The 72089-nt window shown below is 36.6% G+C and overlaps 1 protein-coding gene and 2 long non-coding RNA genes across 7 annotated transcripts; 1 reads left to right on the forward strand and 2 right to left on the reverse strand.

Moving 5' to 3' along the window:
* The first annotated feature begins 8354 nt into the window (after positions 1-8354).
* LOC113742070 (uncharacterized) lies at positions 8355-10661 on the forward strand. The gene is made up of 2 exons (XR_003460791.2): positions 8355-8570; positions 10365-10661. It is a non-coding gene; the product is annotated as an uncharacterized lncRNA (long non-coding RNA).
* A 21442-nt stretch (positions 10662-32103) lies between these two features.
* LOC140006079 (uncharacterized) lies at positions 32104-33264 on the reverse strand. The gene is made up of 2 exons (XR_011813676.1): positions 32756-33264; positions 32104-32425 (listed from the first exon to the last, which is right to left on the reverse strand). It is a non-coding gene; the product is annotated as an uncharacterized lncRNA (long non-coding RNA).
* A 1259-nt stretch (positions 33265-34523) lies between these two features.
* On the reverse strand, positions 34524-45923 carry LOC113742172 (uncharacterized). Of its 5 annotated transcripts, none has more exons than XM_027269924.2 (8): positions 45736-45922; positions 45375-45576; positions 43418-43647; positions 41193-41859; positions 40479-40848; positions 38457-38551; positions 36294-36488; positions 34524-35312 (listed from the first exon to the last, which is right to left on the reverse strand). In XM_027269924.2, the coding sequence occupies exons 2-8, from the start codon at positions 45561-45563 to the stop codon at positions 34689-34691; spliced, it is 2370 nt and encodes a 789-aa protein (XP_027125725.2). In that variant the 5' UTR covers positions 45564-45576; positions 45736-45922; the 3' UTR covers positions 34524-34688. The 5 variants fall into 5 exon arrangements, with proteins under 5 accessions (XP_027125725.2, XP_027125724.2, XP_071903843.1 ...); XM_027269923.2 differs by having other exon boundaries at positions 45375-45584; XM_072047742.1 differs by having other exon boundaries at positions 45344-45922.
* Between the last annotated feature and the right edge of the window lie 26166 nt (positions 45924-72089).

Consider the following 72089-nt stretch of genomic DNA (forward strand, 5'->3'; position numbering starts at 1 on the left):
TGAAAAATTCAAATTCAAGTAATGCAAGTCTTCTATGTATAATGCCCCCACCAACGGTTTTGTTGAGACATTCAACAAAATTTTGTGTAACTTTGTTGAAGAAAGTGATAGCTAAATCAAAAAAGGACTGGCATGAAAAGATAGGTGAAACTCTTTGGTCTTATCTTACCACATATCGAATTCCAATGCAAGCCATGCCTTATGCCTCCGTTTATGGTGTAGAAGCTGTCTTGCCTCTTCAGTAGCAAATTCCTTCCCTGAGGATTGCCATCCAAGAAGGGTTCATGGAGGAAGAAATATGTGCTTGCAACTTGAAGAATTTAAAACTTTAGATGAAAAGAGGTTGAAAGTTCAACAAAATCTTGAATAATATCAGACTCACCTTTCTAGAACTTTCAATAAGAAAGTCGTCGTTGTTCCTTTCAAGTTGGTGACATGGTGCATGTTGTTCAAAGGGTAATAGTTATGACTCATCGTATCAAAGACAAATTTATCTCCAAATGGGATGGGCCATATATTGTGCGAAATGTTTATACAAATGGCGCGTATAAGATAATTGACTAAGATGACGTAAATATTGGTCCCATAAATGAAAAATTCTTGAAGTTGTTCATGTCATTAAAAAAAATGAAGGGCTTCATGACGCATGAGCCTAAATTCCATGGTACTCCTGGCCTGCATAAGTTAAAATTGTGAGTGGCAACTACCAATAATGTAGTATGTAGTTAAATTGCTGAAACATTGTACCAAATCTAAGGTGGTAAACAATAGATATTCCTAACCCGCAAGAGGTTAAACTATGTATGGTAGAAATTATGTGTGACTTAATTTCCTTTTGGGATATGTAGGTAGTTTAGAGGGCAGTTTCTAAATTTAGTTACTACCCCATAAAATCAAACTCCTTCCCTAATGATTCAATCTTTGTACAGATGTCATGTAATAAAGGATAAAAAAAATTTCTCTTTAGAGCAATTCAAATTATTTTGCAACATACATCTAAAAGTATGTTGTTCAAATTATCAGATTATTTGGACAATTATCATTTTAAGTGTGATCAAAATTATGCAAAAATTGAATTGTTTGTTTTGCAGTTGATATTCTAAAATGGTGGCTATTGAAAGCAACAAAAAAAAATAAGGACTATTTACAAGAGTGTCATGAAATAAAAAAAATCAAGTTGCATTATAAAATAAAAAAATAGTTATGCCTGTAGCTACACGCTTTAGGTAATTAACAATAAATGAAATTTGAAACAAAGTAAAAGATTGCAATTAATCATAAAGTTCAAATGATGACAATTCTTTGCGGTTGCTTTCAAGTAGTGCTTGCATCTTGTTCAATGTTTGGCTCTCCTCAGCAAGCAAAGGTGGGAAATCCTCCATTTTTTGAATTTCATTTCATAAGTCGACCATCCTCCCTTGTACTTGGACAAGTTTGTTTTGCTTCTTTCATAGCAGTGAAAGTATTTCCTTCCTGTGAGTATCCAAAAATTCAACCCATTTTTTTAGCTTTACTTCCTCACAGTCAACCTCCTTAAGTTTCAGTATGTGCATTGAGATCTTTTCTATTTGTTATTTCTCCTTGCTCTGAGCATCCCTAAGATGTTGGGTGGTTGTAAAAAGCAACTCATTATATGATTCAATTGAAATTTTATTTGAGAAGAAAGACTTCACTGCTACGTAACGAGTTGCATTTGTTAAAAAAAAACCTTTAAAATGTCTTGCAAGTTTGAGATATCTATGGCATTGAAACTTTGCATTTCCTCTATGTTTTCATTTGCTTTTGTCTCAAGAGTAGGCATGCGTTCCAGTGCTATTTGGGATATCATCAGCTTCAAATTATTTTAGAGCATTTGAATGTAGTCTCGACGACACGTTGAAATCACTGTTTGGGGGCAAAACTCAAACATTTGAGGTTTCTTTAGCCATGCTGGTGGATAAAAAATTTCAAACTTTTTTTTCTCTGGTGGAGTCAGATGTAATTTTGTCTGTAGCACGATTTGTTGAACTGGATTTTCATCTTCTAGAACCTTTTTGAAATTCTCAATGGTATACTTTTGTTTGATAGAATTGACTACTTGTTCTGTCAAAAGTTCAAATATAGTAGGTCCCTCAACGGATTCTTGGCTTGATTCCCCATCATCAATAAATCAAGTTTTGATCATTCAACTACAAGAAAAAAAAATATGAAACAAATCATGAACATGAATTTAGTAAGTAAACTTCAAATGCCAAACTAAAGAAGGTAAGAAGAGTTCTTATAATACTGGCATGACTTATATCAAAAGCAGATATGTCCAGAATGTTTTTAAAGAATTCTTTAAGGTCTAAAGTAATATCATCCAAAGGAAGAATCATTACCTTGAATTTCTTGCGCTTCCAGTGCTGGTCCGTGCTAGTAGATTGGCCGTCTTCCTCATCAAAAGTGTTGCTCCTCTTCTTCTCATTGAAATTGCGACAGTCATGATCGGTGGCTTTTACAATTATTGAAGGAAGGTGAAATGAAGTACCTTTCGGAGATTCTTCATTGGAAGTTAGGCTTTCAAGAGTAGCAGCCGTATTGCTTGAAATTTTCAAAATTTTCCCCTCCCTTCTCACAATCTTGGTGATTTTCTGCTTTGTCTCAGGATTATTGCCAACCTTGGAAGGATTATTCAGATTTGTAAGTTTCTTTTCTTTTGATTACTTCTACTTCAAACTTGATTGGACACTCTTAATCAAAATATCATGTTCTTTGGGGGGGCCCACCATATTTGAAAATCTAGAGATGTATGCTTGTTAGCATTCAAGGAATAATTAGAAAAAAGTACTTTTGACTTTGTTTTATTACGAATGACAGTGCGCTAAAGTATTCGACTCAAGTCATAATTTGTGGAACGAATATCTGCTCTAAGTTCCTGTGGGGTGTCTTGATAAAATTCGAATTGCCATGCAAACCTATATGAACAGTATGACTCAACAAGAAAATTTCCTTCAACATGCAAGACTAAGTAATTTGAGTAGGCGCTGACAAAATAACTCAGTTCTAGGTTCACTAACTTGTCATCATCAACAAAAAATTTATTTTGATTCTTCACAAGAGAAGTGGTCTCCCAAGTTACTTTGTCTCCCTGATGAATGAGGTCGCGAGCATTACTTTCATCAAAATATCGCGTGCCACCCTCTCTAGAATAATTGGTCATTATTGGTCCAGACATGGTATTCAAAGTTGAGTAATGGGTAGAGAAATAACTCACCAACCAAGCATACATGTAGTGCACTGGAAAAGATGCACACGCACACCTTGGGGTAGACAATTTGAAATTTTGTTAAATCCGTGATAGATACTCAGCAAGACTGGAATAATAAGGCAAGTCTTACATCCGACGGTCATCATACTAGCCATCTTGAAAGTAGACGTTCTAATATAATGAAGAACCTCATCTGGTAAAGCAAAGACGTAGAGTCAATAAAATATAAATGCTGCAAGATACGTTTCTTCTCACAAGTAAGGTTTCACTCCGATGGTATCAAATATGCCATTATCTTGACTTGAAAAATTGCGGGGTTGTCCAATCTCCCCATCGGGGTTTAGGTCGCTTCAGCATGAAATGCCTCTTTATCCTTCTCTGCTTTAGTTTTGAATACCTCATTTTACCTTTAAACCAGAAGTTAATCCATTGGCTAGCAAAAACTCCATATTTCTTGGTCTCTCTATGTTGAAGGCGATATAGGGCCGTGAACAAATACTCACAATTTTGCGGAAAATGCCTTGATTTCTTTTCATTAACTCCAATTAACTCATCTACACATGGAATCACCTCTTCATAGATGCCTCCAATTATTGAGAGTCCTCTTAACTTGCACAGATCTCAAAGTGAGAGAAACAATTCTCCAACGGTTGTATGCACGGTATTTGTGTCTGAGCACCATGCCTCACAACATGCCCTAAATACATGAGGATTCTTGTCGTATGTAAAAAGTGAAGCATATAAGGCATTGAACAAGTAATTTTCACAAAGCACTTGTTTGCTTCTTCCAAGGATATCGTCCAACTACTCTCAATAATTCTCGATATACCCAAATTCACCTCTAAGTTTGATTCGCCTACCAAGGGTTTGAAAAGAAGTTGTCCTTGCCTCCTTATTGCGCATAAGGGACTTCAACGAATGAACTTTCGTGTCATCATCTTCAAAAAGTTCTAATGACTAATCCTTTAATTCGGGATACTTATGAGAAAGCTATTCACCGGAATAAGTTCCTTGTATATGGGGATGCACCAATAATTTCGTTCCTTTGTCAGCAGAGTTATCGTGACTATTGGTGATAAGGAGGTACCTTTTGTTTGGAGATGTAACTTCCATGAACTTCACCATTTTGTTAGGATCAATCTACAATAAAAGCGAGAAAAAGGAAAATCTAATTACAATGGGGTGATCGAAGACAATGAGAGGGGTATTAAATCGTCAATGAAGTTAAATGAAAGGACTTCTCAATCTTTGGTAAGCTCTCATTGAAGTGGCTATTTGTGCCTCCTTCATTGTACTCCTCAAACCATAATAAAGCTATCATGGGAGTTTGCGGTTGCACCTTCTTCAACTTCTTGATAGCACCTTCTTCATTGTATTCCTCAAACCATGATAAGGCTCTCGTGGGAGTTTGTGCTTGCACTTTCTGCAACTTTTTGATTACACCTTCATTGTACTCCTCAAGCATGATATGGCTCTCATAGGAGTTGGTGGTTTCACTTTCTTCATTGTACTCCTCAAGCTATGGTATGGCTCTCGTGAGAGTTGGTGGTTGTACCTTCTTGAAATTGAGTATCCACCATATATGTTGTAACGAGGGATCTTCCTTTCATGTCATGCAAAAAAAAAGGAAGAGATTGGCATTGACAAGTAAAAGCCATGGAGTAGGTGGGTTACCTAAGAACTCCAAATGATAAAATCCTCGATTATAGAATCGCGGGCACGATTGAGTCGAAGATGCAGCTTTGTTTGCAAACTAAAAAATAATTAAAAAATATGATATATCAATTTGCCTCAAATAATAGATGCCAACACAAGGTGCAACTTGGAAAAAAAATTCATCAGTAACAAAATTTTGTCTTGCTTCGTAAGAAGGGGCATTCAAGAGAAAGATGCGGTGTGTAGCATGTGTTGCTCCAAGCAATTAGCATCAGTGTGAGGACCCGAAAATTATTTCATATTTTATTTTATTTCATTGAATACATTTTCTTTACTTTACTTTATTGCCTTAATTTCCTAGATATTTTTATAAGTGAGTCAAGTTTTTAAATCATTTTTCTTCTATAAGTTAGTACATGTTAAGTTCATAGTACATTATGGAAGTGCGACCCACGAGTGAGGTGTGTGCAATAAATTTTGAAGATTAGGAGGAGTTTTGTGCAAAGGAATATTATTTTATAAGGTGTTAAGGGATAATTAGAGGTTGGTTAGATATTTTAGCATTTGGAAGACAATAGGATGAGGATAAACCCTTGGAAGCCATTTGCTACCAAAGCCTTGGAGCTTTGACTTTGACTAAGACCATTCTTAGCCTTTAATAAAAACAAAATTTGATCAAAAACCTATCATCTTTCCTTCTCCTTTGGTCGACTCTTTGAGCAAGAAAAAGAGAGAAAAACTTCATCTTCAACCTTCCATTCTTGCTTGAATCCTTGAATTTTCATCTTAAGCTTGCAAACTACTCCATAAAAGGTGACTTTTAAGAAGGATTAAGGACTTTAGTGGAGAGATTGGGAGAAAGAAGCTCTTGAGTTCCATTTCTTCATAGGGTTTCAAGGTAACCATATCAAGAAACCATCCTTTCTTTTATTACTTGCATATGAGTAGATTTAAGGCTTGATTTTGGTAAATTTCATGGAAAATTTCATGGTTTGTGTGGTGATTGGAAAATTCCAACTTTGAGTAAGAAATTTCAGCTTTGATATGTTGATTTGAGCTTGGGTTTGATCTAGTAGCTTTGCCATGTGAATTTTCTAGCTTTTATATGCAATTTTGGCTTCATTATAGAAAATTTCAGCTTGTAGTAGTAAATTTCAGCTTAGGGTTACATTTTTCCAGCTTTATTATGGTTGCTTTTGAACTAGATTATTGGCTAATTTGGGTGGCTTTGTGGCCTTAAACAAGTGTCCTTTATAGCCTATAACTTGTGATTGCAATTGAAGTTGGATTGCTAGGAAGATAAGCATTGAGTTTGGCAGGAAACTTAGAGGAAAACAAGGGGAAATGCTGTCCAATTGGGAATCATCTTTGTTTCCTTTGATTCTGGAGTGATTGTGTGGTATATTTGCCGAAGATACTTGGTAAACTTTTAAACTTTACTTATGTGTTGAATTCTAGATGAAATGGAGAGTTTTCATTGGTAATTTTCTCTAATTTGCTAGCTGCAATTGTTGCTTGTTGGCCAAATGGATAGTGAAGCCTTTTACCTTGTTTTTCTCCAACCTTTTCATGATGAGTTTTAGCCAAAACTTGTTCCAAACATTGGTTAGGACTTTTGTGTGGTGAACTTGAGCGAAAACCATGAGTTTTGGAAGGTGAAAACCTCACGTTGTGCATGTTTCTTTTCTAAAAAAATTATGGTTGGATGGCAGTTTAGTTGCCCTGCTATTTTAGCCTTAAAGTCCCCTTATTTGGTGGCCTTTTTGGATTCAATCTTGCTCATATCACTTGCTAAAACCTTGAACTACAAAGGTGTGTTGAATTGGAGTGAATCCAATAAATTTAAAAGGGTGAACCGCCTTGATTTCTTCACTGTTTTGCTACTGGAAATTTCCAGCAATGAAATGAAATGTGGAACTCTTTGGTTACTCATGTTTTTTGGGTCTAGATGCTCTCTTTTCACTCCCAAAACCATACTTGAATCTTTGCCCTAGTAGCTACTTGGATTTTCCTTGACTTGCACTTTCAAATTTGTCTTTGAACTTTGTGTTTTGAGAGGCTAACTTGGATAGGCGTATGGCTCCTAGTTGAGTCTAACATGTGAACTTCGTTCACCTAAGTTTTGGATGGTTGATCCATAATATTTTATCTTGGTTGCTCTTAGGGTTTTGACGGTGAATACGCAAATACCCTGGAGATGAACGTTTAACGTTGCTCTGTTTGAACTGGTGAATGTTCCAACTACATGTTCCATGCTCATTGTTGCTAGAAATTGCTAGACACTTGATTTGTCATTTCATAGGCGAGTGTGTAATTTATTGCACTTGACCTAACTTGACTAAAAACTTGATATCTCATTCATGTATGTACAAGCAACTTGATTTACATGTGACTCGTATCTTGACTTGAAATGCTTGAAATGCTTGAAAAAGTGACGTGCTGATCTTACTTGTGACTTGATCATGGCTAGGCATGTCCTCATGTGCACTCGACCTCCATGAACTTGAAATACTTGATTTGTGTGCAAACTTACATGTACAGGTGCATGATTGTAGACCGGCTGCATATTTTCTTGCAGTGGCTGAACTGGGCCCTTGAACTCTTATCCGAGATATTGGGTAAGTGGGAACTTGGGTTACTCATGCGTATGCGTGAATGTAGGTCGGTAACGGCTGAACTGAGCCCTCATTGGATCTCTTGCTTGAGACCAGTTTTAGAGCGATCGGGTAAGTTGGGCAACCTTGGGTAAAGGACGAAGTTCCTAACCTGTTTACTCGTGACTTGAATTCCTGACTTGAACTCGTGACATGCTTGAATACGGAGCGTTAGGTGACAGCTAATGTGAGGACTCGTAAAAACTATTATTTTTTTAGCCTAATTTGTGGCTTAATAAATTATTTAATTGGATATTTGCCTCGAGGAATATTTTCTAGTCTTATTAGACCTAAATACATGGTAATATAACTTCGTTATATTTTTAAAGTAACTCATTTCATGAATTAATTTCCTGGAGCGCGTTTAGTAAAAACAGTGAATAGTGCTTGAAGATTTTATCCGCTTGAGAGTACAATAAGTTTGGAATATTGGAGACATGTACAATGGACCTAAATTCGGTATTTTAATGTTTAAATACTCAAGTGATAGTTATTAGTACTATCGTTATAAGAATTTCCCGGAGGTTTCGCGTTATAGCGTAAAAAATTGACGGTACGCGTTTTCACACGCGCGACTTTATTTGAGGGACTTTAGACCTTTATTTCGGGACAATTAAGAGTGAATATTATCTACATGAATATAAATACATTGGAGGTTTAGTGCACTAGTGAACCAAACGCGCGAGAAAATCGAGCCCTAATCGCGCCAAACGCACCCTAATGTGAGTTGACTAATGGGTGACTTGAGGCCACAAGTTAATGTCTTCTCTTGGAAGCTAAAATCTGATCTCTCTCTCTCTCTTGAGCTTCAAACAGCCGGCCAGCTCCCTCCTCTCTCTAACTCATTTGCAACAAAATTTCTGCTCACTAATCTCACTCAAAACCACTCCAAATCATCTCCAAAATTAACCAAACTTGCACCACACCTAGCTTGACACTTGAGGATCATTTTGAGCTGCAAACAAGGGCTGGAAATCACGGTTTTTCTGGGGTAATAGAGGGCCGAAAATTCTGCTGAACATCAACCCAAAGTAAGTGATGATCCACTCTTGAAAACTTGAAGTTTGGAAGCTATCTTACCTTGTTAAGTTCATGCATGCATTTGGTTAGCTTGTGTATGGTGTAAAAATGTGATAGTGGGCTCTTGGAATTCCCACACTTGGGTTATTGTTGCTGATGTGATGATTGATGGTGATTATATTGTTGGTTTAGTGGTTATAATGATGCATTAGTGGTGGGTAATTAGTAGAAACTTCATTGGGTGTAAGAAGCAAAAACTTCCGATTTTGCCCCTGCCATGTTCGGCCATTTCCAGGCCAATTTTTAATGGTTTAATGGCTTGAATTAGATGTTTATAGGATGTATTAGATGTGTGAAAAATTTCATTGGAAAATATTGAGGTTTGATTGAGCAAATGAATTTTTCTTGAGAAACTAGCAATCTGGAAAACTGTTCGCGTATGATTCTGACCAGTGGTAGTATTTTGGCTATAACTCTGTCCTCGGATGTCGAAATCATGTGCCGTTGGTGGCGTTGGAAACTAGACATTCCTGGCTTTAATTTGGTATATAATGCACGTTCTGATTCTTTGTGAGCAAGCCGAACCAAATGTTTTAAGTTCGCTGTCCTGTTGCTCTGTTCATCTGGAATGAAGTGTTCAGGCAGCAACTTGATGCCCGATTTTGAACCAGATTGGTGCCGAATTTGGAAATGATTTCTTCTGTGATATTTTACCCCTATGAACGTATTTTCCAACGGCGTAAGCCATGCTCGATTTCGAGTTAAATTGACTGAGTTGTGACTGAAACAAGTGGACTGCTCTGTTTTGGAAAAACCCTAATGTTGGACTGGTTTGGAACAAGATATTGGAGTGAACTTGTTAATTGATGTTCTTGATACTAAACACTTACCAAAGGCATTATGGATGTTTCTTAGGCCTTTATTTCACAAATGAACCATGATTGTATAGTTTGCTTGATTAGACGTTTTGAATTGGGTAATGAAAGTCTCAAGGCAGATTGCCTTATAATTTTCCTGAACTTTGGTTGACTAATTAACTATCTTACCGAAAGTATTTTTCCCTGAAATTTGATAGAGTGGTACCTTTCATATGGGAGTAAAATACTGCCAATTTTGGTACCAATCCAAGTTCGTTTCGATACCCAATTAAATTTCTAGTGTTGGAGGTTCAAAACTGGAAATTCTTCTTCAGTCTTGAATCTTCCTCAACTTGGGGCTACTATATCTTGGTGCTCGAAACTCCGTTTCTCAATCCGCTTGTTTTGTTATACTCTTGGATTGCAACACTATTTGATTTCCAAATTTCAAAGGTTAGTTCAAAACAAGTGAATTTTACTGAATTTCCAAAATTGGCCAAAAACCAACCTTGAAACTGTCTTAGTATTCTACAGCAGTAACTTTGATCCAACTTTTGAATATCTTCCATTTCGAATCATGGAAAAGTGTCTTCTAGAAACTTGTAGTACTCGGAATGTAGTTTCCAATGGTATCAAGCTTTCCAATTTTGGACCTACGTAGTGCAAGATACGATTTTTCTAGAATTGACACCCAAAGCTAAAATTTGACAATTTCTTAGAAATGAGATTTTGGAAACTTGCCTTCTTTTCTCGATACCGATTGAACATTTTGAACTCGATTTCATGAAAAATGTTAGTCTCTTTCTTTAGACTTTAAAACTTTACTCTTGAGCCTCGATTATTAATAATTAAGGCCCAATTCATGAATTCCCTTTAGATTGTACAACCTTCTTTGATAAGTAGGAGTTCTAAGTGATAGTGTATAATAGTTAATGGTTATTTGCTCAGGCGCTCAAGGGGACCTTCAAGAAGAACTCGAAGTGGACGCCTAGACACTTGTTTGAGTATTACTCTCTTGTTGCTATAGGTGAGTGTTCCATATAGGAATACGTAATTGGAATAAGTCTATGACATGCATAACCCATGATTATTAAGTGTTAAGTGCTATATGTTAAGTATTTACCACACTCATGCATATCTGAATAAGGTATACTTGAATTACTCGACATGAAATACCTGAAATATGTATATTTGAACTATTCGATATGAAATGCTTAAAGAGCATATTTATGTGATTACTTGAAATACTAGATATGAAATGTTTGGAGAGCATATCTACATGATGTGTTTAAATGATTAATTATGCTATGACAGCATAAGTCGGTTGGAGTGAATCTCCTCGACTCTTATGTGGAAAAAGTGAAAATCGGTCAATGGTGGCCTATTAAAATGACATATGTCTGCCAATTAACCGTAATTACCACCGTTTACCGTTTACCGTGTTTACTTACCGTTTTCTAATCCATTCGGCTACTTGCTTACTTGATTATCTGCTTACGTGATCACCAACTTACTTGATCACTTGATTATCATGAATCGCATGTTATATGAAGTTGTCCATCATTGTTAGGCGAGTGTGTACTTTACCTCACTCGACCTACTCAAATGATGAATTTTACCTTTTGCCGAATTACTTGATTACTTGTGCATGTTGTAAGCTCTAAGCTGAACTTGGGCCCTGCCTCGCGGTTACTGACCTACTCGAGCCAGGACTGGGCTCGGTCGGGTAGGTTGGAACCCTGGACAACCGTTTCGGTATACTCGAGTATTACCACTGGAGGGATAAGGTGATGGCCAATCAAACCGAGGGGATCCGGAAGTCATAAGGTGCAGATGACCGACAGAGTTCCACTGGAACACCGTATCCTTCAATGTGTGTTTATTTTACATAATGATAACCGTTTTATGAAAACGTGCCATACCTATGATATGCTCAAATTACCTGTACAATGATTATTGCCTCATGATAACATGCCATTGTGTAACCTTGAACCATGCGTATGATATGCCCAACTTATTTGATTTATTTGAACTGTTAGAGTGTCTTGGAACCTCACTGGGCTGTGTAGCTCATACCACGTTGTGGATTTCTTTTACAGGGTTCGAGACCAAGGGTGCTCGTGAGTAGTACTAGATTGTTTTCTTTTGAAGACTTTAAGTTATATTATAACGGATGGCTATAGTACCCCTTTTCCATTGGGTTGTATTTAAGCTTGAAAGCTGCATAATTGTAAGTGTGAGATATTCGAAGTACTTTAATTATGTATTGAGGTTACTTAAAGTATTTCGAGCTTTTGAATGATCGATTGTAGTGAGTCCCGGCGAGAGCTGGGCAGGCGTCCCGCGGATACCCTTTGGTTCGCCTTAGGGAGAAGTGGGGGCGTCACAGCTAACGTCTCCAATCATTACCTGCGTGAGTGTTGGGTCACAGCCAACGACTCTACTCGTGAATACTTGAATACTTGGGGCCCAGATCATAAATATTTGAATACTTAGGGTTATAAGCCCAACCCATGACTAGTTGGTCGAATTGAGCCGACAAGGGTTTGGTCGAGGAGATTGACAAACCTTGAGTACTTGTTTGGCTTTCGGGTCCGGTAGGGGGATGATCGGTGGATGGAGATTGACGTTTAGTGGGGATCTACGGACATTATAATTCCATGGTTGATGGAGAGTCAACGAACCCCGAATAAGCTACTGTGGAACCTGCTCCTGAGAGTAGACTATATTCTTTGACATGAACGTGTTCTTTACCGTACACTATTGCATGATCTATTTGGTTACCTGCTTAACTACACACTAGGTCATGATCCATTTGAGTTTGACTTGTTTCTTGATATCCTATGCATGGTATCTTGCTTGCTAATTTACCTGCCTGTTTACTTGAAACCTCACTGGATTTCTAGCTCATTCCATGAAATTTGTTTTCCTTACAGGGTTAAGAACGTGAGAGTGGGAATTGAAGAAGACGTAGACTTTATTTAAGTTTTGTTAATTGCTCGCGTAGGCACTCCTTATCTCTCTAGCGGGCTTGTTTGGTTTTATTTTGTAAGTTTAATTCCTTGACTGTATTTAGAGATTGTTTGGTCATTTAATGCCCATAATTGTATATATATCTAAGGTTGTAATTGTTATTGCTCTCATTGTTGAGGTTTGTATTTGCTAAATTTCGATTAAATGAGTGAGTCCTGGCGAGAGTTGGACAGGCAGTCCGCCAAATCCTTGGGTACGCCCTGGAGGGAGGTGGAGTCATTACAATCAGTATGAAATTGCATGCAAATAACTTCAATTACAATTTAAATAAAGAAACACTATGAACTTTGCATGAATCGAGAGGGTTATGGTATGAAGCAATGAAATGCAATGAACAGGCGTCACATGCAAAATAACAATCGAAGCTTAAAGTGGTCTTGGCGCTAGGTTCAATAATTAATCTATACCAACTAAGTTTCATTGGAGCTATTTGGCAAGTAATTGAAATACTTGAAGAATGCATGCAATTTTTCAGCAGTAACAAAGTGCACGGGAATCGAATTTGCAGCGACAATGAGAACAAAAGAAGTCAACAAAAGATTTTGACATGCAATATGTCTTTGGAGCTAAAAAGAAAACTTTAGATTCCTTTGTAGTATGTGGTGAAAAACACAGCAAATCTGGCAAGCATTGTGCAAGTGTTAATCTGGAAAAGATTGAAATCAAAACTAAAAGAAGGCTCGACGATTACCTTGGTGGTATATAGAATTGTTCTGGTTTGTTCTTTCCCCATGATGCTGCGATTTGTTCAGTTGTACTTGGAGCTGTAAAGGATCTTATTGGCTTCTTTTATAGAGCTCAAACCGTGCAATAGAAAGAAAAAAAAGGAATCAATGTTCTTTCAGAAATTGCAGGAATTGGGTATAACGAAATTGGTTTCAAAAGCTGTTAAGTTGATAGTTTCCAGTTGTTCACAAGTTGGTTTTAGCATATGCCAATTTGCTACAATGGTGCCCGATTGAATGTTCATTGTAGGCAGTGAGCTAATTTTGATTGCCACGTGGTCTTAGAAGTAATTAAAGGTCAGAAGGAAAGTGAGCATATAACCTTTCGTTCTTAGTTATGCTTCAAACCTTCCATTAGATTATTGAGGGTTGGTCATCAATGTCTTATTCGCTAACAAAACTAGTTCAATGTCTAAGGAAATTGCCTACATTCTACACCGTCTAGTGGTTGGTTTTGGCAATTATCAATTCATTGCAAGTGCTCGATTTGGGTACCTGCCGAATTGACGCATCATGGAAATGGTTGAAAGTTTCTAATTCTTTTGGAATCAATTGCAAACAAAAAGAAAAGTGGTCTTGAGACTCTTTAAAGAATTGAAACCACTGAAGAATTGAAGCCACAAGCACCATGATCCTATGCATGAATCAATTCGACTCAGCAACATTATAAGTCTGCAATGCAAAGTTTGGGCTCTCTTATGGATCAAGTATTCTACAAAATCGTGATTTTCATGCATTTCATTGGATAAAAGTCTTGCAAATTAAGAGTAATACTTCAAGACTCGTCTTTGGCAATTGTCAAGCAATGCCTCACCAAGTCTTGAAGTGGGGGTATTTGTAGACAAAGAAAATTTATTTAATTTATCTAGTCAAGATTTATTTAAATTAAATTACATTATAGAAGTCCATTATGTTTTGGACTAACAAGTTGGACCAATGTTATATGGGCTATTAAATTAAATCAAATTTGTTATGTCCATTTAAATTGAAGTGAATTAATTGATTTATTAATTTACAATGGACTATTTGGACCGGCCTGCTATTTAAGCCTAAATTAAATGGGTTCTTGAGTTACAAGTCACCTAAAATACAGGAAGGTTCTGAGGATTTTCTTGAAGACTTAGCCTACAAATTTTAGCTATAAATAGATGTCTTCCCTCAAGGCAAAAGACAAATTAAAATCCCTAAATTTCGTAAAACCTCTATCAAATTCTCAAGAGTTTTTTCCCTCATGTCCAAATCCAATTCAAGTTAAACAAATCCTCCTTCCATTCGTGTTGAAAACTTAAATATTCGAGTATTCAATGCCATCATCAAATCATCTGTTTTCTACGCCTAAATCATAGGAAACACCCTCTTGATCGGAGAACAAACCTTTTTGGCCCTTCAATTGAAGTCATTTGAAGAGAAAAATCAGGGGATTAATTTCTTTGATTCAAGAATTTTCAGATATTATAACATTCTTATTATTTGATTTAATATATTTGATCTTTTGTACAAGTTTTCTTATCTTTTATTTTAGCCAACGAAATTTGTGCTTACAGCTGGTCAATAACCTTTGTGTGTCTTTTAATGCTCTTAATCTTGAAGCCAGGGACTAGCCTATAATTTCTCTATTGGAGGCCATTAGAGAATATATTATGGACAAGATTCAACAAAGAAAGTCAGTCATAAAGAATTGTAGAGGCCCTATTGGACCACTGCCTAGTGAAATTGTTGATGAAAGAGTGAAGCATTCAACTCAATAGAATCCTATATAGAATTCTGATGTTGGTTATCAAGTGAAAGGTCCAAGAGGTCACCAATATGCTGTAGACCTAAAGAAAAGGCAGTGCACATATAACTTGTGGGCTATGAGTGGAATTCCTTGCTGTCATGCAATAGCTGCAATTTATAGGAATAATGGAAACCCTTACAATGAACTTGAAGGTTGCTACAGTAAAGATCTATTCCTGATGATATATTGTAATATCCTCGAGTCAATTAGTGGTGAAATTCTATGGCCGCTCCCATCCACCATGCCTCTATTGGACCCACTAGTCATAGTTGCTCAATCTAGGACAGGAAGAAAGGCTCAAAAATTAGACATCACAGAAGGGAAAAATCATGGAAAAAACTGGGAAGAGGAATTGTTATATATTGTAGAAAGTGTGGAAAGGCAGGTCACAATGCAGCTACATGCAAAGAAGGATCCAACCAATCTAATCAAGCAGAATAGGGTACTAATGATGGTGTATATACTTCACAGGGTACATTACCTCCTGAAATTCAAGGGTCCTCTACAAGGCCATCTAAAAAATAGCATGTAAGTGTTTAGAAATTGTGCTACACTTGCAAATGAAGTTTAAAATCTTACTTTTTTAAGTTCGCTGCCTTTGACAGGTTAGAAAGGACCAGCAAAGTAAGCAAAGGAGAAATGTGCAGCAGCAATCTCCTCGAGTCCAGGATCATAATGAGCATCAATAGTCTCTATTTGAATCTATACACCAGCATGAGCATAAGAATGAGCACCGCCAACAGCAAGTGTCACAGCAGTAGGACCACCGGTCTTCATTCCTGCATGTTAATCTTCAAGAAAAACAGGCCTCTACTAGCACTCCCCCAACACAGCAACCAGCGCCTAAGAGGTAGAACTGGAAAAGTACTTCAAAACATCCTTTGACAGATGCTAATAAAGGGTTTATCAATTTGAACTATACATATTTGGGCAAGCAATCTCCTTTCACTGTCGGGAATTGGAAGGAAAAATGGAGTGGGAGAGGCAGAGGAAGATCAGGTAGAGAAAGGGGAACTGCAGGTAGAAGAGAACAGGGTGTAGCTTAAAAGTCTAGACAAGGCCACTAAATCGGTCTCTTTTTGCCATACTCAGCAATACTTTATTGAACCATGGTTGGATCTCTTTTGACTAGGAAACATCTTTTGTAATTATGAATAGACAGCTTTTGACTAAATAATTAGCTTTTTGTCTAGCTAATTAGCATTTTGTCTAAGTGATTAGTTTTTTTTTTCTATTGATGGTTAATTGGTCAAGCTTGACTGTTGTATCCCTTTTACTGCCATGTTTGCTTTTATCCACTTGTGAGTAAATGAATATAACAAGGCCTTTTGGTTACATGTTTCTGCTGTTTTTAACATTTATTAAATTGTTCCCATTCTACTGTCTTCATGTGGTTGCCAAAACAATTTCAAAGCCAAACAAGTTGCAAGTTAAATTTCATCCCATTATTTCCATTCTTCCACAAGTACGGTGTACAATTCAACTTCATATTGGTTAGTCTAGCCAACACTACAAAAGGCCTACACAATACGGCAGGATTACAACACAATTTTCACATGAACACAATAAACCAGATTACTCCATCATCATCTCGATGGACACATTTTTCACATGAACACAATTTTTATAGGGCTCCTTCGATCTACAGCATTCCAGAAGTCCATCTTTCATCTCGATGCCAAACCATTATTAATAAGATTAAACCCCAAGAGAGTTCCAATAGCCTTACAAGCCACTTCCTAGTATGCTTTTGCCTCGCCAATTCTTGTTCCATCTCCTTCACGTTCACCTTCAACTTTGTAGCTTTTGACTCCAATTTTGTTAATAAATCTTGCAATTCATCCCTTTGTTGCTCAGTTGCATTTACCCTTCTTAGAAAACTAGGTATCACCTCAGTTGATCAACGACGCATCTCCCCATCGATCCAATCCCAAAACTCGCAACCCCCATCAATGCATACGGCACACCTCCGGCCAGGATTTCGAAATGTCCACAAAGTCACCATCTTTGTCAATTTACTGCAAGGGCACATGGTGAGAGTTGGACTATTGAATCTTCTCATTTTTAATTCAATTGAGGGCCTCTCGATCTACTGCTACCAGTCTTCGAAGCTTCTTTCCCAATCGGAGTGAAGAAGAAGATTTGAGGAAAGCCCCTCTGCTGTGCTGACAAGAATTCCGCCTAAAAATATCATATGAGTAGTCCGTGACATGTTTCCCATCCATCTTAACATTAGAATTGGACGGAAGAACTACGACTATACATTTTTTATTAATTAGAGGACTACATTTATGCACTTATTAGTTGGCGGATTAAAAGTGTGCCAAGTTGAAAGTTTAGGGACCACTGCAGTTTTTTGCCCTTAAAAAGAAGGTTCAAAGTAATTTCCTACTTATCATAAAACCTAATCGGAGATTCGGAAGGCTATCTTGTATCTTCCAATTGGGTTTAATAACAAGGTAGGAAGTTACTTGTAACAGTTTTGGCATAGTTTGCGGCAGAAAAATTTGTGCCAAAGTTTTAAGGAATTTTTTGCTTCTAGAAACTTAAGCATGCTAGTCAAGTATATTGAATCAGACAAATGACCATAAAAATTGCACTCTTACGAGTTCAATAATCTTTTTAGTAAAAAAAAGTATATAGTTTGATGACCAAAAGATAAATTTTAGAAACTTTAATGACTTTTCATGCCATACAGTTTTACTTTTATTCTAAAAGTACCTACATTTTTTGCACACATACCCACACAGAGACATATATATATATTAAATGGTGAAAGTTAGGATGGTTAATTGCATATGCCTGAATTTGAAAAAAAAAAAAAAGTACCAATAAGCTATGCTAAAAAAAAGGTAAAATACAATAAACCCCCTATGGTTTATCTATTGTACACAAAACTTCATTATTTTTAAAAATCCCCACATAACCTCCCTATACTTTGGACTTGCTTGGAACTTGGATGAAGAGCATCCAAAATAACGGAGTTTGAGTTACACTCGCATATTAGGCGAGTTCCAACTGAAATTATCAAGGACAATTCAGTATTTTCCAGTTTTTTTGTCCGTTGCCTTTTTATTTCCTTTCCTTTTCTTTTTTTTTTTGTTTTTTTTTCCTTCTCCGTTTCTTCCCTGCTCACAACCAAACTCGTCAATAACACCAGAATGGTCAACAATGTGAGGACCCGAAAAATTTTCTTATTTTTATCGAATAATATTGGTTTATTTAAATATTTATCCACCTGTTCCCTCCAAATAATTTATTTCAACCCTTTTTGAATCATTTACATGGAACTATGACTTGTAAATATTTTTAAAATGTTCCGTTAATAAATTTAATTTTCGAAAACTCGTTTAGTGAGAATAGTGAATACGCGTTTGGAGACAGTAACCGATTTGAGAGTACAATGAGTTTGGAAAATTGGAAACTTATATATATTGGTCTTAAAAAAAGTATTTTTATGTTTAAATGCTCAAGTGATAGTTAGTGGTACTATCGTTATAAGAATTTCTTGGAAATTTCACTCTATCGCGCATAAATCGGAAATACGCGTTTTTACGCGCGTGATCAATTGAGGGACTTAAGACCTTTATTTTGGGACTATTAAGAGTGAATAATGATAGTATGAATGGAAGTGCAATAGAGGTTTAGTGCACTAGTGAAACAAACCCGAGAGGAATCAAGCATGAAACGCACGCGTACGCGCACTATTCCTAGTTGACTTTTGAAGCAATTTTTGGCCAGAAATTTTAAAGCTTCTCACGGAAGCTTACCATTAGCACCATCTCTTCTTTTCCTTCTCCAAGCAGCCGGCCACACCAAGGGAAGAAAGAGCTAACCTTCTTCATCATTTCACTTCACTTTACTCCACCAAATCACCTCAAATTTACACTAAACTTTGCTAAACACTTGGAGAGCAACTCAAGTTGGAAAAAGGACTTCATTTCCACGGTTCTTGTGAGCTTTAAGAGGACCGAAATTTCTGCCTAAGTTATCAATTAAGGTAATCAATGATCAACCTTGAAATTCTTGGTTTATGGAAGTAATATAGCACTTACAAGTTCATATCTTCTTGTGGGTAGCTTTATTTATGTTGGAAAGTTGGTGTGGGCTCTATGAACTCCCACTATGGTTTGATGGACTGATTTGTGGTGTTTTGATGTTATTAATGTTGGTTTAGTGCTTAAATTAGTAGAAATGAGTGGTATTATGGATGAAAGCTCAAAGGGAGTGAAGATGAAAAACTTTTCGTTTCTGCCCCTGTGAATGTCCGTGACCCTTAGAGCAAACTTTTGTGGTTCTATTAACTTGTTTATGATGTATACATGTTGTGTGGGTGGTGTAGAAAGTTTCATCAAAAAATTTCATGATTTGGTTGGCCAAATGATGTGTTTTCAGAAGTCAGCAAAAACTGGAAATTTTCCCGTAACTGCTCTGGCAGTATTTTTGTTTTGGCTATAACTTTTTACTCCGATGTCAAAATCGAGTTCTGTTTGCGGCACTGAAAACTAGACATTCCCAGATTTTCAACGGTATAAAATGGACATCCTTATTCCACTTGAGTAGTCCATACCAATTGTTTGAACATGACTGTCCTGTTTCACTAGTTCACTGGAAGCTCTGTTTTGAGCAGCAATTTGATGCTCAAGTATGAGTTAGTTGTGGGCAGATTTTGAAAACGATTTCTTCTAAGAAATTGTAGCTTTATGAATCTAGTTTTCAACGCCACCAACCATGCTCAATTCAAGTTGAATTGAGTGAGTTGTGGCCGTATTTCGAAACTGACTCAATGATTTGAAACCCTCTTTTGGCTAGTAAATGTCTAAATCTTGATTGGGACTTGTTGTCTGGAAATTCTTGGTGTTAATCGCCTACCAAATGTATCTTGGATGTTTCTTAGACATTGTCTATGCAAATGGACCATGTTTGAGATACTTGGTTGGCCAAACGTTTTGAAAACGGAAAACGAAACGACCAAGATAGATTTGCCTTGGAACTTTTGAAAATTTCGTGATTCAGTTAACCAACTTTCCGTATGTATTTTTCCATGAAATTTGACAAAGGGATAGCCCTTATATGGTAGGGTGGTACTGCCAAATTTGGTACCATTCCGAATCCATTTCAATGCTCAAACAAAGTCCCAAAGTTTGTAACTTAAATCTTGAAAATTTGCCTAACCGTCTCAATTTTTCAGCAAATTTGAGCTACTATAACTTGGTGCTCAAAACTCCGATTCTTGTTCTGCTCATTTAGTTTTAAACATTGATTGCAACTATAATTGAGTTTCAAATTTGAGGGGCTATTTCAAATTCTGTGAATTTTTCCAAATTTTCAAAGTTGGTAAAAAACCAACCCCGAAACTGTCTTGCAAGCCTAAAACAACAACTTTGGGCCAAATTTCGAATGCCTTCCATTTGGAATCATGGAAAAGTGTATTCTAAGAACTTTTAGCACTTCAGAAGAAGTTTTCAACGGTACCAAGTTTTTCAATTTTGGACTTGTAATGAGTGAGATACGATTTTTCAAAAAATCTCGTATCAAAGTTGAAATTTTCGAAACTTAAGGAAATGGAGTTTTTCGAATTTTCCTTTTTTCCTCGATATCACTTGAACGTTTTACACTTGATTTCAAAGATGAAAACTCGATTTCTCTTGTGCTTTAAAAATCCCACTTTTGAGTCTTGATTCGCGAGTAATTAGGCTCGCTTTCGTGAGATTTTCTTGGATTGTACAAGCGTACAATCATTCGTGATAATTAGGGTATATAAATGATAGTTCACTATTAATTGCTCAGGCTCGCACGAGGACCTTCAAGAGGATTCCACGGTGGATGCCTGAACGTCAAGTGACATTTCTTCTTTATTTATTTGGTGAGTGTCAAGTATGTGTTAAATGCTTATGTGATTGAGATATTAGTTGTACAAGTGTTATACATGATACGTAAACTTGCTGAGCCGAGTGTGTACTTTATCGCACTCGTTCTCATTTGAAATAAATGACTCATGCTTGACCTGACGTGACTTGCTTGATCTGACCTGACTTGCTTGATCTGACCTGACTTGACTTGAAAAATATGCTATGGCTGCATAAGTCGATTGGAGCGATGTCTCATCGACCTCTGAACGATAGCAAGTACCACACCGATTTGGTGGGAGGTACCTCTCGAATCGTCTCAGACCTATTAACTGAACGATTGTTAGTACCACACCGATTCGGGTGGGAGGTATGGGAGGTACCTCTCGAGTCGTTTCAGTACCCTAGACCTCTGAACGATAGCAAATACCACACTGATCCGGATGGGAGGTACCTCTCGAATCGTCTCAGAACCCTAAAGCATTCTAAGTCGATTGGAGCGATGCCTTATCGACCTCTAGACGATAGTAAGTACCACACCGATCCGGGTGGAAGGTATCTCTCGAATCGTCTCAGAACTATAAACTGAACGATAGTAAGTGCCACACCGATTTGGGTGGGAGGTAACTCTCGAGTCGTCTCAGAAACATACATGGAATACGTGAAGAGCTACGAACTCAATTACCTACCCGGGAGACTGAGTGTCGTCACGAGAAGGTATTAAAATTGAACTTGGACAAAGTAAGAAATCATTAGCTCCGGAGAGGTTCTGCATCCTACTCAAGGGTGTTTATTATAAATTATGAAATTCCTTGAATGTCATAGTTTTCACTATTGTGCAAGTGCTATTATTATTGAATTACTTGTCTTGCATGTTTTCTTGGTCTCACGAGCATCCGCTTACCCCGTTAGACTTGCTTGATTTAACAGGAGCTGAAATGGAAGGAATTATGGAGAGGTCGATTTGATGGCCTTTTTATTAGAATTTTGAATGTATTCATTTAGTCAACTTTTGGAAGCTGTATATTTTGGGATTGTAAAATATTTTGGTAACTTATGATGTAAGACTTGATCGATTATTAAGGAATTGACCTTCCTTTATATTTTCGACTTTTAGTACTGATTGGTTATTCTTAAGTTTGAATTGAATTTGTACCGAGTCCTGGCGAGAGTTGGGTAAGCGTCCCGTAGATACCCTTGGGTTCGCCTTTGGGAGAAGTGGGGGCGTCACAGTTGATATCAGAGCTTAGGTTTCAGATCTTTGCAGTGTATCTTAGGCTAAAAGTTTAAGATACCGGACCGTGGGATTCACTTGACTATTAACCTATTGTATCCCGGTGGTTAAAGAGAATTAGTACCTGAGAGTTTCTTGAATGGTAGTTGGTGTTAGAGCACCAAATTAGAAATCTATTTGGGGAGATATATTAAGGACTTTATCCTTAGGAATTGAGATGAGATGACTTAGTCTTATCGTAAGTGATATTTAAGTGAAATAGCGACTTTAAGCTTAATCTGGAAATTGTGGTTGTTTTGCAGGGATGGATAACGGAAACGGACATGCTGCTAATGGTAACGGTCATGCAAATGGCCACGTGGGACCTCTTAGGTCTATCTACTACCGAGCTCATGGTAGGGGAGCTCGCATACGTTACTCGCATACTTCGAGGACTCCTCGTTGTCCCTGTAGGATGATGTACGCTTACCCGAATGATCAAGTACTTGCTCTTGATGATGAGCGACGTCAGCTGGTGGATGTCAACCGTGATTTGCTTCGGGATGTAGAGGAGTTGAGCACTATGGCGAATGCTCAGAGTGCTAGGATTGCTGAGCTTGAGGAGATACTAGCTGGTGAGGTGGCTACGGCCGCGGTCACTCGTGAGGAGCTTCGGAGAGCTAGGATTCGACTTGCTAGAGTAGGTGAGGAGGTCCGTGATCGGGTTTTTGAGATCCTAGCAGATACTGGTAGATTGGTTAATGAGGTGAGAGACATTATTCAGGGTTCAGCTCAGGAGGAGGAGATTCCCCTTGATAGTCCTACTGTGGACTAGATTTGGAGTGATAGGCTTTTGACTTTTGTGACTAGGAATAGTTGGGGTGATGTTAGTGCTGAGGCCATTGTATTTTGCTTGATTATATGGCCTACTTTTGAGGCACTTGACTTTACTTTAGTCGTGTATGACTAAAAGTATTTTGGTGGCACCTGTGTGCTATATTTTTGTAATTCCCCCATGACTTGCTAACTTCCTGAACTCTGAAGTGTTAATGAATGTAAATTGTTATTATTTCCAATGTTTCTTGGTTGGCTCTTGTTTTGAGTATTTTCTGATCACTTTTATTTCATGCATTAGGCACCACTAGAATTATGGAAAAACAATGATGGGGTCATGGCATGGGATTAGGCAACCCTACACTCCTGAAAAAGAATGTCGGATAGTCTTATATAACTCAATGGAATCCTAGTGCTAGATATGAATCGGAAATAAACGAGAAGATTAGACCTACCAATGTTATAAAAGATTGACCTAATTGGATACCTAGAGAGGTTCTCCCCTGTGAAATTTTAATAATTGTTCTACCGTATCTTGTGATTGGTCCTATGGACATGTTTCAACCATTCATGAATGTTTGAACTTCCAAAGTATCTTGTCGGTTATTTGTGAAATGACTTAAACTCATTACTTATTTACTTTACTTAAATAAAAGCACTTTCTCTCTTAAAAGTATTTTCTAGAATATATGTTTATTCAAACGCAATTCTTAACTCGAAACTTTGAGGGAATTTTTGAAACATCCTTCAGGTATATGTTATTTTATTATATATGTGTTTTAATATTCATGCATTGAGTTGCATGATTAATCTTCTTAAATGCATTTGAGGAATTTGAAATATGTATTAATGACGGTGGCAAAAACATTACCTGAAGTTTCTTACTAAGAAAATTTAGTTTCGGACCATGGAAAAAAAAAGAAGGTTTGTATCTTCTAGCTCTAATTTTGAAATTTGTGAATCGCATTTTGTCACGTACATATCCAAAATACATTAAAACCCCCGATTTTATCTCACATATTATGATTGACTTGATTTGAACGAAAATTTATTGGTCAATTGGGACAAAAGAAATCAGGTTATTTCTAAAATTGTTAATGTTGGAGATCGAATGCCAGTAAATGGTTTTGGACAAATTAAGTCCGAAGATTTTGGTAAGTTTAGGTTGTGTTTGGATTGCATTTTCCGTCATTTTTCATGGAAAAATTACTGTAGCGATTTGATATATGTGAGGGAAAAAGGTGATAGGGAAATGTGATCACGGAAAACGATAATATTTTCCGACGAAAACCTTCAATCCAAGCAAGGCCTTAGTTTCTTATTGAAAATATATCTTCCTATTCGAGTTTTAAACCACCAGATTGAATCATCTAACTAGACTTTTAATTGACTCTGGATTCAACTATTTCGTGTAAACCCTAGTTTCATGAGTGATACAAATAAAGTATGATCGCTGCCCTATAGCTTGGAGGTTAGGACTCCTATGGGGAAATCAGTGCTTAATTGTTAGTGCAAATTATAGAAGTTGTGGATTTTGGCAGATCTAGTGGACCTGACAAATAAGGGATATGATATTATCCTAAGTGTGAATTTCAAGGGCGAAATTCTTTTAAGGAGGGGAGGATGTGAGGACCCGAAAAATTTTCTTATTTTTATCGAATATATTGGTTTACTTAAATATTTATCCACCTGTTCATTCCAAATAATTTATTTCAACCCTTTTTGAACCATTTTCATGGAACTATGACTTGCAAATATTTTTAAAATGTTCCGTTAATAAATTTAATTTTTGAAAGTTCGTTTAGTGAGAATAGTGAATACGCGTTTGGAGACAGTAACCGATTTGAGAGTACAATGAGTTTGAAAAATTGGAGACTTATATATATTGGTCTTAAAATAAGTATTTTTATGTTTAAGTGCTCAAGTGATAGTTAGTGGTACTATCGTTATAAGAATTTCTTAGAAATTTCATTCTATCGCGCATAAATCGAAAATACGCGTTTTTAGACGCGCGATCAATTGAGGGACTTAAAACCTTTATTTTGGGACTATTAAGAGTAAATAATGATAGTATGAATGGAAGTGCAATAGAGGTTTAGTGTACTAGTGAAACAAACCCGAGAGGAATCAAGCATGAAACGCACGCGTACGCGCGCTATTCCTAGTTGACTTTTGAAGCAATTTTTGGCCAAAAATTTTAAAGCTTCTCGCGGAAGCTTACCATCAGCACCATCTCTTCTTTTCCTTCTCCAAGCAGCCGGCCACACCAAGGGAAGAAAGAGCTAACCTTCTTCATCATTTCACTTCACTTTACTCCACCAAATCACCTTAAATTTACACTAAACTTTGCTAAACACTTGAAGAGCAGCTCAAGTTGGAAAAAGGACTTCATTTCCACGGTTCTTGTGAGCTTTAAGAGGACCGAAATTTCTGCCTAAGTCATCAATTAAGGTAATCAATGATCAACCTTGAAATTCTTGGTTTATGGAAGTAATATAGCACTTACAAGTTCATATCTTCTTGTAGGTAGCTTTATTTATGTTGGAAAGTTGGTGTGGGCTCTATGAACTCCCACTATGGTTTGATGGACTGATTTGTGGTGTTTTGATGTTATTAATGTTGGTTTAGTGCTTAAATTAGTAGAAATGAGTGATATTATGGACGAAAGCTCAAAGGGAGTGAAGATGAAAAACTTTCCGTTTCAGCCCTTGTGAATGTCCGTGACCCTTAGAGCAAAATTTTGTGGTTCTATTAACTTTTTTATGATGCATACATGTTGTGTGGATGGTGTAGAAAGTTTCATCAAAAAATTTCATGATTTGGTTGGCCAAATGATGTGTTTTCGGAAGTCAGCAAAAACTGGAAATTTTCCCGTAACTGCTCTGGCAGTGTTTTTGTTTTGGCTATAACTTTTTACTTTGATGTCAAAATCTAGTTCTGTTTGTGGCACTGGAAACTAAACATTTCCAGCTTTCCAACGGTATAAAATAGAAGTCCTGATTCCACCTGAGTAGTCCATACCAATTGTTTGAACATGACTGTCCTGTTTCTCTAGTTCACTAGAAGCTCTGTTTTGAGCAGCAATTTGATGCTCAAGTATGAGCTAGTTATGGGTAGATTTTGAAAACGATTTCTTCTAAGAAATTGTAGCTTTATGAATCTAGTTTTAAACGCCACCAACCACGCTCAATTCAAGTTGAATTGAGTGAGTTGTGGCCGTATTTCGAAACTGACTCAATGATTTGAAACCCTCTTTTGGCTAGTAAATGTCTAAATCTTGATTGGGACTTGTCTGGAAATTCTTGGTGTTAATCACCTATCAAATGTATCTTTTATGTTTCTTAGACATTGTCTATGCAAATGGACCATGTTTGAGATACTTGGTTGGCCAAACGTTTTAAAAACGGAAAACGGAATGACCAAGACAGATTTGCCTTGGAACTTTTGAAACTTTCGTGATTTAGTTAACCAACTTTCCGTACGTATTTTTCCATGAAATTTGACAGAGGGATAGCCCTTATATGGCAGGATGGTACTGCCAAATTTGGTGCCATTTCGAATCCATTTCAATGCTGAAAAAAAGACCCAAAGTTTGTAACTTAAATCTGGAAAATTTGCCTAACCGTCTCAATTTTTCAGCAAATTTGAGCTACTATAACTTGGTGCTCAAAACTCCGATTCTTGTTCCACTCATTTTGTTTTAAACTTTGATTGCAATTCTAATTGAGTTTCAAATTTAAGGGGCTATTTCAAATTCTGTGAATTTTTCCGAATTTCCAAAGTTGGTCAAAAACCAACCCCGAAACTGTCTTGCAAGCCTAAAACAGTAACTTTGGGCCAAATTTCGAATGCCTTTCATTTGGAATCATGGAAAAGTGTATTCTAAGAACTTTTAGTACTTCGGAAGAAGTTTTCAACGGTACCAAGTTTTCCAATTTTGGGCTTGTAATGAGTGAGATACGATTTTTCAAAATTCTCGTATCAAAGCTGAAATTTTCAAAACTTAAGGAAATGGAGTTTTTCGAATTTTCCTTTTTCCCTCGATATCACTTGAACGTTTTACACTTGATTTCAAAGATGAAAACTCGATTTCTCTTGTGCTTTAAAAATTCCACTTTTGAGTTTTGATTCGCGAGTAATTTAGGCTTGCTTTCGTGAGATTTTCTTGGATTGTACAAGCGTACAATCATTCGTGATAATTAGGGTATATAAATGATAGATCACTATTAATTGCTCACGCTCGTATGAGGACCTTCAAGAGGATTCCACGGTGGATGTATGAACGTCACGTGACATTTCTTCTTTGTTTATTTGGTGAGTGTCAAGTATGTGTTAAATACTTATGTGCTTGAGATATTAGTTGTACAAGTGTTATACATGATACGTAAACTTGCCGAGGCGAGTGTGTACTTTATTGCACTCGTTCTCATTTAAAATAAATGACTCATGCTTGACCTGACTTGACTTGCTTGACCTGACATGACTTGACTTGGAAAATATGTTATGGCTGCATAAGTCGATTGGAGCGATGTCTCATCGACCTCTGAACGATAGCAAGTACCACACCGATTTGGTGGGAGGTACCTCTCGAATCGTCTCAGACCTATTAACTGAACGATTGTTAGTACCACACTGATTCGGGTGGGAGGTACCTCTCGAGTCGTTTCAGTACCCTAGACCTCTGAACGATAGCAAGTACCAAACCGATCCGGGTGGGAGGTACTTCTCGACTCGTCTCAGAACCCTAAAGCATTCTAAGTCGATTGGAGCGATGCCTCATTGACCTCTGGACGATAGTAAGTACCACACCGATTCGGATGGGAGGTACCTCTCGAATCGTCTCAGAACTATAAACTGAACGATAGTAAGTACCACACCGATTTGGGTGAGAGATACCTCTCGAGTCGTCTCAGAAACATACATGGAATACATGAAAGGCTACGAACTCAATTACCTACCCGGGGGACAGGGTGTCGTCACGAGAAGGTATTAAAATTGAACTTGGGCAAAGTAAGAAATCATTAGCTCCGGAGAGCTTCTGCATCCTACTCAAGGGTGTTTATTATAAATTATGAAATTTCTTGAATGTCATAGTTTTCACTATTGTGTAAGTGCTATTATTATTGAATTACTTGTTTTACTTGTTTTCTTGGTCTCACGAGCATCCGCTCACCCCGTTAGACTTGCTTTCTTTAACAGGAGTTGAAATGGAAGGAATTATGGAGAGGTCGACTTGATGGCCTTTTTATTAGAATTTTGAATGTATTCATTCAGTCAACTTTTGGAAGCTGTATATTTTGGGATTGTAAGATATTTTGGTAACTTATGATGTAAGATTTGATCGATTATTAAGGAATTGACCTTCCTTTATATTTTTTACTTTTAGTACTGATTGGTTATTCTTAAGTTTGAATTGAATTTGTACTGAGTCCTGGCTGTCGCGCCCCATTTTTTATAAGAAAAATAAATGGTTTAATAAAGGTGAAATTTGGTTTGATTTTTGATTTGAAAAAGGATTTTTGATTTAAAAAGAAAATGAAAAACATGGGTCTAAATGGGACTTGAAAATGCGACGATTTGACCCAAAAATGAGTTTTAAAAGGGTTTTTGAAATAAAAATTGGAGTCGCCACTTGGTATAGAGTTAAGGTGTACCAAGTCACCAAAAATGAGTTTTCAAAGGAAAAAGTAGAAAAAACCCCTTTTAAACGACTCCTAGTCTACGAAAATCAAAGGAAAGGTTCGGGAGTCACATTTGACGAAGGGGAAGGCAAGGATAAAAATCCAAGACACCCCTTTGACCTAGCCAAGGCTAGTTGCGTGATTTAGTCAAAGATTTTCTTATTTTAACCAAAAGCATTTATCACATTTGGATGCATTATATGAATGCAAACCCTAAACCTAGGAGGGCATCGGGGGGTCAAAATATCCCTTAGAAGCTAATTGGTACCAATCACATTAATTGTGACGCCCAATAAGGATTCTTCGAAGATGTCACGAATAATGCAAAAATATGAGACTCTAAAAAAGGAAAAAGAACAAGATAATTATATAAATACAAATATACGTGACCTAAGGGAATGCATCATGTCGGGTGCGGGGGACTAATGTTCGTGACTCAATTTTCCCTTTAATAGAGGGAATACGAGCGTGCTAAGGCTAGAAAGCCAAACTCGTCCATATCACATATCCGGGGGGTTCTTCCTAGTCTAATCAAGCAAATGCACTAACCTAGGTCTAATGCTTAGATGAAATGCAGGTCTAATGTCACGTTTCATGCCAAAGGGGCAAGTAACATACATATAAGGGAAAATATAGGGGGAAGAGGTATACATATGTAAGGAAAGTGTCATGCAATATAGTGAAAGAGGCCCTAAAAAGTGAAAAATATGCATGAGATGAAGGCATGCGAATGTACTAGCGAGGGACGGCCCTATTGGATCTAGCATTGGACTAGTCCTTCACTAGCGCTCTCTCACAAGTATTGAACTTGTGAGCGATCGGGAACAAATAGCCATGACTAGCATTGGACTAGCCATGGTTATATCGTGCATGTGCATTCAGTATATATGTACATAAGCAAATAGACATAGTTAAAGCAAGTAGGCATGTGAGCACGTAATTCATATAACACATAAGCATGCATATCTAGATGCCAAATCCTAGGAAAGCAATTAAACACATAGCACATGCGCATGCAAATCACACAAAGAAAAAACAAAGAAACCCTAACTATTACATTAGGAGGGGGAAGCCTACTACAATCTAAAAGGGGGAATCAGGAGGAATAAAACAATTAAATCCCTAACTATTACAATTTTTGGCATTCGAGTGCCTCCCAAATGATAAAATTGAACTAAGATTAAAGCAAAACTAAGCAACTAAAGAAATAAATAAAGTAAAAATGAAATAAACACTTAAAGTCATGCAATTGCACACGTAAGACACATATACGCACATAGGGTCAAATAAAGTCAAAAATAAAAGATGGGGTGTACCTCCCTTGAATTGGGGTCCGAATGAAGTGAAATTACTTATTTACCCTCCAAAAATAAAAGAAAGGGTCAAGGCATCGCTTTAATTGACAAATAACCGCAAAAATGGAATAAGCATAAATTAAATTAGTCAAAAGCAGATAACCCATGTTTAAGAAACCAAAACAAAGTAGAGACTTGATTGCAAAAATTAAAGAAATTTAAGGGATTAAATTGATCAATTTTTCAATTATTTGAGCCATAGTGAAACAAAGAGAGACTTAGGGGGCTAAAGTGTAATTTTAGAAAGTTATTTCATGCAATCTTCATGCAAGGACGAGGAAATGAGCTTCTGCAACAACAAAGATGAAACTTGCTGCATTTTGTCTCTACCATGTCTGCTGCAACTTTGCAGCCGCAACTCACATCAAGTTCACACCAAGACACTTATAGCTTCGGATCAAAACAGGCAACCTTGTCATTAATCATTAGGCACAAGATTTAACTAGCAAATTGGATGAATAAACCCAGCTTGTGAGTTGTTGTGACAGAAAAATCAGCAGAAACATAAGGATGAACGCAGCTTTTCCTATTGGTATGAAATTCCAGCAACCTTTGGTTATTCGCCTAGATGTGAACTGCGAGGCAACTCAAGCGAAATCTACCAATTCAACAACCAACCTAATGCAAAAAACTTAATCACGAGACAAAGAGTGAGATGACCCCAGGAAACAAGCTCAGATGGAGCTGCCGGATCTTCGAAGGCGTGCCAGTGGGCTTTGGGGCTGCGGTAATGGCGGTGGTGATGGAGCCTCGACTTTGATGGCTGCTGCAGCTTCTCCGGCTATGAATTCAGAGGAATAAACTGAACGTGCGACGCCCTCAAGAAGTCGTGCTGATTCCAGAAATGGAGTCGCAAGCTTCGTCGCCGATGTTCCAAGGTTGATGATGCAGCGATTTTATGGCCAAACTCAAAGTTTTTTCAATCGTCTTTTCAACAAAATTTCTGAACAAAAAATCTTTCCCTAACTCCCTGATTTGTGCAGAACTTGAGATTTTCTTAAAAGGAGCAAAAATCAAAGAGATATTGGAACTCAAAGATGGCTGAAAATCAGCCCTTGTTGCGCGAAATTCTGCAACTTTTCCTTCGTTTCTTTTCTCTTCCCTTTGCAGCCTAGTTTGACCCTCAGCCCTCAAGCTTTCTCTCAGATTTCCTAACCTCGCTCAATCTGTCCGAAAACCTTCTTGTTTTTCCTTTCTCCAATCTTCTTCTCGGCAAACCCCCGAAGCTCTTTTTCCAGATTTTTCTTCCCAGTTCCCCCGAAACCCTCCTTCCTCAGCCACCTGAAGCTCCTTCCTTTTCCAGCAGCCACCTTTCAAAGCCTTCCTCCCTTGCTTTCCGTTCAGTTTCGTCTCTCTCTACCTCCCTCTTTACTCACCGAGCTTTTCCTTTTCTCTTCCGTTTTTCTATTCTGCCCAGCCGTCAACTAGAGCCTCCTTGCCCGTCACCTTCCTTTCTGGTTTCTTTCTTTTGCTCTCCCAAAAATCCCCCCCGTGAGTTTTTTCTCCAGCTCTCTTTTCTAAAACCTAGCCGCCTACCCTGATTCTAGCCGTCACCTGAATCCCCTCAGCCGTCCCTTTCTCTAGCCTTCCTTGTTTTCTCTCTACCCAACAGCCATCAGCCGTAGCTATCTCCTCTCCATCCCTCTCCCAGTTTTTCTTTTCCTTTGCTGCTTTTCTGAAACCTAGCCGTCACTCCCCAGGTTCCCCCCCCCCCCCCCCCCCCGCTTCTAGCTTTTCATCAGCTTTTTATATCAGGATCTTATCACCGAAACCTAGTATCTAAGGTGCAGAAATAAACTCCATTTTTTGGCACCTTTTACAACCTTAGATCTTCACGGTTGTTGATAAACCTTGGATGAAGCCAGGTGTTTTCTATTGAGATCATCAGACGGAGGAGAAAAAAAATGAAAACAAGGAGCTTAATCAAAATATTACAAAGCCGAAAGAAATTGCAGCACTCTCCGCTGTTTTGTTTTTCGCCTGGAAATATAATATGAAGGAATGGGCTCGGATCCTGTGTAGCTCGGGTGCATGGGCTTGTCTCCTTCTTTGTCTTTTTCTTTTTTTTTTTAATTAAATAACAATGAACTTGAATCTAAAATAACATATATATTTTTTTTGAATGATTTTCTCCTTTGACAAATTTTATGCTAAAAATCTTAACAATAAAAATAAACAGCTAAAAAGGCAAAATGAATACAAAAATAAAAATAAAAACTAAAATAAAATAATAGATAATAATAATAATAATCTGAAACGCTATACAAATGCTAAAAAAAATCTAAACCAAAATCATGAAGTTAACAAATAAAAATAGATAAGAATTATCACTAAAAACAAAAATAAAAATAAAATGAAAATTATTTAAAAATTTGGTGTCTACACTGGCGAGAGTTGGGCAGATGTCCCGTAGATACCCTTGGGTTCGCCTTTAGAAGTGGGGGCGTCACAAACAACACCAGTGAACACCTACTGCCACCGATCACCAATGGCTCCACCATCGCCACCTATCACCAGTAAGTAGCTCCACTACCAATCATCACTGATTTCAATGCTCAATGATCCCGAAATAACACCAAAAAATTTCCAATCAGATAGAGCGCAAAATAACAACAAAAATTCTCAATCTAATAGTCTCAAAATATTAGCAAAAAATTCTCAATCAATGATCCGATCATAACACCAAAAGCCTCCAATATATCAATCACATAGTGGCTCTATTATCAACTTCAAATTAATCCAAATTGAATAGAAACATGGATAGCAAAATTATATCTGATGATGGCCATTTGTTGGTGGTATCAGTTGAAGGACAGATGGGAGGAAAGGAGAAAAGAAGCAAAAAACAAAAAAAAGAAAAAGAAAAATCAACCATTGGGCAAGGAGGAGAAATCGAGGTCCACTGCCTTCATGTAATTGGAGACCCTCTTAGCTTGCTTGGAATACTGAGAGGATAGACCCTCCTAATCAACTGAGACGAGGCCAAACTTCGAAGGACTGGTGATGAAGATGTAGGGGAAAGAGGCGGTTCTGTTGCCTAAGAAAACAATGATTAGAGGAGAAAGAGACTAAGCAGCCCCCAAGTCTCCGAAGAAAGTTGCTGCTTAGATTTGGGTTTTTAATTTTATGAACACATGAAAAAATCATGAATTTAGACTGGCGATGATAGAGATGCCATTGAAAATGAAGACGGTGAGACGGTGATAGCGAGATAATGGCATCAGTGAAAGGGTGGTGTTAGCTGGATTGATGGGGAAAGAAAAAGAAAGGAAAATCAAAGGGGAAAGGAAAATCAGGAAAAATGTTAAAAAAAAAAAAAGAGAGGAAGAAACAAGAAGCTCAGAACGTTTTGATGTTTTACCTTGAGTGAAGAAGATGATACATCTTATAAAATTTCAAATGAGCACCCTTAGTTTTACCTTCATTTTAAATGAAGGAAGAAAGTTTTTAAAACTTTTAATTGAATCCTGAGTTAACTTTTGATTCAATTTGGAAAAAGAATTAATATAGGAAATTTACATCTTTCCGTCAATTTGGATGATTTCTATCCATTTTTCAAATTAGTCCAAAGCACAAGGAGGTTATGTAAGAGTTTTTAAACAATGAGGCAAAAGTTTTATTTATAATAGGCAAACCACACGGAGTTTTATGTATTTTATCCAAAAAATTATCACCCATAGTTTTCTCTTTCTTTTTTCACTCCATATCCATTGGAAAGTAATGAGAAAATGTTATACGAAACGCTAGTAAGAGTGATAGGGTAAAATTCGTTAATTATATTGATTCTACAAAATTACAAATAGCGACTGTCAATATATTTAATGACCTTTGTCAAGTCATGTTTGCATTCTTTTTTTTTTTTTTTCGGTGGAAAGCAATGCTTGCATTCTCTGAGATGCTGGGAGTGATGCAGCAGAAATTATTCATTATATTTACTCCTAGAAAATTACCAAAAGTTAGATTCAATATACCTTAGGGATTCAATACACTTTAGGGCTTTGTCAAGTGATTTTTCGCATTTGCAAATGGAGGTTCTCCATATTTTGTTTATCCCATATACTATTAGGAAACATTAAGGTAAAACACACCGGGCAAATTTGAAAAACTCATAATTTAAACTCAGTTTGCATCTTTAGAATAACCAGAAACTCCACTAAATCAGCATAAATAAGAGAATGATAGTTACCACCAGAACTCTATATAGCACACTTATTTGAATCCTAATTCAATTTGCAGCCAAAGGGTTGAAGCAAGTAATCAACTTCCCAGACAGCAAAGTATACGACACTTTGAACCCTGGTTCAATGTACAACCAAACCACACAAGTAAAGATTTTTCTGTGTTCGTTTTTGATTGATTATTTTAACTTATTATAAATTTTAATTTTAAATAACATCCTTTTTCTGTTTTCTCGTTTGCTTTTATCTTCAGATTATAGATTTTTTATTAGCCAGATAAGTTAAAATTCATCATTTATCAAAGAGTAGCTTTTGATGATTTTAATTATTTTCCATAATCACTCTCCATAATCAGTTTTTGTAAAATCTAAAGCAACCAAGAACGAGCCACCAAGCAGTGAAAATAAAAGTCTAAAAGACTTTTAACTGACAAGTCCGAATGAATCTATATGACTCAGGATCTCCGGTAAATAGGAATGAATTATCAATTGTTCAGCAGTAGTTACAAATTAACCGTATCAAAATGTAGAGGACTACATGAGAATCAAAAAAGTATACACTAGCTAAACTTGGTACACGGACTTTCATGATGCTGCAACTTTCTAAAAATCAATTGAATCGACATTGCTAAGATAATTGTGGTCCTTTCATCTTCTCAACAATGTGCCTTCCCCGCTCTTCAATGTGTTTCCTCTTTTCTTCAAGTTTTTCTCCCATCTTCTTCCCGAAACCAAGCATTCGTGCTCTAGTGCCAATTCTCTTGTGTTTTGCATCTTCTTCTTCTGAGTTATAGCTATTTTGCCCTGTTAAGATCAGTGATGGAGATGGCACGTTGCACTGTGGATTCTCCTCTACACTCCTGCGGGCAATCTCTCCCTGTTCATCAATGTTTAACAAAGGAGTTGTCAATTCAAGCAGAGATCTGCCAGTTGAATGCTCAGTTGGAGCCGATGAAGCATAGTGTTCTGACGATCCATTTTCAGGATGTTTTTCAGGCCCTACTTCATTAGATTTGCTTAGCCTTCCCTCTGAACAAGTATTTGGGATTCGCTTATTAGCTTCAGCTGTCAAGTTTTCTTCCGATGATTGAGCAGTCTGTTCTGGTTTTGTGGTAGAATTACCAGCAGCTTCTTGTCTATTCCACAGAAAAGGAGCAGCTATTCGTGGAACCCAATCATCCTTCTCAGCTAACATCCAAGGGATGCATATATTTTCACAATTTGGAAGCACAAGTGTGTCACGAATTGCCACCTGCATTAATGTACTACATCAGCAAATAGGTAACAACTCCCTCTCCCTCTCCGAATGCAAACAACTGCTTGACCTGTCTAAATGTAATCCATTTGTTAAAACTGGCTTCAGAATTCAAACTTGCAAATGATTCAGCTGATTGTCCTATTGTTTACTTTAGGCCAAATAAATGAAAACATAGTTATGAGAAAAGGAAAGAGACTGTGATCCGACTCATGGATTGATCCATGAAACAATAGTGCTTCCAAGAAAAGGAGTCGATGGCAATCAAGGAAGCATCTGACAACATTTAGAAGCTAATAAAGGAGAATCGTGCACCTCCCAATCCTGTAAACTTCTTAATGTTGGACAACCTTCTTTCTTTGCTCAAGTCTCTCAGTACCTAATCTAGTAAATACCACATATAGACACATTTCCCAGGAAAAAATGAACTTTCAGAGAATTTCTTTATCATTCTCTTAATCTTATGTAGCATACATGCTAAAAAGATAAAAGACAGTAAGGTATATCAGCAGAGAAGGATATAAAAAAGGTGGAGAGCAGAATTAAATTGGGCCAAAAAGTTCAAAGGGGAAGAATAAATTATGTTTCCTATTTTGGTGATAGGGGTGGGGGGCTGTGTGGAGGCGCAAGCGCAGACTTGAGAGAGAAGGCGACTGTTAATACAGCAGACATCCAATCTGAGGAAAGCAGCAGCATAAGATGATCATGTTTCTGTCTTTCTACAACAAAATAATTTGTTTATTAGATGACTAGATGATGAACTATATGTGCTTCACCAGAAACAACATAAAGATTTCTATGTTTTCCTACTTAAGAACACCGGTAGAAAAGGTTCATATCTGCAAAACACATGTTAAACCACTAAGCTAATTTTTAAAGTACCCAGTATTTTAATTCTTTTCTAGTTCTTAGCATGCACAACTTAATAAACAAAATCACCAAAGGGTGTGTGCAGTAATGCATCTCATCAAACCTGACCTTAAGTCTGCTGATTAAAAGTAAAGCAAGACGTCCATTTGTAATTTTGTGGTCCCCAACAGAAGACTCCAAGTTGAAATCTATATCTGGCATACATGTGAACCCAAACCATATTTGATCTGAAGGAGGTGGCTTTATGTATAAACGCATAGTTCCTCGAAGCCATGATACCCGTATTCCCAGTGAGAGCGGAACCTTCCATGTCAAGAGACATAAAGTTTAAGGAAGCAATACAAGCTTTTGTCATGCATACAGATTCTAGAAAAATTAAATCTTTTGGTAAGTTACCATTTCTTGTATTAGCAAGATAGAAGATTACTGGAGGCCCTCCCATATCAAGATATCACTAGCTCATCTACTCAGGCACACAACCAACAGCATGTTTTGGTTTAGTTAATCTGTTGTAATTATGTGATATAGCTCAAGGGACTCTCAAATTGCAAACAGTTTCAGTTAGTTTTTTCGTGTTGCCCCAAGTAGAACAAATATATTATTTCTCATTAACTTGAATATTATCTTGACCCTTAATCTTTTATAGCATTTCAGACAATAGTCATGCAGAACAAGATTAGAAAATGTTATTTCACGATCTAAAATTGTCAATTATAATAATAATTAGCAGACAGATTGACCACCAGAGCTCAGATATAAGACTATAAGATAATGTAAATCCAGAAATTATATTACGTGTTTGGATAGCAAATTATTTATACAAATTTATCTGCTTGCACCATAAACACATTTTTCAATCACCTTTTCATATTACATACGTCACATCAAAAAAAGTGCTACAGTATTTTTTTTTCAAAAAAATTATCCCAAATAATCTCCTATCCAAACACACTTGCAACTAAGAACTTCATCAAAGCTCCTAATTGAAAAGGACAACCTTTTGGTAAAAGGATAACAATAATTTGAGTCAAAAGACGTAGAAATCAAATATCCATCTATGGTTATAGACATATATCTGTTCTTTCCTTTTGATGTCACTTGCGCGCGCGCGCACACACACAGACACACACACTTATATATATATATATACATATATATCTGTTTCTTCCTTTTAACTCCAAATGCATATCCATTTCAGCATCCCAACTACCTCAAGCATATTTCTGGTGCAATGCTTAGTTGCAAAGATGGGATATTACTTATGCAGCAATAATAAGTGAGTTTGGAGAAGATACCATTTTAAAAGTCTTATCTGCAGGACTTTAAGAATCTAATCATAGGATAAAACAGAAAAATAGGTTCTAGGAGAAGAAGAGAAAAATGAGAGGGAAAGTAGGTCATGTGAGAAATTCTAGAAATTCCACTGAGATTTCCATGGGCAAGACCTCCCAAAGAAAAGGTTACATTAATTCTTCAAAAAAAAAAAAGAAAAGAAAAAAAACCAATCAATTTGATTGGTTCACTCTTAACCAGATGCTATCAAAAACTGATACGTATAGGAGATTAAACTTGGATGCCAAGAATTCTTAATTAATAAGTGAGCTTACTAATTAGGACTTGAACAACTAAGAAACAACCAACTAGGAAGCAAGCATTCACTTCAACACCTAAATCTAAAATTGACCATATGTAAATGCAGCTATGGAGGACAAGAACCAAAAAGTCAAGATGGACTTGAAGCTTAAACTTGGAACTAGCTGAATTAAAAACATACCCATCAAACCCAAATATTCTGATAGAACATAAACCTACTACACTACAGCAAGAAGTTTATAAACGTCTTACTGATCACCAAAGCACAAAGAAAGTTCATGTATCCACAATTGGTGGAATTCCCAGCAATGACCTTTTTCTTCTTCCCCTTACATCAATCACAATAGATAGCTCGTCCTAATTTTGCCCCAACAGATTCATTTTTAGATTGCACTCATATTAAATCAAGTGGTCAAGAAATATGCATCCAGTGAAAATGAGAAATAAAATAATTTAATGCATGTTTGATAGAAGGATCTAGGAAATTTTGTTCATTACTGGTTCTAGTCTAAAATAGTTAGGGCTATTAGCTTTATAACTTTGTGCAGTTGGACTGCTTGTATGCATCTATGTCTCTATTAACAAATTTTCCAAAGTTAAATTTAAAAAAATAAATAAAAAATAAAAGTTGCATTCTGAACAGTTATCTAAGTACAGATAAGACTCGTTTTTTCACACCTGCGAAACCTGCTTTGCAATAGAATGCAACACAGACTTCCACCTAGAGACTTGAGATGATCCACGCAAAGCATTCTTTTGATTTCTGCTCCCGTCTGCAAAGTTCAGTTAAAAAGATTTACAGCAGCATACCAACTTCCTTAAACCAATTGAAAATAGATATTGATCATTTTATTGTTTGAAAGAAAATTTGAAGCCTGTACTTCTTCATTAATTGTTAAAATCCTATTAGTTCCACAAAAAGATATTACACATATGATATGTGTTTTAAGCGTGGATCAGAGTAACAATAGGTAATTTGATCCATGTATAGGAGCTTACAGTGCAAAATATCAAGTAACAGTGTTTTACCCAGGTTGATAAGGACAGTGTGCAAATGCAAATATAAAGATTCTTGTATGCCCTAACAATTTAATCTTTTAAATGAGGTGACGATTATAGAGTTAGGAGAAATTTGAATTTTTAGGGAAACTGGAGGAGAAAGGAATTGGAATCTTTGAAGATTCCTGAAAGAGAGCTTGGGACTCTAGTAGAGCGGCAGTATGCATGCTTGATCTGAGGAAACTATTGAAGGATTGAACTAGGTTAATACGTATTTCCAGGGGGCAAAAGTGGTTGTAAAGAGAGTCATAGTCCAAGCATGAGTTGAATGGAGAAATAGGAGTGGTGCAGTCAGTTCATTTAAGCTGGTGGCACTAAGTGCAGCATTTGCAGCTGAAAGCAGGAGATTAATTACTATTGCCCAATAAGTCTTCTTCACCATTGTGGATCATCTAATGCCACACACAATTTCATCATCAATTCGAAATTCAAGATTCAAGAGTATACACTGGTTTGCAACCTACCATTCTGACCCCATTCTGACCCCAGTGAACATTTGAACTAGTAGCAATGAATGAAGCTTTTCCCAAAAAGGGTGTGTGGAATGATTAATCAGTTGAATTGTTCAAGTGATTTAACTGATGATAACACAAAAAGTGAAATCCTGCACTAGCAGAAAAGCATGAAGCCTCCAACTCCACCAGTACAAACAAAATACAAATTTAAAAAAGCTTGTGATGAAACTGCAGCAGAAAAAAGAAAAAAAAAAAAAAAGCACCATGAAAGTTGTACCAATGATCATGAAAAAGAAAACAATGACAACTGCAAGGCTTCTAAATTTAAGGACAGCTCAAATGATGTCAGAATATTCAATTATCAGAGCATTCCACTTAACTTTAGCAAGCTTTACATACCCACCAGTAAAGAACACCCATTCCTAAAACATTTTGTATGCTCTCAATAATGTCTTCCACACAATTCATCAAACGAGAGTTGCATTTACTTCAAAATTTTGGAACCTACAAATGCTTTAATTAAGCAATAATCAAATTTAAACCCAAATTTAAACAACAAGGCGTACCAAAGCAACTCGAGTTTCAACAGATTATAACAGCGAATAGAGTTGGGACACCCTTTACCATGTTTTCAATTTGGCAAAAAAACCTATATAGCCACTACACTATTTGCATTGTGTACTTTCAAAGACTAGATTATATTTGTTTCCAAATCACCAACTAAGCTTGTAAAACGGATCACTTTTGATCATTCCGACCAATATCTAGGTTCAAATGTGTTGACCTAAATTCATGCATATGGTTGTGTGATGCGTCCATGAATTGACCCTGAAATATAATGGAATGCCCAAAAGTATAGAACTTTAAAAGTTGAGCTCATGATTAAGAATGAAAATAGTTTAATCACCAAAATTAAACTATATGCTACTTTAGTGACAGGTTAGATAATTTTGCCCCTACACATACTGCTGAGTAACCAACTTTAAGCAGAAGGCCATGTTATCCATTCTTATAATCAATACAATGTTAAAGAACCATAACACATGGATCTTATTACATATTCTTGGGCTTTCTAGCCAATAAGAAGTGAATGTCAGTAGATAACAACAGTAGTGAACTTGATGACTATGGCTTGTATATGTAGGTATATAAAAAATTAATGCAAAATTGAAAGAACTTATGTTACCTACACCAGCTTCTCCTTCATCTCTTTTATTCAGTTGGTCAGCTTTCTCTCTCTCTTCAGAAACCTTCAAATTTTTCCCCAAGTGCTCAAAGCTTTCCAGCAAATCTGAAGTAACCTGACCTACAGCACTTGATTCAAATAATTTGTCCTCTCCCTCCTGGACATGCAGTTCCCGAACTTCAATTCTTGTTTCAACATTTAGGATTGCGCCACCACAATACTCGATATCAACCTCAAAGGCCCATAACTCATTCATATGTGAGGGAAGGACCCTCATTGCGTGGATATATGGAGGAAGATTACCAGGATCTACAGCAGTACATATCACTTGACCTATGTAACTGGGAGATCGCATATTAGATAGCAGTTTCTGTTCAAAGCAAAGTGTCAAATTAGAAGAGTTGTATGAGCATTCTAAAAAGAATATGCAGTCCATACCAGAGGCTTCAATATAAATGATTTATAAAATCTGTCCCCTGAGTATGTCCCCAAAACTGTAAAGCAAGGAGAAAATCTTAAACATAGTTGACATGCATTGCAAAAGTTTACCTTGCAGGTTAACATGCAGGAAACAGATACCTTGAGCATTTTATGTGTGTGGCTTACAACAATAAGATTCTAAACCAAATGCTACACTATAATAACAGTACTCAAATATGTGGAACTCTTCAGAAGAAACCATTAACCAAGCTCTCAGCTAACAGAATTATCTACCTGAATCCTTTCTTGAACAGAACTTCTCAGCCGTGCATTACTTTTGGCATCAAAGAACAAACGTGAAAACAATAGATTCCAACAAAGTGTTCCTTCATCACCAAAGGTCTTTTCATCAGAATCTCCATCAGAGGAAACAGAAATGTGACTTCTGCTCCCGAAATCACGGCTGGTGGATAATGATGATGACACTATCACATCCTCTGGAAGCTTTCCCCCTATGACCATATTTGCTACACCAGAATCATAATATGAACGAGATTTCTCACCAAACTTTCTTTCTTCTTGAGCTGATATTGGAGTCCAACTTGCCTTACTATCTAAACCACTTTTTGACCCCTTCTTTGCAAGTTTCTTTAGAAATTGGCGAACCTTTGATGAAGAGCCATCAAGCTTAATTAACTTATCATTTAAGTCATTAGATAAACCCACTGATGGCTTCATAAATGAAGGATATTCTGCACCTAATGATGCCACATAGCGTTGAAATTCAAGATTTAACTTAGCAAACCACTTAAGTTTTTCTTTGTCATCAGAGGAAGCAAGGCGGAGGGCTTTACACCATGACTCCTTCTCCCAAGACGTTTCTAGATAAATGTAGAATGTTGTACTTCCTTTGTATAATGTTGTCTCTTTATTCTCCACTTTAATAGGGTACTTTTTGGCCCTGTAACATTATAAGAAACATAAAAATGGGCAAGATCCAGCTAATATTATTCCTTCAGAACTAAAGTCCCATAAATTCAGGTCAAAACATAATGCAACAAGTCAGGAAAACGATGTGGAGAAGATAACATTAAGTCATCTTGCTATCTGGAAATAAGTAACATTCACATTGACAAAATAAAATCGTTATATTAAAGCCTAATACTTTCACGTTTAATATAACCTTAGCATCGCTTTGGCAACCTTGCTTATAGTGGAGAAGCTAGCTTAATTCATCGAAGCAAAAACATCAAACAATATTTCACGATTTGGCCAATTTTTTAAAATGTGAGGTTGATTACACAGTTTGCACAAATAATAACTCTCAACAAAGAGGAAAAATATAGTGAATCATAGCATAAATTTACTTTAAATCTCTTCTTTCAAAATAAAATTCTAGATTGGTTAGAATCCAGTTTTTGGCAGGCTAACAACATATCTTTTGGAGCTTATCTACTTCCAGAAACTCTGTTTGAGTCTGATATTATAGCTAGTCCACTCTTTATAAATATATCCTTCCCAAGTAATAGGAGTAGCGCTTGAAAATAATTGAGTTTCTTATTTTGTAGAATTATGAGAATTTCCAAAAGTTCTCTTTCTTTTCCCCTTCCAACTGTTTTGTTCCTAATAAATTGGTACCAAAGTAAAACTGAAAGTTGCAATCATAATCGAAATGACAACAACAAAAGATTCCAGACATTCTACACAAAAAGGTTAAACCCAAAAATCCCAAGCGAATGTTATTTTATAAAATTATGCATTGACTTAATCAGCAAATCATGTTATTGTCCACCTCAGTTTCATTGCACTGCCTAAAACACAGGATCAAATGCAGCAAAAGATACAAATGAACCATTCAAAGATTTGATTTAATTTGATCTTAAGTTCCAAAACTCTTTCTGCTTTTGGCGTATCGCCTTTATAATGCACCTAATAAACCAGGAGAGATAAAGCAGTTCTAGCATGTTCTGCATCAGCTCTAAATGGATGGATAAGAGTTACACCATGCATACTTATCAGTGAGAAAGGAACACTATTTCTATTACAGTTCAAACACTCTCCCACCTTGACAAGCTAAGAAGAAACATAAGATAAGACTATTAAAACTTAGACAAACTATTGCAGAAAGAAAGACAACTTCATGTAACAAACTTAAAGCACTTGATAGTTCTCTAATGAAATGATATAAAGATGCTAAATGCAAAGAGCAGATAACAAGGTATTCCTGATCAAAAGAGAATGCTTACCTGCTGGCAACTCACTATATTCTTTCCTCTCAAATTTCTACATATTCCATACAAAGCTTTTCCTTTTTCAAACATATGTATGGTATTAGAAGCATCTTCCTAATTGACTTCTAGTACAGTGCATAAGAAACTCTAGTCATGTTATAAATTAGGTTAAGCAACAAGAAGATGCTAAGAAGTAGATGAGAAGCATTTATTGTAGTGAGATACACAAATTAGTCAGTTTAAGTTGTACAAAGTTCAAAGAAATAATATCATTCAAATTTAACAAACCATTTTCTTGATGGCAAGCTTGTTGCTGAAACAGCTGCTACCATGCAACCCTTAAGATGAACTTCAATACAAGAACCATCTAATTCCGATACGAACAGAGAATGATCTTTAATCATGGCATGCTTTTTGACAGGTAAAACTTCGAAGACCTCTTTTTTACGCTTTTGCTCCTTTAAGTTATCATCCAAACTTTTCAGTATAGCCTCTGACTCTAGAAGCCAGACTACCCCCTGGGACAAAAAGATAGTTCAAATGAAAATTACACAAAGAGGAATCATGAAGGATGATAACTGAAAGCAAATCTAAACCTGTCTGATACAAAACAATCAAAGCATACAGTACAAAAGGCATAATTATCAGGACTTGTGTATTTCAGGGTGGTTATGCCTAGAAGATGGAAATACCTCACGATATGTTAAACAAGCTTTAAGTAATTGCCTTAAAGATAATATTCAAATACATGTCACCTTGTCTAACATGAAGTATGTAGTGCTCAATTTGTAATTACAAACCAAGCCACAGATCTAATTCGTCATATACTTTAGGGCAACAACTCTCCAACCATATTCTGTGAAACCATAAAGAAACACAGATCTCATGCATGGAGCCAGGCTGTTTTGTTGAAAACATAATATGCAGCAGGTGCTTTGTTTCTATATATAATTTTTTTGAGGACGGGGGGCCCACCGAGTGGGACATGGAAATTTGAATTGAATTCTAATTTCGAATTCTAATTTTCCCTCCTCACCAGATCCAATCCGAATCGTCCATCCTTCGGATGGATGACACGTGGAGGCCTTCCAACCGTCCACGTGTCCACCCCCGAGCGTCTTTGTAATATTATAAGACGCTCGGGAAAAGGGCCCTTGAAGGGGCCCATTACGGACCAATGTACCAATGCCACTGTAATATTCAAAGCACTTGCTGCATATTATGTTTTCAACAAAATAGCCTGGCCCCATGCAGCCAGAAAAGCTATAAAATTCCAAATGCCCAGGCTTCACAGCAACAGGACACATGACAAATTATTAAGAAAATGTCATTTGCTTTCTAGAACCAGAACAGCCTTCCACAGTTTAATCCCAATCTCCTACATCACCAGGCTTTGAATCTGAAAGCCAGAGGTCATCTAAGACAGGCAACAAGAAATTTCCTAATAGAAAATGATAGAATAAGGATGTTTGCCTGAAAAAGTGCGATCTCCCCAGCTTCAGATTCCTATATTGCATAACAAGTTGTGCTGGCTGCTTAAAACCACAATCAGGCAAAGGTCTGCATGGCGACTAATTCTAGCAGTTCCTTCGTCATGAAACGGAAAAGGGATCCTCCAAAACTAGACCACAGTAGCCTAGAAAATCCCTCAACTCTCTTCATAAAGTACTAAAACTACATAAGGAGAAGTAAAGCATGCATTCATGTCGAGATGAATCGCTTGCTCCAATGTGATACTTTTTCTATGTAAACTACCATTGGCCTCAAATTCCAATCCAGATAGCACCTTCATATCCCACTACTAAAATTTCAATTCTTAACGAGGCACCCAGAATCCAAAAACTTTTGAAATCATAATCCAGTTTCAACTATATAAATACTAACAACACAGAAAACAGGGCTTCCTCAGCTGCCTAAATAATAAAGAAAGCAGGGCATTTCTGCAGATTTTTGCACCAAATTTAACACCCAGCGGGAACCAAAAACTGTACATTTTGTACAAATGTAAATAAAAATGCCTTTTTATGCTAACTAATCCATAACTTACGTATTAACCATTCAAGTGAGCCCTTTCAACCCAAGGAAATATCTCTAATTCAGTAACCAAAATTCATTAATCGTTGTGGTACCAAATCAATTCCAACTATCCAGTACAATGAAATTAATCGTAAAACAGAACAAATTGAAAAGAAAATGGAAGAAAAAAGGCAGTACTCAATAAAGCTGGTAAAATGAGCAGAATTGCCTGCTTATTGTGAAAAGAGGGATCGTAGTGGATAGGTGAAGACTCTGGTGCCTTTCCCTCGTTTGCTTTCTGCTGTTGCTGGGCTACCCGCCGATTGACGCGGTGGATCAAGAGTAGCAATACCACAGCTTCCAACACAAGAACTGCCAGTGCCCCTGCCACAAAACCTACTCCCACCGAAACCAACATCGTCTTCTATTGCCTATTCTTCTTCACAGGTTATCAAGGATCATCAATCCCAGAAATGGGAAAAAAAAAAAAACTGTTTCTAGTCCGTTCTAACGGACCTCAGTACAACGTAGTGATTATCAATAGACACAGTAAGGGAAGCATAATTCAAATGATATCGTGCACTCATTACTTGTGTAGCCCTGTAGATAGTCGAGGGAAGGGATCTGATTCGGATGGCGCCAGGATAAAGACAAAGACCAGATACGTCATTTCCGGCAGGAGCTGAAGAAAATGTCCACTGACTCCCTACCAGGTGGGGTGGTGGAGTTGGGGCAACAAGCAAGGAAAATTTGACTCTAGGAACTGCTACGAAGATTAAAAGTATTCTTACCCCAAAAAAAAAAGATTAAAAGTATTTTTATATTATTAAAATAGGAGCTAGGCTCGGGGACTTTTGGAAAGAATTAGGAGAGGAAAAAAGAAAAGTAGAGGGGCAATATCGTAAACTCGAATTAGATCGGAGAGTGAACCGGCTAAATTTTTTTATTCACGATTTTTTTGGTTCAATTGGATTGATTTTTAATTAAATTCGATTCATTGATTTTATTATTTTTAAATTTCTGTCACTCTTAAATTCCTAAAAACAAACTTGAACTGATCTCCATATATTAATAAGAGATTAAAATATTGCGAAAGTTCTTAGTATTTTTTAAGTTAAAGAAAAAATGTTTCTATACATTTTTACAAGTGAATTTTTTAGCAAAAATATCATTTAAAACAAGTAAAATTGAAAACCAAATAAAGCAACAATTATCCATTGGTCACAGTAAACACAAACTTCAAGATGAACTTATTTACCCGCATAATACAAGTACAAGACAAAGATTTGACTACCACAAAACATAGCTATTACCCATTAAAAGATAAGTAGCAGATCAGAATACTAGATCTGGAATAAATATTTGACATTTACGAAAAAAGTTAGTTCTTGTAACATTTTTAGAAGAAAAAAGATGTGAGAAACCAAAAAGAAAGTCTATGTGCAATATTATTTTATTGCCTTTATGTATTATGTTTCAAACTTTACCATTATAATTTACAAAAACAAAGATGAAAGCTGGCACACCGCGCACGTCCTAATATAATGACTCCTGAACTTTGTTCATACCATGTGAAAAGCAAATAGCAAAGTAAAAAGAAAAGGAAAAAAATACCCAACATGGGTTGAAGAGAACGAAAAATATAAAACTCGATTTAAACGAGTCGTCCGAGTGAACAATTTTGTGATTGAACTAGTTCAACTAGGCAGTATGGTCTGAGTTTGAAGACGTTGAAGAAATGAAAGGAAAGAGATTCTTAAATTGTTTGGGAGTTTTTAAAAAAAAAATAATTTTGAATTTTATTACAATTAAATGCACTCTACCCGTAAACTTTATCTCTACTTACATTTTTACCCTTCATATCATGCCAAAAGGTGTAAGATTAGCAATGCAACTAGACAACATAAAAGGTAAATAGATATTCTTCATGAAAGTTCAAAATGCATCATTGCATTTTTTTTCTTCAAGGGGCTTTCTAGCACGGGATCAATCAGAACTGACATGGTTGCTGTAGTGGCAGGAAGTGAGATAGGTGCAATAGTGTCAACAGTCACTAAATCAGCTCCAACAAACGTGTCTTCAAAAACCAAGGTCCTCTTTGTTCTGGCCACCAAAGGAGACGTTTCAATTGTAGCAGTAGAAGGCTCAGTAATGAAATCAAACATCTTTTTTTGTCGATAGAGTGAATAATCATCTTTGGTAGCAGGCTCTTGAACATGAGAATCAACGAATGCAATTTTTTCACTAGTTTTTGTAGCAGTGATTGTTAGTGGAATCTGGGCCAATTCTTAAGCAATGTTTGTTTTGAGGATATTGTACTTGCCTTCCTTGTGGTCTTGGTAATATGTTTCATAGTAGCTTATGAAACAAACTATCAAGTGTTTTTCAATAGCAAATGCTAGTTCCAGAGAAAATTCAGCTTCTTGCATTTTTCTTGTTGTTTTAAGTGTATAATAGAATTGTATGTGAAAATGACCATTTAGTGCAATAGTTAGTATATGATATGTGATTATTGTTATCTTTATTATCATTGAAATTGGAATTCATTATTAGTTTACCTCATTATCAGCTTCCCAGATTTGTAGATTTGTAGGTGATACGTATTAGCTGCTCGGCCTCGATACCAAATATGACAGTATTTATGGAATTTGTCCCATCATTAACAGTAATTCCAATTCAATTCCTAGCATACATTGACAATATATTTTTGTATCATAATTTTTCAGCATAGGTGTGAGGCCCCAATCCCATATTGAAAGTAGGAGAAGGAAAAGAATGGTTTAATAGCTTGGGCCCATGGGCTATTGAATAAGTTGGATTAACCATTTTGAATCCGTAGTTTCACCTCAAAAGTTATTTGTGCCAACCCTTGGTTTTGGCTCGTGACAGTTGGTATCAGAGTAAATCTTGCATGTCTCTATGCAGAATGGCATGCCACGCATGGAGGCCATCTCCAGTGTGGCGATCCCACCTTCCCCTAAGACGAACCAAAGGATTTAGCAGGCCACCTACTCAACTCTCGTCAGGATTCAAGCACTAACTTATAACAACCCTTTTAAAAACAAGAGTCACATTTCCAACGATAAAATAAAAAATTCTTGGCCGAAATACATAGGTATGTGAGCAATATAGTCTTAAAATTCACTACGAGATCCATTTACAACAATCGAATTCCCAACTTACAAAAATAAACTAAAAGTTGGTACAACTGTGCAAAAGCAAAAGATTCCGACAAAACCCAACCCTTTCTATTCACTCGCCCAAGCGCTCGCCTCCTGTAAGGAAAACAAAACTAGAAGGATGAGCTTTCGCCCCATGAGGTTCCAAGAAAGTCATGCAACAATGATATCATACTCAAGCCACAAAATCACAATATAGAGCAAGTGCACTTCAATTAAGAATTCACATATTCATTTAAAAGGATACAGGGCTTTCATGAGCTCGTTCAAGTAATTTGATCAAGAACCAAGATTCCGTTGACACTCCGTCAACATTATACCAAATACTATCAAGTATTTCACTACTTCATGTCATTCTCCAACCAGCTTTCAACCCCCATCCGGGCCTGCACGTCAAAATCAAGAAGGGTAATACTCAAGTATACCGGTTTAAGTTCAAGAGCTCAAGTGCAAGTTCAAGTCCAAATCCACTTAACAAGACCCATGGTTCATTGATCTCATCGACCAACCCCTTGCTGGCTCGATTCGACTAAGTAGCCAATGGGGTTTGGGGCCCCAAGCACGCAAGAAAGTCGATGGGATAACCACCCGAACGACCAACAAGTCAAGCACAAGTAAAGCAGTTCATTTAATACAAATATCAAGAATCTAGCCATGAAAGATCGAGTATATTAAAGTACATCCACGTCTCGATATTATCAAGTCAAGAATAAGTATCTCAACCAAGCAAGCATGTCACTCAAGAAAAACAACATTGCACGTAGTCATTTGACATGCACTTAGAACACTCACCACGACAACAAAGCTTAAGTGTTCGCCTCCGGAGCAACTTCGGCTTCACTTCCAAACCGGATAAACTAAAAGTTGGTACAACTGTGCAAAAGCAAAAGATTCCGACAAAACCCAACCCTTTCTATTCACTCGCCCAAGCCCTCGCCCCCTGTAAGGAAAACAAAACTAGAAAAGTGAGCTTTCGCCCCATGAGGTTCCAAGAAAGTCATGCAACAATGATATCATACTCAAGCCACAAAATCACAATATAGAGCAAGTACACTTCAATTAAGAATTCACATATTCATTTAAAAGGATACAGGGCTTTCATGAGCTCGTTCAAGTAATTTGATCAAGAACCAAGATTCCATTGACACTCCGTCAACATTATACCAAATACTATCAAGTATTTCACTACTTCATGTCATTCTCCAACCAGCTTTCAACCCCCATCCGGGCCTGCACGTCAAAATCAAGAAGGTAATACTCAAGTATACCGGTTTAAGTTCAAGAGCTCAAGTGCAAGTTCAAGTCCAAATCCATTTAACAAGACCCATGGTTCATTGATCTCATCGACCAATCCCTTGTTGGCTCGATTCGACTAACTAGCCAATGGGATTTGGGGCCCCAAGCACGCATGAAAGTCGATGGGATAACCACCCGAGCGACCAACAAGTCAAGCACAAGTAAAGCAGTTCATTTAATACAAATATCAAGAATCTATCCATGAAGGATCGAGTATATTAAAGTACATCCACGTCCCGCTATTATCAAGTCAAGAATAAGTATCTCAACCAAGCAAGCATGTCATTCAAGAAAAACAACATTGCACGTAGTCATTTGACATGCACTTAGAACACTCACCACGACAACAAAGCTTAAGTGTTCGCGCCTCCGGAGCAACTTCGGTTTCACTTCCAAACCGGCTTCACTTCCAAACCCTAGAATCAAGTATATGGAGTGCATTAGGATCTACTACTCCAAGCCACAATATTTAAACAAAACTACGCCCTAGTTCCAACTAAGAAATCCCATCCCAAATCACATGATTTCTAAATCAATTCAAGGAGAAACATCCATGGATACGTTAGGTCAAAGATTTAACCAAATGATAGTGCAAACATTTTCTCATTTTCATCCACCAAATTGAGTTTAAACTACCCAAATCAATTTTCTCCTAGGCAGGAAATTTATTACTTGAAACTTGAAACATGTAAGAGTGAGGTTTTCACCTTTTAAAACCTTCTACTTTTCACTCCAATTCACTACTCATACTAGGGTTAATGTCTAATCATGGGTTTTAGGGCATTAATGTGACAAGTTCACCACACAAAACCAAGAACAAAGCTCTATAAGGTTACTTTCTCTTTTGGTCAGCTTTGAACAAAATTTCCAACCATGAAAACAGTGAAAGAAATGGTGTTCTTACCACTTAAATCTCAAGATTTTAGTTCAATTCCAACACATACTTAGCCTAAAGTCTTATAGAGTTCCTTGAGCAAAATTAATCTTAAAATCATCATGAAAATTTAGAATTCAAAACTGAAATTCCAACCCTAAAGTTCGACCATCAAACAGAAATTTCTTTCCAATTTTTCCAACATAACATTAGATATATAAAGCCACAATCTCAACAAGAAAACACCATAATCATATCTACATACAAACCCTAAAGTTTTAAATATAAAGTTCAAGAATCATCAACTTGAGAAACTACCAAGATTCACCACCAAATCATGTCTTTATTCCAACAATCCAACTTGTTTTCAACATAAAGTGAAGAAAGAAGAATTATCTAGCATTTTACCTCTTTTGCTTTGCAACCAAGATGAAATTCAACCCAATCCTCCAAATCTTCTTCCTTTCCAAGCTTAAGCCAAGGTTGATGGAAAACCCAAGTTATCTCCTTCCTTTCCGCTCAAAATCCAAGCAAGATTGGTTGAAGCTTTTTCTCCCTTTTCCTCCTAAAGATCTCGGCCTCTCTCTCTCTCTCACTTCCTCTTGTGGTTTGTTTGTTATTTTTAAGACTTGAATGAAAGGAAAATTAGTAAGAAAGCTTGGTCAAAAAGTCTTAAAGGATTAAAACTTGGTTCCTATGGTGCCAAGTGTCACTTTCTTGTAGTTTCTTACTCCAAATATCCCACTTCTCTCTTATTGCACTAAACTCCCTCTTTCTCCAAAATTTCCCCTTTAAGCCCACAAAAGAAAGTCGCATTTAACTCCAGTCTCTAACTCTCACACATATAAAAATTAATAAAATCATTAAGACTAAAATCATTATCAAATCTATAACAAATAAATAAATAACTAAATGAATGAAATGCAATGGAGTTAAAACGGCTAACATGACAAAAATCTTTAGGTCCTCACATCTAGAGTTTGCAAGGAAACTGCATACCATTTACGGGAGCCACCTCCAAAATCCAAGCACGACCAAATGGATAGTTTGAATTGTGATTGGATTTTGTAAGGTTACAAAATCCTTAAGTGGGGGTAAATGCGAGACCCCAACTTCTGTCCCATATCAGAAGAAAAGAAAGGAAATAAACAATTTATAAGTTGGGTTCATAGGCTACTAAACAACTTAGGTTAATCAGTTTGGCCCTATAGATTTCGCCCAAAAGTTGATTGGGTTAGCCCTTGGATTTGGGTCATGACAATAGGAATGCAAAAATATTTTGGTAATTACCTGGCTTCAAATCAGCTCGCCTCTCTGCACGTACTAAAAACAACTGTTTTTGCTATTCAAGTGCAAATTTTGTTTTTCCTCTTATCCATGCTATTTTGACTTGGTAGATTTTATTTTTTAAAAAATATAAAGCATTACAGTTAAGGTCACAATCATTTTGTATTGCTAAAATATATAGATCAATTGTTAAATTAAAACGTACATCTTTTAGTGTGCTAAGTGCATTGGCAACACTAATGATATCATCAGTTGCTAGAGGTGGAAGAAGCCTAGCTGAGTCTTTGTATGCCATTTATTGAATCGACTGTGCAATTTCTTATTCATTAGCATTATAAATATTAAAAGGATCAATGTGGTATCCCTCAAAGTAGAATAATAAATTCAATAGGATGAACGAAAAGTTTGATGACATACCAAAGCTGAATGAATTTAAGGCACAAAGCTAGTAACTAAAAGCCTAAAACCACTAAAGGAAGAATATTCAGTGGAAAAAAAACTACAAGAAGTAATACTCCTAGGTTATAGGAGTTGTTTTCCCTTTTGCTGTCTTTGTATCAGATAATTAACTTCTCAATCCTCTAAAGCATAAACTCCAAGCCTATTCATATGTCCAACCATGTGCAAAGGAAAAAAAATAGCTTTCAAAATCTGTTAAATCTACTGATACGAACTCGATACGCCAAAATGAATCAAGAACGTGAACTACAAGCCCTGGAACTAGATTAAGATCAACGTTTGGGGATGAAATTCGCAATCAGTCAATGACAGCTCAAGATTGATTAGAATAGGTAGAACGATGCCACAATCAAGGTGAATATTCGATTGATAAGTCGACGAAGCACTTTAGATCTACTCTAAGATGTTCAAAGACGGCTTTCTCAAGTCAAGAAGAGCTCTTTCTCATAAGAAAGAAATCTGGAATTTATTTCTCAAAATATTATTCACTATCAAAAATGATAAAACTAAGGCATATTTATAGCCTTTACGTGACTCTACTCCTAATCAAACTTGAGCTCACTTAACTAAACATTAACCATTAAGAAAAGACTCTAATTCGGCTACTAACTAAAGCAACTACTCAAACTCAGCTCCAACCATAGTCAACATAACTTTAGCCGATTATTCTTCTATAAGTAACAACTCACTAACATGAAACCATCATTAATCAATCCAACCTCAACAATCGGCAGGAAAAATTGAATAAAACAAATGACATCTATAACTAATAACAAGACCATTCACTTAAGACTCAAATTGTCCAAACGAACTTGATAAGATTCAAAGCCAACTAGATATCATGTCATCTACCGTAAGTAAAGCATGAGCTATACACCAAAATATTGGTTAAGATGCCCATAATAATGAAAAGAAAGTAAAAGTAATGGAAAAGAAGTCAGCACAATTTAGAGCTTAAAATTTAAAAATCTTGTAGAACAAAACACAAAATAGAAGAAGGGAAAACAAAAGGAATCTCACTAATATATTTCTACAATAACATGCATTGGGCAAAAGTAGATAGCATAGAACAAGAATCATGAGAGAGAAGCCCTCCATAAATCTTTAAAAATTGATAAGGGGGAAATAAACAAAACTATAAGAAATAACACTCTAAGTCAAACACTTGAGAAGGGATATATCAAGTGAGAGTCGTGTTCTCCAGCAACATCCTATAGGTTTATCATACAAACAATTCAAATTTACAACTAAAATTTTCTATTTAAAATCACTAAGAAAGGTTCTTTATTTCTTAGTTTGTAGGTATCGCTCTCTTTCCTCCTTTATTATTTGAAAGACTTATAGTGCATAGCAAGGTTTCTACTTCGACCAAATGCCTAAATCAATTACTAAGGTGTAAAAATCACAAAAAAAATAAGCATGCACCCTCAAGCTTAGAAATTGGGTATCTTAAAACTACATTTATGAAGTTTTTAGAGAGATAAATTTCACTTTATATTTTATTGGGTAAACAATAACCTCTACAAAAAGTCTTCCTGCAAGAAAATGTTCATTATCAAGATTGACAAAAGCTCTCCAAAAGTGTATTCTAAATTCCTCAACTACTAAGGATTTTCTCAAAGATCGAAATGCTAATGAAGAAATAAATGTACTTAACATTTAATCAAACAACAAAAGCATATGGGAAATTGACTTTTCTATATGGAAAGAAACCATAATATGAATTGAATATGTCATGTTTTATTACTCAAAATGGGGTTAACTTGGTTTGACTCCTTAATATGTTTCCAGTGCTCAATTAAAGAAATTTTTGTATCTAACATCAAAATTTCTCAATGATAAAGGAAATAAACTCATGGTAGATTTGTTATGTGGATGCTCCTCCTTATACTCTTCCCAAACTCCTCCATATCAAATTAATTCAACAAAAGATCATATAAAAAGAGAATAAAGAGCTATATGAATACTTAGCTACTCGTCAAACTACACATAATGATTCACAATGAACTTTAAAAGTTTAACATAAAATAACCATGTCAATGTGTGATAAAGAGCTAATTATGTATTTTATTGGTGAATATTCTGTCTCAATTTTGGTCAAATTTGGTGTTAAATGTTGTGTTCTACTCATGTTTGGTGTTTGACAATGTTTATATGACTTTTGAGAGAAAAAGTGCATTAAAAGTGAAATTTTTAGAAGACTATATTCTACAAGGTGCGATCACATCTTAATCTACTATGAGGTTCGAATGTTTGGGATTTAAATCGGCCTTATTCGATATTTACACTAATCATTTGGAAAGGAATTTGACTTCCTTATAGAGATAGATTCTGTGATTAATTTTTTGGAATATTATCATTTGATTTATTTAGTAGGCTTACTATTTATTAGTATTATAATTGAAAAAGGATTCTTAATCCTTTTAGTTATAGGAAACTCATAAGTACTAAAAGATAGTGAGTAGTCAATTAGGAATGAATAAAGTCAGACATAAGGAAATGATCTTCTAGCCTTTGTTTTTCTTTTATTCAAACAATGTTTGTCTTATTCCTTTTCTTTCTTTTTCTCTTTAAGCATAAACCTAGTATTTCTTTTGGCTGCGTTTCTGCCATGAGGAGTGGCTAAATGCTTGTTCTAGTCAGAGGATAATCAAAACTTTGGTTCATTGAATACTATGAGATCTAATTTGGTTTATTTATTTAATTTTTTTATAAGTATTTATATATTCCCTATTCGTTCTTAAGATGATTATGTTTCATGATTAAATAACTGGCCACTATTTAATTGTTGAAATAATCTAATGCCATCTAAAACTTCAAATCCATAATTGTTTGGTAGTTTTAGTATTTGTCACAAGTGATATAATTTGATTGTAATAATCTAATGCTATCTAAAACTTATAAGTTTGTTGGTTAGATGTGACGGCCCCACCTCCCCCTAAGGCGTACCAGAGGGTTCGGCGGGTCGCCTGCCCAACTCTCGCCGGGACTCAGTCGTTCACTACAATCCTCAAATATATTACAATATAAATCTCAAATATTACATCAAATTCCCCAAGAATTACATATCAAAAGCGAAGCGGAAACAATTCCCAATTATACATAAAATGATTTCCAAATCCAAATTGTACAAAACATAGGCCATCCAGTCACGTGAATAAGTACTACAAGTCCTTCTTTCGCCTTGAGCCCTGTGGAGGGGAATAAAATATTTTTGGGGTGAGCTAGAAACTCAGCGAGTAACCAGTAAAATCATTAAACAAATATATTTCACAATGTTACATTTCGATCATTTCGATGATGTCATGATTCAGAGATCAAATGTTCGTTTAGTGCTCTCGTGAGCCAGGGAAATCATAGCACTTGAACACCCAACGCTCAAATAGATCATTTAACATTAACATTAACATTAAGAGGGAGCCCCTTCTTGAGCTCTAGATAAACATGAACATGAACCATAAACAGAGTGGAGACGTTGGTGTCCAGCACAAGACTTTCCCAGAACTCATTGAAGCCAAATCATGTCATGAACTCACATGCAAGCACGCATGATATGCAATCGAGTACATAATGCAAGAAACATTTCACAAGTACTTTGGAAATAGTTTAGGGTCACTCACCTCCATGGCTCAGAAATCATCCATCAAATATCATTGCCTTGCTCAAATCCAAGTCTTAGATTACAAACTCAATGCAAACAAATCCCTTCAAAGTTCGGACAGCACTTTCCCTGAATTTGCTAACTTTTCCAGCCATCATGGCTTCATTATTTTCTCATTCCAACCCAAAGGTACACACACAACAACAAGTTCATCCAATAGCCATTCAGCAAGCTCCAAGTAGTACTAGTACAAGTCAAGCTAGGGAAAAGTCCGGAAATGAAAGTTAAGCTCAAAACCAGAAAAACAGTTTTGACGTCATTTTGCGGTAATGGTACCAAAGGCGCTACGATTTTCGGATGAAGGTACAAGACCCACCGTTTCGAAGCTAAGAGACAGGGATACAATATTGCAGAAGGTCACTCAACCCAGTTCCGAGTGTAACCAGGTCAAAAATGCAAGATACCATACCAGAATCACAAAAACAGATTCACAGAACGCATTCTAGCGGAAACATCATAAAGCAGGCTATCCAAGTCCAAATCCAGAAATTACAAAACCAGCTGAAAGCTAAGAAACAGGGCTACATTTCATCAGAAGACCTCAACAACCAATTCGGAAGCAGTTCCAGCCAAAACAACCAATTACAGGCTCAATTCTTACATTCGGGTAAAACCAGAACAACAATAGTAATTTCGACTTTTCTCATTCTACACTACTCCGATTGACCTGAAATTTTGTAGGAACCTCTAAAATGTCATTTCCTACAACTTTCATGTTTTAAGCCAAGGCCAATTCGTCCTCTAACTAGGAGCTAAAAATTCGGGCAGAATGCTCCCACAAGAACCCTAATTTTCTGAAATTTCTTCCAAAACAGAAATTGATTGCAATTGTCCACTTTTTCCACCTTCTAGCTTCATTACATAAAATTTCCAATCATCATACATGACCACACAATCATGCTTATATTAAAACAGAAAAATCCCCAAAAATAATAAAACTTCATCATTTCAACCACAAATCAAGAAATAATCCATAAACTTGCATCTCATACTACCACTAAGCATGATTTAAGCTTCAATTAAAGAAGGAGGGTGGTTCTTCACAACTCACCTTAGAAACAAGAGAGAGAGAGCTAGTGGTCACCTTAACTTTCCAAATAACTTCACCAATCACCTCAAAATCACTAAGTGGAGGGGTTTTATGGAGTAATTGCAAGATCAAATGGTTGGATGGTTCAACTTGAGCAAGATTGGAGCCTAAAACTTGAAGAGTTTTCTTTCTTTCTTGAGAGAGAGGGTCGGCCAAGCTTGCAGAAATTTGGGTGCTTTTTGGGTCAAATTGAGTATTAGTAAAGGTAAGAAATAATGGTCAAAGTCCAAGATTAAATCACAAGGTGACACTTGTCACCTTTTTGGTTTAAAACTTATCTTTTTGTCTCTCCAATACAAATATCTTAACACCTTGTAAAATAATATCACTTAATACAAAATTCCAACAAGTTGTCAAAAATATAATGCATTTACCGCACTTGCGGGTCCCACGTTCAAAATGCGCTCTTAATTTTTCAAAAACTAACCGATACTAGAAAAATCATTTTAAAACTATCTTTGCTCATAAACTTTATCTGGGAAATTTTTCTAATAAAGAAAATGTAGAAAAGGCGGACGATAAAATAAAATAAACACTAGAAAATTAGAAAATTTTCGGGTTCTCACACTCATTCTTTTCGGGGCGTCACAAACTCCCCTCCTTAAAAGAATGTCGTCCTCGACATTCCATCTTGTACCAATCAAGTCGAGACATCCCGCAAGAATCACTAATATTGCAAACCAAACCCACAGTCCGGCATCCTAAACTTCAAGCCTAGGATACACTACAGAGATCTGAAGCCTAAGCTCTGATACCAACTGTGACGCCCCCGCTTCTCCCAAGGGCGACACGAGAGCACTAAACGAACATTTGATCTCTGAATCATGACATCATCGAAATGATCGAAATGCAACATTGTGAAATATATTTGTTTAATGATTTTACTGGTTACTCGCTGAGCTTCTAGCTCATCCCAAAAATATTTTATTCCCCTCCACAGGGCTCAAGGCGAAGGAAGGACTTGTTGTGCTTATTCACGTGACTGGATGACCTATGTTTTGTACAATTTGGATTTGGGAATCATTTTATGTATAATTGGGAATTGTTTCCGCTTCGCTTTTGATATGTAATTCTTGGGAAATTTGATGTAATATTTGAGATTTATATTGTAATATATTTGAGGATTGTAGTGAACGACTGAGTCCCGGCGAGAGTTGGGCAGGCGACCCGCCGAACCCTCTGGTTCGCCTTAGGGGGAGGTGGGGCTGTCACATTCGAACTAGTAGCTACTTTAATAATTAATGCTGTCAATACATTAATCTCTAAAAGATTGTTTAGGATTGTCTGATTGACAAGGAAAATAATCATAGATTTTGTTGTGGTTATCAAGGCAGCAAGAAGAGAAAGGTTGTCAGAGCTTGTTATAAACACGTGAATTTTATCTTTGCATCAATGATCAATTTAATAAACCAAAGTGGAGATTAATTCTTTGACTAGAGATTTGTCTTCTGTTGATTTAGTTTTATTTCATTTTTTGTTATTATCTTCATTTGAGTGAATTACTTAAGTTTTTTTTAATAATGCAGATTTTTTATTTTATTAAACAAAAACAAAAGGACAAAGAGGGGGGCTCAACCTTACCTCCAGAGTACATGACTAAATAAAAACCAAGCAATCGTTCCCTATTCCCTACATCTATGTGGACTGGGGAAACCTTTTCGATCCAATGCAACATCTCCCCTAACTAATCGGGAAAGATCTAAAATCGATTCATACGTTACAGTTGCCCTCTACTCAACTCCAACGTTGGATAATCTATCTGCAGGCTTATTCACTTCTCGAAAACAGTATGATGCCTACATAAAATATCTTCTAGCCTGGATCAACTCCTACAGCTCCCTATGCAATCTCCATGGACACCTGACCCTCTCTTGAATAATATGAATAAGGACCAATGAATCGAACTCTAAATGCAAGTTAAAATACCCACGAACAAGCCCTGACCTAACTCCATGAAGCAAAGCTTTCTTCTCTGCTTGTAAGCTAGTCCACACTCCAAAATAACATGAAAACCCTACCCTCACAATCGTGAAAAAGCCCACCGTCACCACTTCTCCACGGGATCCCTCTTGAGCAGCCATCCGTATTCAACTTCATTACATCCAGCGCCGAACACTCCATCTAATTGCAATCACTTCAAATTCCTTTCTCCATCCAGCTACCACATCAAAAAAGCTAGGCCATGACATAGGAATCCTGGAAATGTCCCGAAACTTCAAAGAAATACTAAGCATTAGCTCCTCATAAATCTTCTCACAAACTTTTAGCACAAGTATTATTAACTATGCCTCAAAAACAAATTTGTTCCTCATTTTTCATAAGTTCCAACATATCAGCGATGGTAAAAGTTGGACGATATACCTGAGGTAAGGGCCAGTAACTAGTTTCAACCACCAATTAATTAGCTTATGTCTTACTGTCGATGCAGTACTAAAAACACCAACCATCACTTCAAAAAGACCCCATACCAGCTTAGCAATGTCACCAGTACAAAAGACATGATTAACACATTCTGGACTGGGGGTAAGACAACCAAAACATCGAGAAGGACTACAAATCCCAACCTTATGTAATCTATCCATAATCAGTAACCTACCACCCAACAACCTTAACATAAAGAAGGAAATCTTGATGGGCAAACCTTGACACCAGAAGGAAGACAAGAGACGAGAAACATTACCACTGTGGAGCACTATTGATAGGCTGATGAAATGGAGAACTCACCTGAATCATTCGGAGACCACACCATTAAATCCACTTGGTCAGAAGAGAGAGGTACAATTTCCAAAATCTACCTCACCCACTGCGCAGGCAAAATGCTCTGTAACAATTGCAAATTCCACCTATCTTGCTCAACAAAATCTGCAACTTTGTGCTCTTCAAATGCCTCCACTTGTCTATATAACGGCCTAGTTCCCAATTAATTATCATGCCAAAAATTCGAGGAACCATAAGATAGAATCCACTTGATATGAGTCTCAGCAACCACCTGGATAGATAACATTCTCTTTGTAAGGATCGAAAACAACCTAAGAGGAGGATGAATTAGGTGGTTTAAAAACTAGCCAAGATGTGAGTCACCTTTTCTAGAACTTGCCTTCTTTTTCTAAAGGACCTCACAAAGGAACAATTAATGAATAAACACAAGTGATTGTGAGTAGAAGAAATGAGCAGTTGATATTGCAAGACAGTAGGTAAAGAGATAGAATAGCAAACCAAGTTTCAAACTCGACTTGAGTTTGAATGTCATTTTATATAGCAAGTTTCTTCAAGTTGATCAACTTACAACCAATCTCTTGTGTACAAAGGAAGGATCACTTCCTCCTTACTCCAAGTCTCACTCGATCAAGTAAGGAAGTTTTACAATCACTCGGATAACCCTCACAAAGCTACACTATTAAGAAAGTGAAACACACTTGAAAAGCTTATTGAAAATTACACAACTAAGAGTACAAATATTCTTTTTGGAGTATTCTCACACTTGAATCACTCAAGATCTGATGTAGTCTCAATATGCAAAAGTAATTCTGAAGTAGTTAACTTTTTCTATTTATAAGAGACCAAAAAGTACTCCAATTAATGCTGTCAATGGATAGAAGGTAGCTGAAGAGTCAACTAGCCGTTGGTGGTGTCGGACGTCCGATAAGCAGGTTTTCCTCGTCCGATCGCAGGTAGTGAGTTCAAGAAGTTTTCTTGAAATGTTTAGGACGTCCGGTGCTTCAATACTTTGCATCCGAAGTGTCGCACGGTTTGTCGGACATCCGGTACTCAGGTATTGTTCGTTTGAACGAAGTCAGTGAGTTTAGAGAGCTTGGCTCATTTTCTTCGGACGTCCGAGAGTGAGTTCTTTATGAGTCCGAAGTTACTCGAAGGATGTCGGACGGCCGATGCAGACTTTTTGTGCATCCGACACATGATTCAACATTTGTTAACCTATTTTACTCCAAATCTGAAAACATCTATTTTATAAAATATTAGTGTCATCCATTTGTTTTGTCATCATCAAAAGATACGGACTGAGATGAACAATCTCCCCCCTGTTTGATGATGACAAAACAATGGATGAAGCAAAAGAAATTTTAAGTATAGCTCCCCCTTAAATACTCCCCCTTACATAATGCATCTTCCTCTTTGCATCTCCCTTTAGTTCAGAAGAGGTTGACTCTCCCTCACATAGAGAGTTCATATCCAATCCATTTCTCCCCCTTTTTGTCATCATTAAATCAACCATGGCCATATTAAATCAACCATACTCAGCATTCATGCAATACATCATGAGTTCAACAAATCATAGGAATACCAAATTCATTACAGACCAACAGACATTCATCCAGAATATTGTCCAACAAATTCATATCCAGAATATAGTCTAACAAACAGTGTCAGACATTCATCCAAAAACATAGGAATAACAAGTCACGAGTTCAAAGTGCACAAAATATCCAAATATTCTTACAGACCGGCAGTGAAAGAGAAAGTTGAAGTCTTAATACAAACCACATAAAGTTTGAAACGCAAAGGATGCTAAGAACTAATTATGAACTACCATGAGGTGCATGTGCCTAGGGGTGCCTAAAATGTGATCTTGGAGGATCCAGGCCTTCTTCTAGCCAGACGAAACTGAGCAAGGTCTTCTTCCTCAGTGTCCTCATCTTCATCATCATCATCATTTTCTTCAGTTTCTTCTTCAATTACCGGAGCTTTTCCCTTGTTCTGTGGTTGAGAACTGGAGGCATGGTACTCTGGGGTGGTCTCGGTGATTGGCTCAGTTCTAGACTTCTTTCGGTGTGCATTTTCATTTTCAGGAGGAATGGGAGGTACGAGCAGATTCCTTTTAGCAACAAAGGTGGCTTGTTGATCAGAAATCATGGTCATCATCAAGCCATCTTGTGCAGATTGTGCAACACTTTGGACATCAGACCTTGTCTTTGGTGATTTTCTGGTAGATGGTTCTTCATTTTGCTATTCCTCAGCAGTTTTTTCTGCATTCTGCTGATTCCCAGAAGGATCAACAGTTTGCTTTTCCTTGGGTTGAGCAATGCTCTTCCTTTTTGCAGTCCTTTTTCCCTTCCTAGGTGATTTGGTTACAGTTACATCTGCATTGGTGGGCTGCGCTGGTTCCTCTTCGTTGTCACTCACTGGATGCTTCTCAGATTGTTGTTCCTCCATCTGCTCAATAGATGGTTCAGCAGATGGCTCTCTGGTCTGCACATTTTATTTTTTTCTTGCAAATTGTTTCATTTTTTCACCTCGATTTCCAGTTTTCTTCTTGGGTGATTTGATGGAGGGTTCAATAACTTGAACATCTTCATCCTCTTCGTCATGCAGTCTAAAAGAGCGTCCAGCACTCACGGATCCCCCTCTAATCCTCACCATGATTGAAATGCAGTGGTGTTTGTGTTGTGTGATGTAGTGCAAATGAGTACCAAATGGTGAAAGAGTTCAGTATGAACTACAATGGATGCACAATTTGTCCACAGAGAGTGAGTTTTAGTGATTTAAGGTTTAGGGTAGAAATTGGGATTTATAGTGTAGTTGGCGGTTGGGGGAAGATATGAAGTGCAATAAACATGCAATAGGTGTGAGAAGGTGTCGGTCAGAGTAATTTCTTGAAACTTGTTCCAAGAAGAGACGAATTTGAATTTTGAACTGAGAGAGAATGTGAAGAGTTGCATCCGAGATGAATGGTAAGAATGAACTGAATGACGCTGAGAATTTCTTTATAAGACTCAATTTTTGAGTATCGGACGACCGAACGAAGTGAAGCGTCCGACACAGTCGTTTGAACCAAAATTTTTCTGGAAAAGGAATGAAGAACACTATTGGACGTCCATTCTAACTCATTGGACGTCCGATAGAGAATGACCAAAAAAAAATCTTAGAATCTTTTTTCTGAAACGCCTAGTTTTGTTCTCAAATACACAAATTGATCCAGTGGGAGGGCTTATGTGAGGATATTAACAATTTGATCTTTAGAACAAACATATTGAACACAAATTGTACCCTTGTGGACAAGATCACGAATGAAATGATGCTTTATATCTATGTGCTTAGTCCTAGAATGCTGAATGGGATTTTTTGTCAAATTGATAGCACTAGTGTTATCACAATACATAGGCACACAATCATACACCAAACCAAAATCATTCAATGTGTTTTTCATCCACAACAGTTGAGCACAACAAGCACCAGCAGCAACATATTCAGGCTCAGTTGTAGACAATGAAATAACATTCTGTTTTTTGCTAAACCAAGACACTAAGCAATTTTCAAGAAAGTTACATATACCTGTTGTACTTTTTCTATCTACCCTACAGCCACCAAAGTCAGCATCAGAGAATCCACATAGAGGAAGTTCATGATATTTAGGATACCAAAGGCCAAAATTCAAGGTTCCTTTTAGATATCTAAGAATTCTTTTTACCGCATTCAAATGTGATTCCTTTGGACAAGACTGAAAACGAGCACATAGGCACACAACAAACATAATATCAGGTCTACTAGCAGTTAAGTAAAGCAAACTACCAATCATACTTCTATACTTCTTTTTATCAACTTTTGTACCTTCTTCATCCTTGTCAAGCTTGGTAGATGTGCACATAGGTGTTCCAACTTGCTTTGAATCCTCAATTTCAAATCTTTTTAGCAACTCCTTGGTGTATTTGGTTTGATTAATGAATGTTCCATCTCGGGTTTGAATCACTTGGAGTCCAAGAAAGAAATTTAATTCTCCCATCATGCTCATTTCAAACTCTTTTTGCATGATATTGGAAAAATCCTTGCACAAGCTCTCATTAGTAGCACCAAATATGATATCGTCCACATATATTTGCACAATTAAAAGATCACGTGAACTTTGTTTAGTGAAAAGAGTAGTATCCACAATACCTCTTTTAAAACCGTTTTCAATTAAGAAACCACTCAAACGTTCATACCATACTCTTGGAGCTTGTTTCAATCCATACAAGGCTTTTGAAAGTTTAAAAACATGTTTTGGATAAAATTCATTTTCAAAACCAGGAGGTTGATCAGCATAAACTTCTTGATTAATAAATCCATTTAAGAAAGCACTTTTAACAACCATTTGAAATAATTTAAAGTTCTTGAAGCATGCGAAGGCCAAAAACATTCTAATTGATTCTAACCTAGTTACGGGTGCAAATGATTCATCAAAATCTATTCCTTCTTCTTGAGTGTATCCCTTAGTTACCATTCTGGCCTTATTTCTTACTACCTCACCTTTATCATTCATTTTGTTTCTAAAAACCCACTTGGTGCCAATGATAGGATGATCTTGTAGTCTAACAACTAATGTCCAAACCTTGTTTCTTTCAAATTGATTTAACTCCTCTTCCATAGCTAAAATCAATTTCTCATCTTTCAATGCATCAACAACATTTTTGGACTCAAAATATGAGACCAATGCAAAATTATCCATTAGTTGTCTAGAGGAGGAACATGTTCTGACCTTTTTGGATAGATCACCAATGATGAGTTCCTTAGGATGGTTTTGGGCAAATTTTCAGACTCTTGGAAGATCATCAGGAGTGGTAGTGTCTCTGTCGTTGTTTTCTCTAGTTGGACTGTCTTGAGTTTCATCTTTCTTTGAATCATTTTCTGGTGAAGCAGTGCCTTGGTCACTGATTGTTAGCTTTTTTAGTTCTTCTTGAACACCTGCATCATCATCTTCACCACAACTCATGAAAATGTCACCATTAGATTCATCAAAAGTAATGTGTATACCTTCCTCTATAACCAGAGTCCTACAATTATAGAGTTTGAAACCTCTCTTATTCTCACAGTATCCCAAGAAGATTCTCTCATCAGATTTTTTATCAAATTTTCCAAGGTATTCCTTGATATTTAGGATGAAGCATCTACAACCAAAGACTTTAAAATATCCAACAACGGGCTTTTTATCAAACATCAGTTCATAGGAAGTTTTGTTCAAAATTGGTCTTAAAAGAACTCTGTTCATGGTATAACAGGCTATGTTTATAGTTTCAACCCAAAAATACTTTGATAAATTACATTCACTAAGTATGGTTCTAGCAGCCTCTTAGAGAGTTCTATTTTTCCTTTCAACAACCCCATTTTGTTGCGGGATTCTTGCAATAGAAAATTCATGTGTAATACCATTATTATCACAAAATTCTGGAAAATCACAGAAACGAAATTCTGAGCCATTGTCACTCCTTATTTTGATGATTTTCAAACCAATCAGATTCTAAACTTTTGCAAATAGTGAAACAAAGTTTTTGAAAGCATCATCTTTGTATGCAAGGAACATCACCCAAGTGTATCTAAAATAATCATCAACAACAACAAGACAAAATCTTTTGCCACCTAGACTTGTGGTTTGAATATGACCAAATAGATCAAGATGTAAAAGTTCTAGAGGTTTTGAAGTGGAAACACATTTCTTGGGTTTAAAAGATATCTTGACTTGTTTTCCAAATTGGCAAGCATCACAGATTCGATCTTTTTCAAATTTGATTTTTGGAAGCCCTCTAACAAGTTCCTTTTTGAAAATTTCTTTTAGCAAATCCATATTGAAATGTCAGAGCCTTCTATGCCACAGTCAGGGGTCCTCATTTGCTGCTTTGAGACAACTAAGGCTAGAGAAATCAACTTTTTCAAGGATAACTACATAAATGTCATTTACTCTTTTTTCTTTGAAAATAATGTTGAACTTTGAGTCAAGAATAAGGCATTCATGCTTTTTAAATAACACAAACAGATTCCTATCACACAGTTGACTAACACTTAGCAAGTTGTAGCTCAAATTGTCAACTAAAAGAACATTGTGAACAAAGGTTTGACCATTCTTACCAACATCACCAATTCCAATAGTTTTGGCTTTGTTGTCATCTCCAAAAGTCACTTTTTCGCTTGCTTTTGGCTTGAGCTTGATGAACTGTGATGTATCACTAGTCATATGTCTTGAGCATCCACTATCTATGAACCACTTTGATTCCTTAACAGTGTTCACCAGGTTCACCTACACAGATATTCACAAGATAATTTTTGGTACCCTTTACTTTTTGGGTTCTTGAGAGTTAGCATTATGTCTGACCATCCACATGCATCTCATGCTATTTCTCATATTTTTTCTTACATAACAATTACTTTTTATGTGGCCAAATTGACAACAGAAGCTACATTCAATTAAAGAGTTATTCAAATGAACAGGTTTAATAAATCTGACTTGCCTTTTCCTATGGATAGCAAACTCATTTGCATTTTGATTCAGTCTTATCTGATGAGTACCAAAATGAGGTTTTGCATCTGTGACAGCCCCACCTCCCCCTAGGGTGTACCCCAGAGTTCGGCGGATCGCCTGCCCAACTCTCGCCAGGACTCACTCACTTATAACTCAAGAAAAATAACGTACATCCATAGAAAATAAACAACACATCCACTTCAACTTAATATATACATTGATGTTCAAATCCAGATACAAAGTTTCTACACACCAAAATACTTCAATGTATTTACAATTCGAATACAATCAACCCTAGTCGAGCGACTTGCGCGAGTACAATTACAAAATTCAAAAACTAGACTACGCTAGTCTGTACCGGTCTCACGCCTCGCTCGTACCCCCTGTAAGGAAAACAAATGATATGGAATGAGTTAAAAGCCCAGTGAGGTTCCAAATAGCAAGTTGACCATTATTTAAACGTGCAAGTATCACGTAGCAAAGTAATGAGTATGAAAAGTTCATAAAAGTGAGCAATAACACTTCAAGTAGCAAATCTTAAAATGAGTGAGTGTAAAGTTTTTCTTTTCAAACGAAACAATAACACGATAAGTACTAATCATTCCAAACTATAAGGATACGGATGGCTCTCAGGAGCCAACTTCCCATTGCATCACCAGAGCTTGATCAAGTAATAGTTGACACTCCGTCAACTTTCAAGTAAGTAACCAATCCAGTAGAGCACCACTTAAACTACTCTCTGTCCACCATTCAAACCCCCTATTGGGCCCAAAATCCTTAATAAACATTGGTGGTAATACTCGAGTATACCGATTAGTCGAGGAGATAACACTCCACTCGACAACACTAGATACCCAGATTCGTTATCTAATCGACCAATCCCTTGCCAGCTCGACTCGATTAACTAGCCAGTGGGATTTGGGTTCCCAAGAATTCGATGAGATAACATTTCCAATCGACTGAATCAAGATAAAAGTACGGAGACGGGAATGAGAGGCACCTCTCACTCGGATTGAGTGTGATACATACTGCCGCTCCGCACTTACAACTCAAGTACAAGTATATCAAATCAATTACAACAATAAACAAGTATATATCATATTAGGGCAAGTGCGATAAAGTACACTCTTGCCCGATCAACAAATTACATATCATTAAATTACATTGGTCAAGTATTGAAAATAGTGTCCAGTTCAATCAGGTATTTGGAAGCACTCACCAAAAGTCTAGTGCCTCTCAAAAATCACGTTCCGGTCCAACTTCTTGGTTGGAGTCCAAATCTGCGATAAAATATCATTTACAAATGTAAACCTTTCTAGAGTTCGAAACATAGGAGTTTCGTTTCAAGAAAATTACGTAAATGTAATTCGTTATGTAGGATTCAAGATACCTATCAAATTCTGGAAAATTCATGCTCGCTCGTTTAGTTTCGATAAGGAAGCGGTTAAAACTTTAGAACTCCCATTGGAGTCGAAAGAACAAGCAAAACATATTTCAAGTAATCGTTATTTCCATTTTCTCAAGGGTACAAGTTCGGCCAAATTCTACCTTATATACCTCGATAAAAGAAGACGCAAATATCTTAGATGATTCACACGGTATTCGCTCTTAAGCCTTACTCAAGGCCCAAGTATATCTACCTAGTTTTCGAGCGTCAATTTGGGCAGCACGCCCTTTGTATTTACTTATTTTTCAACCCTTTATGACTTCATTCTTTTCCTCAATCAATCCCAAAGTCACACACAAAATCATCTCATTTCAATAGCTATTCCATAGGTTCAAATTCATACAAGTACAAAATCAAGTTAGGAAAATGTTCGGAAATGAAGTTTAAGTCATAAATCAAAAGACAAATTTGACGTCACTTAGCGGAATAGACACAACCGAATAGACACTTATCGGATTGGTGTACAATTTATACCATTTCGAAGCTAAGATAAAGGCCTACAACTTTGATGAAGACCACTTAATCCAGTTCGTAGTGTATCCAGGTCAAAATTTCAAATTACAGAACCAGAATCTCACATTCGGGCTAGTTAACCGTACTATGCGTAAACGATAATAACTCAGGCTACCGAAATCCGATTAAGGCGTTTTTAGGGGCATTGGAAAGCTAAGATATAACACTACAACTTATGTGTTTTGGCCAAATGCTAATTCAATACGGATTAGGGTGAACAAATGCGGTCAGATTGGTGAACTGTCAAAACTGGCCACAGAGCTCTACCTATGGCAGTCAGGGGTATTTTTGTCTTTTCACATGTTACAGTACTCGGATTGATCTAAAATTTTACAGGTAGGTATAAAACATCATTTTCTATAACTTTCATGTTTTGAGCAAAGGCTAATTCGGCCTCTAACATGGACGAAAAGACACTGTCAGAAACAGGATAATTTCAGCATTAAAACTGGAAATTTGTATCACTTGCTGGAATTTTCTCAAACCACCATAGAAATCACCAAATCCTCCACACAAACCCACAAAAGTGATATATAAACCATCATTAACCCTTATTAGCATCTTACAATATCAAAATCAACATTTCTACTCAATTGCTACAAGTTTTTACAAGAGTTCAAGGCTGCTTTACCTTCCAAAGGTTGGTTCACAAGGTTGCACTTCAAGAACCAAGTTCCTTAGCTTTCTTTTGCTTTAACTCCCAAGCTTGTTGGATGAGTTGCACACAACCAGAATTTTTTTCTTGTTCTTCCTCTTATTTCCTCTCGATTTTTTCTTCCTTCTTTTCTCCCAAAAGCTGGCCGAATGTTCCTTGTTTTTGTTTGGCCGAATGTGGCTTTTGGCTTTTGTTCCTTCTTACAAGAGTTAAATAACTACTAAGTCACTTGGTCAAAGTCCACCAACCTTTTTGATTAGCCAATCAAAATTAAGCTTAGGAATCTCATGGAACCTTTAGGAAGTCTAACAACTTGTAATTAACCAAAAGTCACACTATGACCCAATTAAATTCACAATCCTACCAATTTACTCCACAATTTACATACTTGATATATTTCAAAAATCTAATTACACCTCAATTACTCCACTAATCACCCAATTACTATAATTACCTATAATAAAATATGCATTGTCATACATAAACGCAATTACATAATAATCTTTTAGTCACAAGTAAAACTAGGGTTTTGATTTAAATTTAAAGTGTCCAATTAAAAAAAATAATATTTTAAAACAAGACAAAAGAAATAAATCGAAATTTTAAAAGAACGAGGGAAAAACATTGTCCTAAAATTCGGGGTATCACAACGTCATTCCTTTGAAAATAGTTTTGTTTCTTATGTTGATGCATCTGACTAAGATCATCCATTTTTCTTTTCAAGTTGTTTTGTTCATTTCTGAGCATGATACAGAAGTTTGTTTTTCTATCAAGTTCAGCATGCAAATCATTTTCAAGTCTTTTCAGGCTCTCATTTTCATTTCTCAGACATTTGTTTTGTTGAAAAAGACTTGTATTGTCTTGTATCAGAAAGTTAATTTTCTATTTTAATTCCTTGTTTCTTACATAGGATTCTTTCAAACTGTTGTGCATTTTTTCCAAAAAAATGAATTAACATCATCATCGAATTCACTATCACTATCAGTTTGAGAGTTACATGTGGTTAACTCTTCATCACCAATGACCATGAAAGTCAGTTGGGCAGATTCCTCTTCTTCTTCGACTTCACCTTCTGAATTGCAGTCATTCCAGGTGATCTGAAAATTGTTGAACTTTGGTTTTCGTTCAACCTTGGTTTCTTTCTTTTTCTTCATTGGACACTCATTTGCATAGTGTCCAGGTTGGCCGCATTCAAAGCACTTATCAGTTTGATTTTTGTTGAACTCTGACTTTCCTTTGTTTCTTAAGTTGTTGAATTGATTCGGAAAGGAATTGCTAGGTCCACCTTTTCTGAATTTTCTCTTGTTGAGTATTCTTTTGAAGCCTCGTGTGATGAGTGCAATATCACTGTCATCACCTTCCATGTCATCTCCATCCAGGGAGGCTGTATCATCTTCATCTTGTGAGGCCTTCAGAGCAATATTCTTTCTCATCTTTGTGTCTTCTTCTTCCTGTACCTTGGACTTGAGTTTTAACTCATAAGAAGTCAGTGGATTAATAAGAAATTCAATAAATAATGTATTTAGATCTTTGACTTCCTCAATGGCAGTCACCTTACTCTCCCAATCCTTCGATAAGGCATTCAGAATTTTTCTATTTTTCTCACCTAGAGAGTAATCTTTCTCAAGTACTTCTAAATCCTTAATAAGATCATTGAATCTACAATACATCTTGTCAATGTTTTCATGAGGTTCTATCTTAAAAGATTTATACTTAGTGACCAGAATGGACTTCTTCTGTTCTCTCACATTCTCACTTCCTTCATGGATTTCTCTAAGTTTATCCTAAATCTCTTTTGCAGATTTGCAGCCCTTGACTCTAATAGATTCATTTGAATCTAAAGTACTATATAGTACATTCATCGCCTTGGCATTTAGAGTGAGATGAGTTCTATCTTCAGCAGTCAGCTCACTCCTTGTTTTTGGTCTCGGCCTGTTTGTATCTTCATCAATAATAGAGGCATCATATGGACCTTCATTGACAATAAACCACAGCTCAATATCAATAGATTGCAAGAAAATAATCATCCTCTCCTTCCAACTCACATAATTTGATCTATTGAACATTGGAGGTCTAGTGACTGATTGTTCCTCAAAGAATATGGCATTGTTGGTTGTCATTTTTACTCCAAACCCAATTGAGCTTAATCTCTAGGCGACCAAACTCTGATATCAATTGTAAGGATCGAAAACAACCTAAGAGGGGGGGTGAATTAGGTGGTTTAAAAACTAGCCAAGATGTGAGTCACCTTTTCTAGAACTTGCCCTCTTTTTCTAAAGGACCTCACAAAGGAACAATTAATGAATAAGCACAAGTGATTGTGAGTAGAAGAAATGAACAGTTTATATTACAAGACAGTAGGTAAAGAGATAGAATAGCAAACCAAGTTTCAAACTCGACTTGAGTTTGAATGTCACTTTATATAGCAAGTTTCTTCAAGTTGATCAACTTACAACCAATCTCTTGTGTATAAAGGAAGGATCACTTTCTCCTTGCCCCAAGTTTCACTCGATCAAGTAAGGAAGTTTTACAATCACTCGGATAACCCTCACAAAATTATACTATTGAAGAAAGTGAAACACACTTGAAAAGCTTATTGAAAATTACACAACTAAGAGTACAAATCTTCTTTTTGGAGTATTCTCACACTTGAATCACTCAAGATCTGATGTAGTCTCAATGTACAAAAGTAATTCTGAAGTAGTTGACTTTTTCTATTTATAAGAGATCAAAAAGTACTCTAATTAATGCTGTCAACGGATAGAAGGCAGCTAAAGAGTCAACTAGCCATTGGTGGTGTTGGACGTCCGATAAGCAGGTTTTCCGCGTCCGATCACAGGTAGTGAGTTCAAGAAGTTTTCTTGAAATGTTTAGGACGTCCGGTGCTTCAATACTTTGCGTCCGAAGTGTTGTACGATTTGTCGGACGTCCGGTACTCAAGTATTGTTCATCCGAACGAAGTCAGTGAGTTTAGAGAGCTTGGCTCATTTTATTCGGACGTCTGAGAGTGAGTTCCTTATGCGTCCGAAGTTACTCGAAGGATGTCGGACGGCCGATGCAGACTTTTTGTGCGTCCGACACATGCTTCAACATTTGTTAGCCTGTTTTGCTCCATATCTGAAAACATCTATTTTAGGGAATATTAGTGTCATCCATTTGTTTTGTCATCATCAAAAGATACGGACTGAGATGAACACTTTTCCAAGTCCATGAATGCTCGGGAGCAGCATCCGCAAAGCAAGGATGAGAATTCAGATAGT

Source organism: Coffea arabica, chromosome 4e (assembly GCF_036785885.1).
Source record: "Coffea arabica cultivar ET-39 chromosome 4e, Coffea Arabica ET-39 HiFi, whole genome shotgun sequence".
Taxonomy (NCBI): Eukaryota; Viridiplantae; Streptophyta; class Magnoliopsida; order Gentianales; family Rubiaceae; genus Coffea; species Coffea arabica.

Coding starts and splice junctions, on each gene's coding strand:
- LOC113742172 (XM_027269924.2), bottom strand. CDS start 45,563: ATGTTGGTTTCGGTGGGAGTAGGTTTTGTGGCAGGGGCACTGGCAGTT. Junction 38,552..40,478: donor TGAAGGAGAAGCTGGTGTAG/GTAACATAAGTT, acceptor TGAACTTTGCAG/ACGGGAGCAGAAATCAAAAG. Junction 36,489..38,456: donor TTGCAAAGCAGGTTTCGCAG/GTGTGAAAAAAC, acceptor TTGACATGGAAG/GTTCCGCTCTCACTGGGAAT.